Genomic DNA, 72089 nt, shown 5'->3' on the forward strand with positions numbered 1-72089 from the left:
GATGCCATCTAAGCGCCGTCTTTTTCATGGACGCCCCAGCTCATGTCAGCACGACAATGCCAAGCCACATTCAGCACGTGTTACAACAGCGTGGCTTCGTAAAAAAAAGAGTGCGGGTACTTTCCTGGCCCGTCTGCAGTCCAGACCTATCTCTCACTGAAAATGTGTGGCGCATTATGAAGCATAAAATACGACAGCGGAGACCCCGGACTGTTGAACGACTGAAGCTCTACATAAAACAAGAATGAGAATGAATTCCACTTTCAAAACTTCAACAATTAGTTTCCTCAGTTCCCAAAAGTTTATTGAGTGTTGTTAAAAGAAAAGGTGATGTAACACAGTGGTGAACATGCCCTTTACCAACTACTTTGGCACGTGTTGCAGCCATGAAATTCTAAATTAATTATTATTTGCAAAAAAAAAATAAAGTTTATGAGTTTGAACATGGGCTTCACGGTGGCAGAGGGGTTAGTGCGTCTGCCTCACAATACGCAGGTCCTGCAGTCCTGGGTTCAAATCCAGGCTCGGGATCTTTCTGTGTGGAGTTTGCATGTTCTCCCCGTGAATGCGTGGGTTCCCTCCGGGTACTCCGGCTTCCTCCCACTTCCAAAGACATGCACCTTTGGATAGGTTGATTGGCAACACTAAATTGGCCCTAGTGTGTGAATGTGAGTGTGAATGTTGTCTGTCTATCTGTGTTGGCCCTGTGATGAGGTGGCGACTTGTCCAGGGTGTACCCCGCCTTCCGCCCGATTGTAGCTGAGATAGGCGCCAGGAATAAGCGGTAGAAAATGGATGGATGGATGGAGTTTGAACATCAAATATCTTGTCTTTGTAGTGCATTCAATTGAATATGGGTTGAAAAGGATTTGCAAATCATTGTATTCTGGTTTTATTTACATCTAACACAATTTTCCAACTCATATGGAAACAGGGTTTGGAAACGCTGCCTCTTTGCTAGGTCAACATTGCGAAGAAGAATATTTTCCTTATTTACTTACTCCGAGTAAATAAACCTAAAACAAACATATAAATAAATGTAAACTTGAAAGTTAATGTTTTTATAATACATTACCCAGAAGGCTTAGTATCGTAGACAGGAACCGAATGTACTGTATTTTCCGGGCTACCGATTGCATCTGTATTTAGGTCGAAACTCACTAAATTTCAGATGGTTTTTTTACATATATTAGCTGCACCAGACTTTAAGCCGCAGCTATATACCGGTACAAACGATTTTATACAAACCCCGTTTCCATATAAGTTGGGAAATTGTGTTAGATTTAAATATAAACGGAATACAATGATTTGCAAATCATTTTCAACCCATATTCAGTTGAATATGCTACAAAGACAACATATTTGATGTTCAAAATGATAAACCTTTTTTTCTGCAAATAATCATTAACTTTAGAATTTGATGCCAGCAACACGTGACAAAGAAGTTGGGAAAGGTGGCAATAAATACTGATAAAGTTTAGGAATGCTCATCAAACACTTATTTGGAACATCCTTAATGTGTGCAGGCTAATTGGGAACAGGTGGGTGCCATGATTGGGTATAAAAACAGCTTCCTTAAAAATGCTCAGTCTTTCACAAGAAAGAATGGGGCGAGGTACACCCCTTTGTCCACAACTGCATGAGCAAATAGTCAAACAGTTTAGAGGGGAACATTATCACCAGACCTATGTAAGCGTCAATATATACCTTGATGGTGCAGAAAAAAGACCAATAATTTTTTTAACCGATTTCCGAACTCTAAATGGGTGAATTTTGGCGAATTAAACGCCTTTCTTTTTATCGCTCTGGAGGGGATGACGTCAGAATGTGACGTTGCCGAGGTAATGCAGCCGCCATTTTAATTTTCAACACATTGTAAACATTGGGTCTCAGCTCTGTTATTTTCCGTTTTTTCGACTATTTTTTGGAACCTTGGAGACATCATGCCTCGTCCGTGTGTTGTCGGAGGGTGTAACAACACTAACAGGGAGGGATTCAAGTTGCACCACTGGCCCAAAGATGCAAAACTGTCTGCCGCCAGACCCCCATTGAATGTGCCAGAGTTGTTCCACATTTTACCGGCGATGACAGGAATGACACAGAGAAGTATGGATAACCCGCAGAAGCATTTGCAATGATAAAGTCAATGAAATCACAAAGGTGAGTTTTGTTGATGTTGACTTATGTGCTAATCAGACATATTTGGTCGCGGTGTGACTGCCAGCTAATCGATGCTAACATGCTACGCTAAATGACGCTAACATGCTATTTACTGGCGGTGCTAAAGCAGACATGGCACAGAGATGTATGGATAACCTGCAGATGCATTTGCAACGATAAAGTCAACAAAATCACAAAGGTGAGTTTTGTTGATGTTGACTGCCAGCTAATCGATCCTATCATGCCATGCTAATCGATGCTAACATGCTATTTACCGTCGGTGCTAAAGCAGACATGGCACAGAGATGTATGAATAACCTGCAGATGCTTTTGCAACTATATTACGTTTCCTTCCACCCACATTTAATGCGAAAAAAACACTTACCAATCGACGAATTTAAGTTGCTCCAGTGTCACAAGATGCGAAACTCCTGATCGTTTGGTCTGCACATTTTACCGTCGATGCTAACGCAGCTATTCGGCCATGCTATGGCTAAGAAAAGCGTCAATAGCTATCCGCTCAATAGCTTCAGTTTCTTCTTCAATACTTTCATACTCCAACCATCCGTTTCAATACATGCGTAATCTGTTGAATCGCTTAATCCGCTGAAGTCCGAGTCTGAATCCGAGCTAATGTCGCTATATCTTGCTGTGGTATTCACCATTGTTTGTTTACATTGGCAGCACTGTATGACGTCACAGGGAAATGGATAGTCGCATCGCAAATAGCGAAAATCAAGCACTTTAAAGCTTTTTTTTGGGATATTCGGAGACCGGTAAAATTTTGAAAAAAATCAAAAAATACAACATGCCACTGGGAACTGATTTTTATTGTTTTTAACCCTTTTGAATTTTTGATAATGTTCCCTTTTGAGAACAATGTTTCTCAAAGTGCAATTGCAAGAAATTTAGGAATTTCAACATCTACGGTCCATAATATCATCAAAAGGTTCAGAGAATATGGAGAAATCACTCCACGTAAGCGGCATAGCCGGAAACCAACATTGAATGGCCGTGACCTTTGATCCCTCAGACGGCACTGTATCAAAAACCAACATTAATCTCTAAAGGATATCACCACATGGGCTCAGGAACACTTCAGAAAACCACTGTCACTAAATAGTTTGTCGCTACATATGTAAGTGCAAGTTAAAACTCTACTATGCAAAGCGAAAGCCATTTATCAACAACATCCAGAAACGCCGCCGACTTCTCTGGGCCCGAGATGAACTGATGCAAAGTGGAAAAGTGTTCTGTGGTCTGACGAGTCCACATTTCAAATTGTTTTTGGAAATATTAGACATCATGTCATCCGGACCAAAGGGGAAGCGAACCATCCAGACTGTTATCGACGCAAAGTTCAAAAGCCAGCATCTGTGATGGTATGGGGGTGCATTGGTGCCCAAGGCATGAGTAACTTACACATCTGTGAAGGCACCATTAATGCTGAAAGGTACATACAGGTTTTGGAACAACATATGATGCCATCTAAGCGCCGTATTTTTCATGGACGCCCCTAGTTATTTCAGCAAGACAATGCCAAGCCACATTCAGCATGTGTTACAACAGCGTGGTTTCATAAAAAAACAGTGCGGGTACTTTCCTGGCCCGCCTGCAGTCCAGACCTGTCTCCCATTGAAAATGTGTGGCGCTATATGAAGTGTAAAATACGACAGCAGAGACTGTTGAATGACTGAACCTCTACATGAAACAAGAATGGGAAAGAATTCCACTTTCAAAGCTGTACCAAAAAGTACTATTTTGGTTTCATCTGACCACATGACATTCTCCCAATCCTCTGCTGTATCATCCATGTATCCAATTTGGTATAAACTCAACTGGTCGTGTTTGGAGGAAGAAGAATAGTGAGTTGCATCCCAAGAACACCATACCTACTGTGAAGCATGGGGGTGGAAACATCATGCTTTGGGGCTGTTTTTCTGCTAAGGGGACAGGACAATTGATCCGTGTTGAGGAAAGAATGAATGGGGCCATGTATCGTGAGATTTTGAGCCAAAACCTCCTTTCATCAGTGAGGGCTTTGAATGGTTGAGCAAATACTTATTTTCCACCATAATTTACAAATACATTTTTTTTAATTCCTACAATGTGAATTCCTGTATTTTTTCACATTCTGTCTCTCACAGTTGAAGTGTACCTATGATGAAAATTACAGACCTCTGTCTCCATTTTAAGTGGGAGAACTTGCACAATCGGTGGCTGACAAAATACTTTTTTGCCCCACAGTAACTCATACCTCCCTTACTTTGAGGTTTGGCTGTGCTCTACTTCCCCCTTGTGTTCATTATTACAGCTGCAATAACCAAAAGCCACGGTTTAAACAAAACATACACTTCAAAACAAAGGCACAAATGATGTGAATTAAAATATGCACATGTAGATATGTTGACATAGCTGTATTGGAAACATACTGAAAACATTTATCTTAAATTGAAAGCACACTTCTACCCACGTTTAAACCAAAGTGATCGTCATTTCGCTCTGCTTTTATTTTACTTTGAAAAAGCCGGAAGCGTTGGCTAGTGTAGCTATCGTATGGCGTTGTCAACAAACGCTCCCTTTACTCCTCGACATCGCCTATAAATAAAATAAAACGCAACTCATCACGCTACTAACGGATTCAAAGTTATCTAACGGCGAAAATATCTGTTATTCAGCACTCCTTTCGACACAAGGTAGGAAAAATGATTGCCTCAGCTTCGCGTTGTGGTTTGGCTGATTAGCACATCTCTTGCTAGCACATGTGATGAAGCTAAGCTACCATTGTAGTTGATTTGCTTGTTCAAAAGTGATTGTATATTATAATTGTTTAAAGGCCTACTGAACTGAGATTTTCTTATTCAAACGGAGATAGCAGGTCCATTCTATGTGTCATACTTGATCATTTCCCGATATTGCCATATTTTTTTGCTGAAAGGATTTAGTAGAGAACATCCACGATAAAGTTCGCAACTTTTGGTCGCTAATAAAAAACCCTGGCCTTTACCGGAAGTAGCAAACGAAGTGCGCGTGACGCCACGGGTTGTAGGGCTCCTCACATCCTCACTTTGTTTACAATCATGGCCACCAGCAGCTAGAGTGATTTTGACTGAGAAAGCGACAATTTCCCCATTAATTTGCGCGAGGATGAAAGATTCGTGGATGAGGATATTGACAGTGTAGGACTAGAAAAAGAAAAGAAAAAAAGGCGATTGCAGTGGGAGCGATTCAGATGTTAATAGACACATTTACTAGGATAATTCTGGAAAATCCCTTATCTGCCTATTGTGTTGCTAGTTTTTTAGTGAGATTATAAGGTACCTGAAAGTCGGAGGGGTGTGGCCACGGGTGTAGTGACCGCCAGTGTCTCCGTGGGAGGAGGTAACAGTCGCCGCAGCAGCTAGGTTAAGAGCCAACTTATTACCACAATTTTCTCACCGAAACCTGCCGGTTGACTTGTGGTTGGGATCCATGTTTGCTTGACCGCTCTGTTCCATAGGAAAGCTTCACCCACGGGAATTTTAAACAAGGAAACACCGAATGTGTTTGTGTGGCTAAAGGCTAAAAGCTTCCCACCTCCATCTTTCTACTTTGACTTCCTCATTATCAATTGAACAAATTGCAAAAGATTCAGCAACACTGATGTCCAGAATACAGTGTAATTATGCGATTAAAGCAGACTACTTATAGCTTCCATCGGGCTGGAAAAAAATGTCAAATGCACGCGTCATCATACCACGACGTTTTCAACACGACACTTTGCGGGAAATTTAAAATTGCAATTTAGCAAACTAAAAAGGCTGTATTGGCATGTGTTGCAATGTTAATATTTCATCATTGATATATAAACTATCTGACTGCGTGGTCGGTAGTAGTGGGTTTCAGTAGGCCTTTAATCACCTTTACCACGTGTTTAATGTGTGCTGAACGAGTGTACATCATATAATATAATGCTTGTGTGTTTTGTTTACCATAGTTACCTACCATTGATCAACATGGGCCGGATATTCTTGGATCACATTGGGGGCACTCGCCTCTTCTCTTGCGCCAACTGTGACACTATTCTGACCAACAGAGCAGAGCTGATCTCCACACGCTTCACTGGAGCCACAGGCCGGGCCTTCCTCTTCAACAAGGTACGTGTTTGGATTATAGCCACTATCATACTATACATAGTGTGATAGGTAATTGCTTTTACATTTTTAAGATGGTACTATACCAGTGGTCCCCAAACTACGGCCCGCCAGCTAGGGCTGCGAATCTTTGGGGTCCCACAATTCGATTCAAAATTGATTTTTTTTTTTTCAATTCAACACGATTCTCGATTCAAAAACGATTTTTTCCTGATTTAAAAGGATTCTGTATTCATTCAATACATAAGATTTCAGCAGGATCTACCCCAGTCTGCTGAAATGCAAGCAGAGTAGTAGATTTTTGTAAAAAGCTTTAATAATTGTCAAGGAAAATGTTTTATCAACTGATTGCAATAATGTAAATTTGTTTTAACTATCAAATGAACCAAAAATATGACTTATTTTATCTTTGTGAAAATATTGTACACAGTGTGTTGTCAAGCTTATGAGATGCGATGCAAGTGTAAGCCACTGTGACACTTTATTTTTATTTTTATAAATGTCTACTGATAATGTCAATGAGGGATTGTTAATCACTGTTATGCTGAAATTATAACTAATTTTGATACTGTCGTTGATAATATTCATTTTTGTTTCACTACTTTGGGTTTGTTCTGTGTCGTGTTTGTGTCTCCTCTCAATTGCTCTGTTTATTGCAGTTCTGAGTGTTTGTGGGTCAGGTTTGGTTTTGGAATTGGATTGCATTGTTTTGGCATTGCTGTGTTGAGGTGGCGACTTGTCCTGGGTGTAGCTGAGATAGGCACCAGCGCCTCCCGCGACCCCAAAGGGAATAAGCGGTAGAAAATGGATGGATGGATGGTATTGCTGTGTATTGTTTTGTTGAATTGATAATAAAAATTTTTTTTTAAAAATCGATTTAAAAAAAATGAGAATCGATTCTGAATCGCACAACATGAGAATCGCGATTCAAATTCGAATCGATTTTTTTCCACACCCCTACCGCCAGCGTCCAAAATCCGGCCCGCGGGAAGTCTCAAGTTTTTTATTTGTCCGACCGCTTATATGTTTACTACGTCTCTTTGTTTACAATGTCAATTTTCTTCTCCATTTTATCTTGCCCCCATTTTTGGGGGCTGCAGCTGTTACATATACTGTAATACGGTCAGGGGTGTCCAACTCATTTGGGCTCAGGGGCCACATGGAGGGAAATCTGTGCACACGGACTAATGAAACCATGGCATTAAAACTAAAATATAAAGACAACTCTAGATTGATTTATTTGTTTTACTTTAGCCAAAAATAGAACAAACACATTCTGAAAATATGACAATAAAAGTATAGAAAAAAATAGTTTAGATCAGGGTTCTCTAGACTGCGGCCCGCGGAATGAAAGTTTTATTATTATTATTTTTTTGTCTTTCTATTTTCTACCGCTTGTTACTCTCGGGGTCTCCTCGACACTCAGGCAAATCATATTGTCAAAAACGTCATTTTACAATCGATACGTGACATCATCGCTCGCGCCGCAGTGTCGGGCAAGCGTGCGGCAGGTGAGCATTCTTTTAGTCAATTAGTGCATAAGGAATATATATATATTTATATATATATATATATATATATATATATATATATATATATATATATATATATGTATATATGTATGTATATATGTATGTATGTATATATGTATGTATATATGTATATATATATATATATATATATGTATATATATATATGTATATATGTATATATATATATATATGTATATATATATGTACATATATAAATATGTATGTATATATATATATACATATATATATATACACACACACACACAGCCCGGCCCCCGGGTACATTTTTTTAACCCAATGCGACCCACGAGTCAAAAAGTTTGGGGGCCCCTGTATTATACGGAGGGTTGATCAAGGAAATCTAGTGCCGTAGTCAGTATTTTCTACCTTTTTATGGGCATGGACTGAATCCCGTCGCAGGGCTGCCAAGTTTAAGAAAATGACAAAAGTGAGACTTCATGTTGTCATGATGCATTAGAAAACAATTGACCCCTTTTAACGTTGTTTGTTTTTTACCTATGTTAATGTCGATATATACCTTAAGACTGATGTCCTCACCTTTAGCAGCTCTCCCTGCACTCTGGCCATTGTTAGATTAAATACTGTTTAGCAATGTTTCTCAAAGTGGATTTCATAACCTCTGTGGGTTCCTTTAGGGTGGTATAAATCGACCCTTGCAAGGTTTGTAACTCTTGACAGCTTTGGGTCCATTTGGTTCCATTTGTTCACTGTCAGACTATAAGGCGCACTTCAAACCCTTTAATTTTCTCAAAAATCGACAGTGCGCCTTTTGTACGGAATAATTCTGGTTGTGGATACTGAACTCAAAGCTATTTTATTTGCTACCTGGTTTAATGATAAGTGTGACCAGTAGATGGTAGTCACACATAAGCGATATGTGTAGACTTCAGAATGAAAAGCAACACCACAACTTTAAATTTTTTATTGAGAATATAGAATATTACACACGCTGCTCAAAAATCTGTCAAAATGTTTTAGTACGACTTTCGTATGCTATGAAGCCAGCGTCCAAAATCCGGCCCGCGGAAAGTCTCAATTGTTTTTTTTTAATTTGTCCGACCGCCGATGTTAGCTATGTCTTTTTGTTTATAATGTCTATTTTCTGCTGGATCTACTCTCTATTTTATGCTTCCCCCTTTTTTTTTGCTGCAGCTGTTACTTATACTGTATTACTGTACATCAGTAGTGTCCAACTCATTTGAGCTCAGGGGCCGCATGGAGGAAAATCTGTGCACACTATTGAAATCATGGCATTAAAACTAAAATATAAAGACGATTTCAGATTGTTTTCTTTGTCTTACTTTGGCCAAAAATAGAACAAACATATTCTGAAAATATTACAATAAAAGTATAGAAAAAAATAGTTTAAATCAGGGGTCTCTAGACTAAGGCCCGCAAAGGTCCAAAATCCGGCCTGCAGGAAGTCTCAGGGTTTTCATTTTTTTTAATTTGTCTTTTCTAATCTATTTTTTACCACTTGTTACTCTTGGGGTCTCCTAGCCGCTTTGGCAAATCATATTGTCAAAAATAGATTTTCACATCGATAACATGACATCATCACGTTCGCTCCGCAGTGTGCCAAGTGCCCACTCTTTTAGTCAATTAGTGTGTGAGGAACATATATATATATATATATATATATGTATATATATATATATATATATATATATTACATTACACACACACACACACACATACCCCAGTAATGGTTGATCAAGGAAATGTAGTGCTGTAGTTAGTATTTTCTACTTTTGTAGGCATCGACTAAATCCCGTTGCAGGGCTGCCAAGTTTAAGAAAATTACAAAAGTGAGACTTTAAGGTGTCATGCTGCGTTAGAAAATAGCGTTGTTTTTTTTTACCTTTTTTTAATGTCGATTTATACCTTAAGACTGATATCCTCACCTTTAGTGGCCACACTTGCACTGTGGCTATTGTTAGATTGAATATTGTTTTACAATGTTTCTCAAAGTGGATTTCAGGGCTTCTGTGGTTTCCTATAGTGTGGTCTATGTTGACCCTTGCAAGGTTTGTAATGCTTGACGGTATTGGGTCCACTTGGTTCCATTTGTTCACTGTCAGAGTTAAGGACATACCATGTAAATGTGGAAGTAGTGTCAAAGCGCTTTGAGTACCTAGAAGGTAGAAAAGCGCTATACAAGTACAACCCATTTATTTTTCAAACTATATGGTGCAGTTCAAAGCCTTTCATTTTTTTCAAAAATAGACAGTGCGCCTTATAACCTGGTGGGCCTATTGAACGGAATAATTCTGGTTGTGGATACTGACCTCGAAGCTATTTTAATTTGTACATGGTGTAATGATAAGTGTGACCAATAAGTTGGTCGTCACACATAAGTGATAGTGTAGACTGCAGGGACCTGCACTGTGGCCACTTTTAGATTGAATACTGTTTTACAATGTTTCTCAAAGTGGATTTCAGGGGTTCTGTGGTTTCCTATAGGGTGGTCTAAATTGACCCTTGCAAGGTTTGTAATTCTTGACGGTATTGGGTCCATTTGGTTCCATTTGTTCACTGTCAGAGTTAAGGACATTCCATTTTTTTCAGACTATAGGGTGCACTTCAAAGCCTTTAATTTTTTTCAAAACTTAGACAGTGCGCCTTATAACCCGGTGGGCCTATTGAACGGAATAATTCTGGTTGTGGATACTGACCTCGAAGCTATTTTAATTTGTTCATGGTGTAATGATAAGTGTGACCAGTAGTTGGTAGTCACACATAAGGGATAGTGTAGACTGCAAGATGATTATAAACAATCCCACAACTTTAAATGTTCCATTGAAAATATAGAAAATTAAACATTGCGCTCAAAAATCTGTCAAAATGCTTCAGTACGACTTTCATAAGCTATGGATTCGCACCGCAAGACGGTTTGACAACATACGAGCATTAATTTGGTGTGTGTATAAAGACCGCAAAATCGCACTCATTAACCATTTGCCCTTTTGTTTTGCAATATTATGCTAAACCTATTTTTCTTACCTTCTGGTACCTGTTGGTGTGTATTTGGGATCTGCATAAGTCCTGAAAATCTGCGCTTGGCCGCCATTGTAGTCCGTGGAAACACTGTAGTCAACAAGCATCTTCTTTTTCTCTATCTTTTTGTTATGGGACATTCATCCTCCACTTTTGCCATTTCTAATATGAAGTAGCGTGAAGGTCTAACTTGTATCTTGTTATGGAAGCGCTAAAACATACCGATGTAGTGGGTTTACATACTTCACCTTTGGAACTTCAGTAATTAGAGAGTTAGGTCGGACGTTTTTTCACAGGACACATTTGCGGCGTTGTTGCCCTAGTGAGCCACAAATGAAGAGATTCTACTCGGCTATTGATTTAAGTAAAGCCTGAATGTCATTAAAACCGTTAGCTCCATCTTTTCACACTTCTTCCACTCCCGTCCTTGCACGCTACACCGCTACAACAAAGATGACGGGGAAGATGTCGAAGGTGAGCCACATAAAAAAGACCGCCCACAAAATGGTACATCCTGAAGCGACTGTCAGAAAGGGACTTAAAGATGGTCTGTAAAACATGATCTATGCAACAGTTTGATCAAACAACCACCATTACGTGTTATGTAGACCACAAGGAAGTGTTTTCTATTCAGAAAAAAAAAGGACCCCTGTTAATGCACCTTTTAATCTGCTGCACTTTTGTATTAAAATAGACCTGAATAGACCCGCTCATCGGCAGTGCGCTTTATAATCTGGTGCGCCCTATGGTCTGGACAATACAGTACCTTGTAATCAAGAATTTTGGGAAACACTGCAGGGTATAAATTGATATATATGAGTGGGACACACACACACATAGTCACACATCTGTTTATGATTTAAACTTCTAAGGAGTGTCGTACATCCACTGCGGTATGCCAGGAAGTTAAACTGTTGGGCTAAATTTAATAATTTCAATTTTAACTATTTTACATATATTATCTATTATCCATTCAAAAGTCTTTAACCATTTTATTTTATTTTTCTTGGCAATTTATTAATATTTATTTGGGTGTGATGTCCTTGTCTAGACCCTTTTCAGTTTGCCTAATAAACCATTTAACCATTTTTACTTTTAACGCTGCCACTGGGGTTGATTTGAATTTCAATATAATCTTGCTTTTCTCAATCATAATCTTATTCTTCCCTTTCCCTCCTTTGTGCGCTCTTTTACTAGCACTCTCTTTTCAATAAGTGCTTCCCTCTCCCCTTTAGTCCTATTTGTTTGCCTGTGTTCCTCATATATCCCACCACTATCCCCTTCCATCTCGATCCAGTCACTAATAAGATTAAATCAAAAGATTCAGGTCGATACGCCTAAGGATCAAAGCAATGACAACATCCTCTGACAACTAATCAAAGCAATGACAACATCCTCCAATGACAATCTTGGCCAAAACCTGCCTTACGTTGCTTCTGAATGGTTTTATATTGCATGGTTCCTATCGTGGTTGGTTAGATGTCGGCTCAAGGGACTGATGAGATTGGTTAGCTCGGTCACGGCAAGCCGTGAGGACCAAAGTTTATTATCATGAAAATAGAGTATTGAATGGGAAAATATAAGTGTGAAAAATGTCATGTGTGGTGTGAGAAAGGTACATTTAATGACTGTTGTGAGGCATGGCAACTCTGTTAATATTATTGGGTATTGATTCACTTAAAATCAAACCATGCCATATTTCCATACTTTTGTTGCTTGTGCAGACCCCGGCGCAAACTGTTGGCAAGGAAACAATCAGTTAAGCAGCACTCAGAGCGGACTCAGTGGGACTGTCTCTAGGTAGTGAGATAATTTTCCATGCTAACAAATCAAATATGCTCGATAGAAAGTGTAGTTAGGTTCCACTTTTCCAAAATGCGCTAGATTGATGCTAATTTAAATTGGCTTTGCCACAGACATGGTACTGACTAGCATTAGCGATTTTACATGCCGATTTTAGCAGAAAACTACAACTAAGATGCACTTGACAATCAAACAACTTGTGTGTAATAAGATGTATGGTATACCGGTACTAATAAATAAAAACGGTATTATACTGCCTTTAAAAAATTACCGGTAACTTTAATTATGACAGTTGTATGATCCTGTAACTACATGGTATTGGATTGGTACCAATATTTGTAGTATTAGCCAAAGCTTGTGTAAAGTATCAAACAACAGATGAATAAGTGATTATTACATTTGAACAGAAATGTAGATAGAACATTAAAACTGAAAGTAAGCAAATATTAATAAATGAACCGGTTTTCTACTACTTTTTCCCTAATCATTTATTTTATTTTCACAATTTTTTAATGACAAAATTGTTCTTTGAATGCAATAAAAAACATTTTTATTGTATTACTATATTGTTCTGTTAAAAATAAAGACCATAGTGACATTTTTGTGGTCCCCCTTTATTTAGAAAATTATTGAAATACATTTTGTTTACTGGTACAACAATATTAGTATCAGGACAACCCTAAGTGAGTGCAACACTTACTGAATAAGGATTTTAAAGCACAGGTAGCAAACTTGAGTCCCAGGGGGCAGATCTGGCCCGCCAAATCCTTATACATGAGCCGCCAAAGTCTGGAAATATTTGTCAATGATTATACTTTTTCTTTTATTCCTAAAGCTATTTGTTCTTTTCGTTTTGACAGAAATAACACTTGTACAGCATAGAATTGCACATTTTTAAAACTTTGATACTGTCTAGAAATGCATTAAATACTATATTATCTTACATTCCAAAAATGTGTTTTTGTTGCAATGAAAATGAATAGGATATCTGCTTGACTCATGATTTCAAAGCAAGTTATTCATTAAATTATACACTTGATTGTACAATATTTTACAATTAAAGAACATTCCTGCTTTATAGGGTGCAACAAAAGCCTAGACGAGAACTGTTAGCTTCATGGCAAAGACTACTTCCACATCCTAGTCTATATACACTACCGTCATCTAAAGGCTACTCTATAATACTTGCAAATGAGATAGAGGAATCAGAAAACAAGATATGATAACTGTACAGCACATTTAACTCTTTTTTTAAATGCCACAATAAATTTGATTTTACTATTAAATAATGAACATATAGCTTACATAAAAAAAATGTTAGACTCTTTCAGCATTCCATCCAATCTCTTAGGCATTTTACAATAGTTTGTAACACACAAAAGGTGTGCTTTTTTTTTTAGGTAATTTTAAAAATGTTTAAAAGATTTTCAAATTAAAAAAGTGGTACCGTTTTTCCATTTACAGCAATGTGCACAAAAAACCTTCATCAATTTTACAACAACATTTTGGCAACTGAACTGCCTGATTTTTACTGTAAAATCTATTTTTTTTTTTTTTTTTTTACGGTGATACGTAAGAAAAATATGACAATCAAATGCATCCGCAATTGTGTAATATTGTCACGAGGCGAATCCTGATACATTTATAGTCTTATTATTCACTGGTGCTAACGGCCCTCTGGTGTGGCCCTCAATGAAAACACGTTTGACCCATTACTGCCTTATAGGGTGCAACAAATGCATAGACTACAACTTTTAGCTTCATGGCAAAGACTACTTCCACATCGTAGTCGATATACACTACTGTCATCTAACATCTTAGAATTTTTACTGCATGCAAAGGCTACTATATAATACTTGCAAATGAGACGGAGAAATCAGAAAACGAGATATAACTGGACAGCACATTTATCTCTATTTTAAATGCCACTATAAATTTGATTTTACTATTATATAATGCAGTGGTTGTCAAATGGGGGTACGTGTACCCCTGGAGGTACTTGAAGGTATGCCAAGGAGATTTTTTTTTTAATATTCTAAAAATAGCAACAATTCAAAAATCCTTTATCAATATATTTATTGAATATTACTTCGACAAAATATGAATCTAAGTTCATAAACTTCAATAACCACAATAACTGTGAAAAGAAATGCAGCAATGCAATATTCAGTGTTGACAGCTAGATTTTTTGTGGACATGTTCCATAAATATTGATGTTAAAGATTTCTTTTTTTGTGAGGAAATGTTTGGAATTAAGTTCATGAATCCAGATGGATCTTTATTACAATCCCCAAAGAGGGCACTATAAGTTGATGATTACTTCTATGTGTAGAAATATGTATTTATAATTGAATCACTTGTTTATTTTTCACCAAATTTTTAGTTATTTTTATATCTTTTTTCCCAAAAAGTTCAAGAAAGACCACTACAAATGAGCAATTTTTTGCACTGTTATACAATTTAATAAAGCAGAAACTGATGACATAGTGCTGTATTTTACTTTTAAATCTATTTTTGTTCAACCAAAAATGCTTTGCTCTGATTAGGGGGTACTTAAATTAAAAAAATTTTCACAGGGGGTACATCACTGCAAAAGGTTGAGAACCACTGAAATAATGAACATTTAGAGTACATAAAACATTTTTTAGACTCTTTTAGCATTCCATACAATCTCTTAGGCATTTTACAATAGTTTGTAACACACAAATAAAATGTGGACATTTTTTTTTTTTAAGATAATTTCAAACATTTTTGTCTCTCCTTTTAGGTTGTCAATCTCCAGCACAGCGAGGTTCAAGACCGGGTCATGCTGACGGGAAGACACATGGTACGGGACGTCAGCTGCAAGAACTGCAACAGCAAGCTGGGGTGGATGTACGAGTTTGCTACGGAGGAAAGCCAGCGTTACAAGGAGGGCCGGGTCATCCTGGAGAGGGCGCTAGTGAGGGAGAGGGAGGGTTTCGAGCACGTACCCACAGACACCTCTTGAAAAGTATTGCGGGGTGTTGGCCTTACAGTCGCTCAAAGGTTTGCCTCTGACCGCAGTGCAACGACTTGCATATAAAGGGAGAGTCCCGACTACGCCGAAATATCACAGTTTGAACAAGAAAAGTGTGTAACAACATTGCTTCCATTTCTCTTTAAACTGCCTTGAATGTCATTGTGTTCACTGGCTGTGATGTTGAATATGGTGCCATAGAATCAGGATGGAGGGATGGGTTGCAGACTCGCTTTGACCAGTTTAGACTGTTCAGTCTAATGAAGTGAGGGGAAGATTATCATTTATACAACATTCCTTCAGCATGTTGCCAGGCTTGAAACTATTTAATTTTTATACATAAAATATGTTACCTATTATTGATTGCTTTTATACATACATACCCACAGGATGATTAGTACATTTTTGTTGCAAGGGTTAAAACTTTCCAGCTGATATTAGAACTGTTACCTCTTTTGGTGCAGTGCATCCAGAAAGTATTCACAATGCTTCACTTTTCCCACATTTTGTAATGTCACAGCCTTTTTCCAAAATGTAAATCTGTTTTTGTTCTTGAAATTTACACAAAATAACCTGTAAGTGTGAACAGTTAAAAAAAAAAAATTGTGGATGTACATAAGTACAACATTTGCTCAACAACCCTTTTGGCAGCCTTACGTATATTTGAATACGATGCCACCTATAGACCCTTATCTCTGGGCAGTTTCGCCCATTCCTCTTTGCAGCCCCTCTCAAGATCCGTCACGTTGGATGAAAAGCCATGTTTGTAATCCAGGATGTCTCTGTACATTAATGCATTCCTCTTTCCCTCCATCCTGACCAGTCTCCCAGTTCCTGCTGCCGAAAAACATTCCCACAGCATGATGGTGCCACTACAATGCTTCATTGTAGGGATGGTATTGGCCTGCTTTCCTCCAAACTGAGGAACTGACTGGCTTCCACGCCAAATAGTTTAATATTTGTCTCATCAGACCAGATAATTTTGTTTCTCATGGTCAAGAGAATTTCAGGTGCATTTTGGAAAACTTTTTACAAAGAAATGGCTTTCGCTTGGCTACTCTACCATACAGGTCTGATTGGTGGTTTGCTGCAGTGATGTTCTCCTCTCTCCACAGAGGAAGTTGGTAGTTTTTGACAGTGACCATCTGGACTAAGATGATTGCAGCCATGTACAGAGACATCCTTGATGAAAACCAATGCTTCCCATCCAACCTGATGGCGCTTGAGAGGTACTGCAAAGAACAATGAGTGTTACTGGCCAAAGATCGGTGTGCCAAGCTTGTGGCATCGTATTAAAAAAGACTTGAGGCTGTAATTGTCGCCATATGGTTTTTTAGTATGTTAAATAAATTAGAAAAGTTATTTGTGGGATCTGAGCCGAGGATGTCGTTGTGGCTTGTGCAGCCCTTTGAGACACTCGTAATTTAGGGCTATATAAGTTAATATTGATTGATTGATATTTAAAAAAAACCTTTTCACGTTGTCATTGTGGGGTATTGTCTGTAGAATTTGGAGGATTTTCTTTTTTGGAATGAGGCTATAACAACAATGTGAAAAATAGTAAAGCACTGTGAATACTTTGCAGGTGCACTGTAAATGTAGTTGTTAATGTAACACTTGAACAAAAATACATACTCTTCATGTCGATGTGTTCTTTGGCGCATGTTGTACCTCAATCACTGAAAAACAGTTAACTTGTCGTTATCAATAAAATCATGAATTCAAAATTACATTTGTACTCTTTGAATTCTATGCTTATTTTGAATGTTGGCCGGGGGCTGATGGGCAGCCTAGGACTGAGTCGGCTCCCTCAGGCGCTTTGTTGGGTCTGTTCCAGTCTCTGGACGCCCAGCGGATGTTGGGGTGGAGCATCGCGGTGGCATTAGGGGAGTGTTTTTGTTTTGTCTTTTGTCTCCGCATGGTGCCGTCGTATGTGCGCAACATGTAGATTGTTTTTTTGTCATTTTTGTTTCTTTTTCATATTTATAGTTTTTCATTGCGTTTACTTTTGTGGCTGTATGTAGGAATGGCGCCAATTTGCAGATTCTTAAACTTTTACCTCTTATATTTACATGTTTTGCCTTAATGGAATATTTTGGGCCTGCACTGAAACCACCAATTGATCTCCTGTGGGGTCAGACAATATCTCTTGTGGACCAATAACGTTTGTCTAGCGGTTTCCTGTTGTTTTCTTTAGTTAAAGATGAAGCGGTAGCCGACGTTAAGTAAAACAAACTTCCCCATCTGTTTGTGAAATGTGAGATCAGAGATTGGCTGAGAAACAAGGGTGTGGAGATGTCCCCATTCTCTATAGAAGAGATCAAATTTGGTATTTTATTTCAACGACTAACATAGAAATGTTTTTCCACATTATTATGCTCCAGGCAAAACATTTTCTACATAAATGTCGATTTATGAAAGTAAGGTCTACATTTACCAATTGGCTTAATGGTTTACAATTATCAATCAAATCTTGGAGGATGATTAAGAGTACAAAGGCCTACTGAAACCCACTACTACCGACCACACAGTCTGATAGTTTATAAATCAATGATGAAATATTAACATTGCAACACATGCCAATACGGCCTTTTTAGTTTACTAAATTGCAATTTTAAATTTCCCGCAAAGTGTCGTGTTGAAAACGTCGCGGTATGATGATGCGTGCGTTTGACGTCACCGGTTGTAGCGGACATTATTTTCCAGTCCGATCCAAGCTATAAGTAGTCTGCTTTAATCGCATAATTACACAGTATTCTGGACATCTGTGTTGCTGAATCCTTTGCAATTTGTTCAATTAATAATGGAGAAGTCAAAGTAAAAAGATGGAGGTGGGAAGCTTTTAGCCTTTAGCCACAAAAACAGCCGGTGTTTCCCTGTTTAAAATTCCTGAAGATTAAGCTTTACTATGGATCAGAGCGGTCAAGCGAACATGGATCTCGACGACATGTCAACCGGCAGTTTACGGTGAGAAATTTGTGGTAATAAGTCGCCTCTTACCGGAGACATCAGCGGAGCTTCCGTCCTGCTGCAGCAGCCATGACTTCCCTCAGAGACTCTGGCGTCAACACACCCCTCCGACTTTCAGGTACTATTTATTCTAGCAACACAATAGGCAGATAAGGGATTTTCCAGAATTATCCGAGTAAATGTGTAATAACATCTGAATCGCTCCCACTGCAATCGCCTTTTTCTTTTTTTAACTTTTTCTTTTTTCTATTCCTTCACTCTAGATTTCCTCATCCACGAATCTTTCATCCTCGCTCAAATTAATGGGGAAGTTGTTGCTTTCTTGGTCCGAATTGCTCTAGCTGCTGGTGGCTATGATTGTAAACAATGTGAGGATGTGAGGAGCCCTACAACCCGTGACGTCACGTGCACATCGTCTGCTACTTTCGGTAAAGGCAAGGCTTTTTTATTAGCAACCAAAAGTTGCAAACTTTATCGTCGATGTTCTCTACTAAATCTTTTCAGGAAAAATATGGCAATATGGCGAAATGATCAAGTATGACACATAGAATGAACCTGCTATCCTCGTTTAAATAAGAAAATCTATTTTCAGTAGGCCTTTAAATTGATATATTTGTCAAAAAAAATGAAGAAATTTAGGTAGCCCTTTTTGTCTTTTTCTTCGGAATGAGAATCAGCACCTCCAAGCCCGAGTCCATGGTCCTCGCCCGGAAAAGGGTGGAATGCCATCTCCGGGTTGGGGAGGAGACCCTGCTCCAAGTGGAGGAGTTCAAGTACCTAAGAGTCTTGTTCACGAGTGAGGGAAGAGTGGATTGTCAGATAGACAGGGGGATCGATGCGGCGTCTTCAGTAATGCGGACGTTGTACCGATCCATTGTGGTGAAGAAGGAGGTGAGCCGGAAGGCAAAGCTCTCAATTTACCGGTCGATCTACGTTCCCATCTTCACCTATGGTGATGAGCTTTGGGTCATGACCGAAAGGATAAGATACGGGTACAAGAGGCCGAAATGAGTTTCATTCTCCCTTAGAGATAGGGTGAGAAGCTCTGTCATCCGGGAGGAACTCAAAGTAAAGCCGCTGCTCCTCCACATCGAGAGGAGCCAGATGAGGTGGTTCGGGCATCTGGTCAGGATGCCACCCGAACGCCTCCCTAGGGCGGTGTTTAAGGCACGTCCAACCGGTAGGAGGCCAAGGGGAAGACCCAGGACACGTTGGGAAGACTATGTCTCCCGGCTGGCCTGGGAACGCCAGTGGCTGGGGAGAGGGAAGTCCGGGCTTCCTTGCTTAGGCTGCTGCCCCCGCGACCCGATCTCGGATTAGCGGAAGAAGATGGATGGATATTTTTTATTATTATTTATTCATATGTAATACACTATCTGTATTTGCTTGTATTTTCTTTCCTTGACATGCTTGGCTGATGTCGTGATTCGCTCAACCTGATGTGTAGATTGTTGGTTATGTTGAAAGTGCCTTGACTTTTAAATGCATTATAAATGTATGTTTGTTGTTCAACAAAAAAATATATAAAATTAAATTAAAGAAAAATTAAAAATAAAACAAACTTCCGCTTCCGTACTTGATTGTGACGTGTCGGAACCAGATAGTAGGACTACAAAAAGGCAACTCGACAGTGCGCGAGTTACACCTTTTTTCTAGATTCTCCGCTTGCGTGTCGGTATTAATGGCATGTAAAGCGGGAAACAACTTCTCTGGGACTCGGACGCACGCACAACTGAGCAACAATGGGCGACGGTGAGTCCTTTTGAAATGTTTTAGTCCGCTAACTGTGCTTTCTGTTTCCGGGTTAGCCACAACAACGTAACACTTGGGAACGCCAACTTCCTGGTGAAAAATAAGGGACAACTTGCAGTGCTGTCGACCTCATTTATTTTGGCCTTTTTTATTTGGGTAAAATGAGTTTTATACTCTCCACAAAGGTTGAAAAGAAGCAACTGGACTCTTCTTGTTTGTTGAAGATATTTCACAGTTGCTTCCATTCAACCTTTTTGGATTTTAATGACCTGATGACTGACACATATATTTTTATAATATTTGACTCCAGGCATATACCGTATTTCCTTGAATTGCCGCCGTGGCGCTAATTAATTTAAAACCTCTTCTCCCTCATGCGCTTACCAAAGGCATGTGGTAAAAGTAAGCCTGCACTAATTATTTTAAAACATCTTCTCACTCCGGCACTTACCAAAGGTATGCAGTAAAAGTTCGAGTGATGTAAGCTTGGACCTTAAATCCTACTGAATAGCTCTTAAAGGGGAACATTATCACCAGACTTATGTAGGCGTCAATATATACCTTGATGTTGCAGAAAAAAAACTTTTTTTTTTAACCGATTTCTGAACTCTAAATGGGTGAATTTTGGCGAATTAAACGCCTTTTTTTCTATTATTTGCTCTCGGTTCGATGACGTCAAAACGGGACATCACCTAGTTAGTCAACGCTATTTTCTTATTACACACACCAAGTCAAATCAGCTCTGTTATTTTTTCGACTGTTTTCCGGTACCTTGGAGACATCATGCCTCGTCGGTGTGTTGTCGGAGGATGTAACAACACGATCAGGGACGGATTCAAGTTGATTTACGTAGAATGAGCATCGATTAGCACGGCATGCTAATCCATGCTAACATGCTATTTAGACTAGCTGTATGTACATATTGCATCGTTATGCCTCATTTGTAGCTATATTTGCATCCAGCCTTTCCCTCCATCCACATTTAATGCCAAACAAACACATACCAATCGACGGATTTAAGTTGCCCCAGTGTCAAGAGATGCGAAAGTCCCTCGTTTGGTCTGCACATTTTACTGGCGATGCTACGACAGATATGGCAGAGATGTGATGATATCCTGCGATACTCAAAGCAGATGCATTTCCAACAATAAAGTCAACAAAATCACAAAGGTGAGTTTTGTTGATGTTATTGACCTATGTGCTAATCAGACATATTTGGTCACGGCATGACTGCCAGCTAATCGATGCTAACATGCTATTTAGGCTAGCTGTGTGTACATTTGTAGCTGTATTTACATCCAGCCTTTCCCTCCAAACAAACACTTACCAATTGACAGATTTAAGTTGCTCCAGTGTAACAAGATGCAAAGTCCCGATCGTTTGGTCTGCACATTTTACCGGCGATGTTAAGGCAGACATGGCCGAATAGCGTCAACAGCTATTCGCTCAATAGCTTCAGTTTCTTCTTCAATTTCGTTTTCGCTATCTGCCTCCATACTCCAAACATATGTTTCAATACATGCGTAATCTGTTGAATCGCTTAAGCCGCTGACATCCGAGTTTGAATCCGCGCTAATGTCGCTATATCTTGCTGTGCTATCCGCTATTTGTTTGTATTGGCCTCACTGGATGACGTCACAGGAAAATGGACTGTAGCTTTGCAGATAGCAAAAATCGGGCACTTTAAAGCCTTTTTTTAGGGATATTCCGGGACGGGTAAAATTAAAAAAAAAAACTTTGAAAAATAAAATAAGCCACTGGGAACTGATTTTTATTGGTTTTAACCCTTCTGAAATTGTGATATTGTTCCCCTTTAATCTTCTTCACTTCATGCGATTTCAAATTACTGGTATTGAAATCAGCCTCCTCCCTTTAGAAAATGATGACAGGGGAAGTGTCAAGGCAGGCGCATACTATATGCCCTCCGGCAATTCAAGGAAATACGGTAACCATAAATCAGGATCATAATTAAAGATAACAGTATTTTTTAGTTTACTTTCCCTAAATATCTAAAATTATTCATATTCTTTTCATGTCATATTATGCTTTTTACAGCGCTGTTTTTAGTTTATACAATTTTTACCCAATCAGAATTCAGCTAGCTTATGTTGCCATGCTGTACCAAATCTGCCAGACGCCTTCAGAATCAACAATGCGGTCCTCCGTGCTCTGTACGCGAACGGGCACATGCAGTCGATAGACAGTTGCAATAGCCAATCAGATCACACATTGAGGCCTTCTAGAGGGCCTGAGGCAGATATGTCGTCGGCAGTCACTCGAAACGAGTATGATTGTCCTCCTGTTGGTAAATGGTACATGGGAATGTACAAACCCCGTTTCCATATGAGTTGGGAAATTGTGTTAGATGTAAATATAAACTGAATACAATGATTTGCAAAAAAATTTCAACCCATATTCAATTGAATGCACTACAAAGACAAGATATTTGATGTTCAAACTCATAAACCTTTTTTTTTTTTTTGCAAATAATAACTTAAAATTTCATGGCTGCAACACGTGCCAAAGTAGTTGGGAAAGGGCATGTTCACCACTGTGTGACATCACCTTTTCTTTTAACAACACTCAATAAACGTTTGGGAACTGAGGAAACTAATTGTTGAAGTTTTGAAAGTGGAATTCTTTCCCATTCTTGTTTTATGTAGAGCTCCAGTCGTTCAACAGTCCGGGGTCTCCGCTGTCAAATTTTACGCTTCATAATGCGCCGCACATTTTCAATGGGAGACAGGCCTGGACTGCAGGCGGGCCAGGAAAGTACCCACACTCTTTTTTTTTTTTTTACGAAGCCACGCTGTTGTAACACATGCTGAATGTGGCTTGGCATTGTCTTGCTGAAATAAGCAGGGGCGTCCATGAAAAAGACGGCGCTTTGATGGCAGCATATGTTGTTCCAAACCCTGTATGTACCTTTCAGCATTAATGGAGCCTTCACAGATGTGTAAGTTACACATGCCTTGGGCACTATTGCACCCCCATACCATCACCGATGCTGGCTTTTGAACGTTGCGTCGATTACAGTCTGGATGGTTCGCTTCCCCTTTGGTCCGTATGACATGATGTCGAATATTTCCAAAAACAATTTGAAATGTAGACTAGTCAGACAACAGAACACTTTTCCACTTTGCATTAGTCCATCTTAGATGATCTTGGGCCCAGAGAAGCCGGCGGCGTTTCTGGATTTGGTTGATAAATGGCTTTCGCTTTGCATTGTATAGCTTTAGCTTGCACTTACAGATGTAGCAACCAACTGTATTTAGTGACAGTGGTTTTCTGAAGTTTTCCTGAGCCCATGTGGTGATATCCTTTAGAGATTGATGTCGTCTGAGTGATCAAAGGTCACTTTCATTCAATGTTGGTTTCTGGCCATGCCGCTTATGTGGAGTGATTTTTTTTCCAGAATCTCTGAACCTTTTGATGATATTATGGCCTGTAGATGTTGAAATCCCTAAGTTTCTTGCAATTGCACTTTGAGAAATGTTGTTCTTAAACTGTTTGACTATTTGCTCATGCAGTTGTGGACAAAGGGGTGTACCTCGCCCCATCCTTTCTTGTGAAAGACTGAGCATTTTTCGGGAAGCTGTTTTTACACCCAATAATCGCACCCACCTGCTCCCAATTAACCGGACTATCCTGTGGGATTGTTTAAATAAGTGTTTGATGACCATTCCTCAACGTTATCAGTATTCATTGCCACCTTTCCCAACATCTTTGTCACGTGTTGCTGGCATCAAATTCTAACGTTAATGATTATTTGCATCAACAAAAAAATGTTTATCAATTTGAACATCAAATATGTTGTCTTTGTAGCATATTTAATTGAATATGGGTTGAAAATGATTTGCCAACCATTGTATTTTGTTTATATTTACATCTAACACAATTTCCCAACTCATATGGAAACAGGGTATGTACTTGTATAGTGCTTTTCTACCTTTTTTTTTTAATAACTCAAAGCGCTTCGACACTATTTCCACATTCACCCATTCACATACACATTCAAACACTGATGGAGGGAGCTGCCATGCAAGGCGCTAACCAGGACACATCAGGAGCAAGGGTGAAGTCTTTGCACTTCTTTTGGAACTTTGCCTATCGTTCACGATTATTATGAAAGACAATGAATGTAATTTTTCTTAATGCATTCTAACTCTTAATAAACGTAAATAAAAGTCCACTTACAGCGGAGCCAATGGGAGGTCCTCTACTACAACCATAAAACCCAATAAAAAAACATCCAGAAAATGGCAACAATCAATGAATCAATCAATCAAAGTCTACTTATTTAGCCCTAAATCACGAGTGTCTCAAAGGGATGCACAAGCCACAACGACATCCTCGGCTCAGATCTCACATCAGGGCAAGAAAAACACTCAACCTTGGCTGTTGTATTTTATTATACAAGGACTACTGTTTGCATCACTGTCTACATTACCTTTGGCACTGCCTTATCATACTGCTTTCTCCTTTGTTTTTATTTTATATTATTGCGGTACCATCAAACCGGTAGTTGATATACATTTTTACTTTTTTTTTTCCATTTTTACACTTGTTTTTTACCATGACTTGACTTAATAAAACCTTTTACTGCTCTGAAGCACGTTGAGCTGCAATTTTTGGATGAAAGGTGCTTTTCGAATAAAGTTTATTACCATTATCATTATAAGCGCTAACGCAAAATAACTAATTATAGCCACGTTATAATTACTAGCGTGTGCCTATGTTCACATTACCGAGTGGTAAGCTGCTTCCTTTGCTCGTGAAATTTTATTGTAGATCATAAATCATGCCTCTCACCAGGATAGTAGAAGGATGAGGATGTAATCCGACATATTGGTACACTTTCACGGCCATTTAAACCCCGATATGGTGAGAACGACTCAAAATAATGCTTTTCTTTGCGTGGATTATTAGTAATTTTTCATCTGAACGGGAATATATGAACACAATATCAGTCGAAATCTTAATGGCAGCAGACATTGTACAGTAAGTGATGTTTTATTTTGATTTTTGGCTCTAATGGAGTCTGCTGTGAGTAGAAATCAGTTTTGTTGTTGAAAAAAAAGCAAGCGTTTCAATCTGTTTTTGAAATGAAGGTGCCCGATACGCTTAAAATGATCAAAGTACGTAAATATTAAATGTTTTTATAATTGTGCTTGTTCCTACATTACATATATACTTACATCATGAAGATAAAACGTTAATGGAAGTGTTTGGACACAGGCTCCAATGTTAGCAGACTTTTGTTCGAAGTCATTTAATATTTGGAAAGAATAGGAAAAACAAAAAACATATGTTTTCTTGTCTTACTTAAAGATTGTGGAAGACAGGCATAATTTAAAAAAAAGTTGAGTTCCCCTTTAATGACATAATTTTAGCCGCTTCCCTATGCTGGTGTGTTGAACCGGAAGTGCCATCCCATTCCTAACCCGTGGGGTTCAATTTAATGTCGGCCCTCTTTTTGCAGCTATTGCAGCTCCAACTCTTCTGGGAAGGCTGTCTACATGGTTGCGGTGTGTGTTTATAGGAATATTCCACCATTCTTCCAAAAGCGCATTGGTGAGGTCACACACTGATGTTGGTCGAGAAGGCCTCCCTCTCAGTCTCCGTTCTAATTAATCCCAAAGGTGTTCTATCGGGTTCAGGTCAGTACTCTGTGCAGGCCAGGCAAGTTCATCCACACCAGACTCTGTCATCCATGCCTTTATGAACCCTGCTTTGTTCACTGGTGCATAGTCATATTGGAAGAGGAAGGGGCCCGCTCCAAACTGTTCCCACAAGGTTGGGATCATGAAATTGTCCAAAATGTTTTGTTATCCTGGAGCATTCAAAGTTCCTTTCACTGGAACTAAGGGGCCAAGCCCAACTCCTGAGAAACAACCCCACACCATAATTCCTCCTCCACCAAATGTCACACTCAGCACAATGCAGTCGAAATGTACCGTTCTCCTGGCAACCTCCAACGTCCATCAGATAGAAAAGCGGGATTCAGAATGTGTCTCCTCTGCTCTAGAGTCTAGTGGTGACATGCTTTACACCACTGCATCCCACACTTTGCTTTGGACTTGGTGGTGTATGGCTTTAATCCAGCTGCTCGGCCATGGAAACCCATTCCATGAAGTTCTCTGCGTACTGTACGTGGGCTAATTGAAAGGTCACATGAAGTTTGGAGCGCTGTAGCAACTGACTGTGCAGAAAGTCTTTGCACGGTGCGCTTCAGCATCCGCTGACCCCTCTCTGTCAGTTTACGTGACCTACCACTTGGTGGCTGAGTTGCTGTTGTTCTCAAACTCTTCCATTTCTCATATTAAACCCCATATTTGACCTTGGAATATTTAGGACCGAGGAAATTTCACGACTGGATTGGTTGCACAGGTGGCATCCTGTGACAGTTCCACGCTGGAAATCACTGAGAGCGGCCCATTCTTTCACAAATGTTTGCAGAAACAGTCTCCATGCCTAAGTGCTTGATTTTATACACCTTTTAGGACACATAATTCTGATCATTTGGTTTAGTGGACAAATACTTTTGACAATATAGTGTATATCAGGGGTCAGCAACCTTTACCACTCAAAGAGCCATTTTTACCCGTTTCACATAATAAAGAAGACAATGGGAGCCGCAACCATTCTCGCGAATATCTGCTGATGACCACCCAGATAACAATAATAAGGGCGTACTACGAAGCCATTGCCTTTGACACCTTCTACAACATGTACAAACAGCTTGCCAGCCCCGTGACATGTTGTTTGAGGCGTCCGCATGTACACGTACACGACTGCAAGGCATAGTTGTTCAACAGCCATACAGTTTACACTGAAGGTTGTGATATAAACAACTTCAACACTCTTACTAATATGCGCCACACTGTGAACCCACACCAAACAAGAATGACAAACACATTTCGGGAGAACACCTGCACTGTAAGACAACATAAACACGACATAACAATTACCCAGAATCCCACGTATCCATGACTTTTCCTGGCTATATTATACACCCCGCTAGCACCAAAATCCCCTCCACCCCTTCTCCCCCTGTGTGTCGGTTGAGGTGGGCGGGGTTGGGGCCGCGGGGGTGTATAATATAGCCAGGCAGTGTCATGGATACATGGGATTCTGGGTAATTGTTATGTTGGGTTTATGTTGTCTTACAGTGCAGATGTTCTCCCGAAATGTGTTTTTCATTCTTGTTTGGTGTGGGTTCACAGTGTGCCGCAAACTAGTAAGTGTGTTAAAGTTGTTTATATCACAACCTTCAGTGTAACCTGTCTCACCAAGTATGCCTTGCAATCTCGTACGTGTGACGACAAAAGCAGCGAAAGGCATGCGTCCGGCCGGCACGCAGATAGCATGGTGTAAAGGCAGGCGCAATGACATGTTTTAGAGTACGTTAAAAGTAAAGCCATCACGGCACGCCCTCAAAATTGTACTCCGAATGAAAATTGGAGAATGTTAACCCCGAGAGAGGTTCGGGGGGGTCGGCGATTATGCAGCTGAGCCACATCAGAGTGGCCAAAGAGCCGCATGCGGCTCCAGAGCCGCGGGTTGCCGACCCCTGGTGTATATGTAGTCTATGCCTATGGCCACTTCACCAACCCTAACATGATTACAACATAATCGGCTGTCGGACAAAAATACTGGTCAAACTGCGTCCCTTGACGGATCAATACGGAACACATACACAATTTTTCAAAGAACATTTGGCAACACTACTACGAAAGAGTATGTTTCAATATCTTGAAGCATTAACATACTATTTTCAAACACTTGCATTATTTAGCAGCTGAACACCGCCTCCTTGTCCCATCTTTAGAGAAAGTAAGCATGGCGTTCAAACTCTACTGCCTGACTGTGATGACGGTGGTGGCCGCTGCATACACGGTGGTTGTGCGGTACACGCGGACCGCCTCATCAGGTGACCTGTACTTCTCCAGCACGGCCGTGTGCATCACCGAGGTCTTTAAGTTACTACTCAGCACTGGGATGCTGGCAAGGTATGTGTCCAGATATAAAATATACATCCAGATATACAGTCGCGATCAAAAGTTTAGATACACTTGTAAAGAACATGATATCATGGCTGTCTTGAGTTTCCAATAATTTCTACAACACTTTTTTTTGTGTGATTGAGCAATTGGAGCACATACTTGGTCACAAAAAACATTCATGATGTTTGGTTCTTTTATGAATTTATTATGGATCTAATGAAAATGTGACCAAATCTGCTGGGTCAAAAGTATGTTAATATTTGGTCAGATGTCCCTTGGCATGTCCCACAAACCTTTCCTCCAGAAGGTCTTATCTTTGTCCATGTGGTGTCAGATGAAACAAAAATGGAGCTGGTTGGCCACAATACCCAGCAATATGTTTGAAGGAGAAAAGGCGAGGCCTTTAATCCCAGGAACATAATTCCTACCGTCAAGAATGGTGGTGGTAGTATTATGCTCTGAGCCTCTTGCTGCCAATGGGACAATGAAAAAGGAGGATTACATCCGAGTTCTTCAGGACAACCTAAAATCATCAGCCCGGAGGTTGGGTCTTCGGCGCAGTTGGGTGTTCCAACAGAACAATGACCCCAAACACACAGCAAAAGTGGTAAAAGAATGGCTTAATCAGGCTAATGTTTTGGAATGGCCTTCTCAAAGTCCTGATTTAAACATGTGGACAATGCTGAAGAAACAAGTCTCCTGCTGGCTTTCTTGCTGGCTCCACTATGGACGGGAGTCTTGCTTCTATATTGGATGCACTATGGACTGGACTCTCACTGTTATGTTGCATCCACTATGGACTGGACTTTCAGAAAACCAACAAATTAAGCTGAATTGCACCAATTTTGTTAAGAGGAGTGGTCAAAAATTCAACCAGAAGCTTGTGGAAGGCTACCAAAAGCGCCTTATTGCTTTGAAACTTGCCAAGGGACATTTAACCAAATATTAACATTCGGGATGATGTTCGAAAACCGGTTCTCCCGATTGTTCGATAAGAAAAGAACCGATTCATGGATTCAAATCCCTTTTTGAGAAACGGTTCCTGTTATCGACGCCACTATAGTAAAGAAAAAGATTTGGTTCTCGATGCGAATCCCAGGGAACGAATTACGTGTCACAGGAAATGTCCTATGACGTAGCTCAGTCATTCGGCGGCAGATACAGAAGCAGCAACAACAATGGAAAGGAAAAAACACTCCAAGGCATGGCTTCACTTTACTAAGAAATACGACGAGGATGTGCTACCTGCAATTATTGCCAGGCTTCGCTTTCCTGTAAGGGGAGCAGTACAACAAACATCTTGAAACAAGTTCAGGCCGTACATAACCTGAAGGTTAGAGAAATCTGTTTTGTCTTCGACACGTGGAGAAGCACACCCCTCTTCCTCTGCTTTAACCTGCAGCCCCAGCGAGAGTGCCGGTGAGTAACCAACTGTTGGATTAATTGTAAATAAGTTCTCTCATGTTTATTCAAATATGATTGTTTGCTTATGCATTGTGTTAGACAAACTGAAGAGAAACGAAACTTGGTGTTAGATTGAATTTAGGGTTGACCTGCCAATCTCAAAGAGGAGTTTGCAGATGAGACAGAGCAACACAGGAAGTTACTGTATCTTTTGTATTTGCATGTGGGTTCACGGTGGCAGAGGGGTTAGTGCATCTGCCTCACAATACGAAGGTCCTGCACTCCTGGGTTCAAATCCAGGCTCGGGATCTTTCTGTGTGGAGTTTGCATGTTCTCCCCGTGAATGCGTGGGTTCCCTCCGGGTACTCCGGCTTCCTCCCACTTCCAAAGACAAGCACCTGGGGATAGGTTGATTGGCAACACTAAATTGGCCCTAGTGTGTGAATGTGAGTGTGAATGTTGTCTGTCTATCTGTGTTGGCGCTGAGATGAGGTGGCGACTTGTCCAGGGTGTACCCCGCCTTCCGCCCGATTGTAGCTGAGATAGGCGCCAGCGCCCCCGCAACCCCAAAAGGGAACAAGTGGTAGAAAATGGATGGATGGATGTTCTCAACATAGGTGTTATGTTTCCAACACAGCTGTAAATCCCCCTCCTCCCTTAGATAGATAGATGGATAGATAGATAGTACTTTATTGATTCCTTCAGGAGAGTTCCTTCAGGAAAATTTAAATTCCAGCAGCAGTGTACAGAGTTGAGATCAATTTAAAAAGTAAAAGGTAAATAATGGGGGTTTAAATGGAAACAAAATAGAAAAATATTAAAATCAAAATAAAAAGCAACAAAGTACAGCTGTGTGTGTGTGTGTGTGTGTGTGTGTGTGTGTGTGTGTGTGTGTGTGTGTGTGTGTGTGTGTGTGTGTGTGTGTGTGTGTGTGTGTGTGTAATGCAGGGCCTCCCGAATGAATTAAAAGGCAAGGGGATTGGGAAAAAGGTTTGAGTGAGTTGGAGCTGGTTTGTCTTCCATTCTCTGTTTCTGTGTCTATATAATGTCTTATGGTATTTGACCCTGACATTAATGTTAACTGTTGCCGGTTAATTTCCATATCTGCTCGCTTGTAGTCTTTAGGCTAAAATAACGTTACCTCATATGTGAACCGGGACCATACTTGCCAAGTCTCCCGGATTTTCTGGGAGACTCCCGAAATTCAGCGCCTCTCCCGAAAACCTCCCGGAAGAAATTTTCTCACGGAAATCTCCCGAAATTCACGCCTCCTCCAGCTCCATGCGGACATGAGTGGGGACAGCCTGTTTTCACGTCCGCTTTCCTGTTATATAAACAGCTTGCCTGCCCAATCATGTTACAACATCTACGGATTTTTAATAAAAAACTGCACACACAAGCAGAAGAACGAGGAAGTTACAGCCATGGCGACACAGTCTGTAATAGAGTAATTCTATGTTGTCTGTTGCCATCTCCTGGTGATTGTTGGCTATAGCGTTATGGGGTTGCTTTTTGATTGGCCAACAATTTACGTGGTGTTGTGCACCTGACGGCAAGAGACTCTCGCCAGTACGCAAATGGCAGAGCAAAGAATACTCAAATAGTGAAAAGTAAGTGTTGTTTTTTTAAATAACCAGCAAGCACAGTACAGTGAGTAGAACAACTGTGTTTTTATTGCTGTGTATTTGATATGTGCCATCTGAAATTCAACTATTTGTTTTATTTATATATATAATAAAATAAATATATACAGATAGAATTCATTGAAAGGAAAGTATTTCATACATATATATATATATATATATATATATATATATATATATATGAAATACTCGAGTTGGTGAATTATACTCGTCCCCTCTTAACCACGCCCCCTGCCCAAACCACGGCCCCAACCACACACCCCCCACCTCCCGAAATCGGAGGTCTCAAGGTTGGCAAGTATGACCAGGACTGCAGTAATGTTAGCTAGACTCACGTTACCTAAGCATAATCAGTGGCTAATGTTAAAGATAGCCATTTTGTACGTGTCTGATAACGTTAACTGTATCTTGTAGCCTACACCACTCCAGAGTTTGCAGGACTGTCTAATAAACTAGTGCTTGCAAGATGTGTATTAACATAATGTCGACGTTATCCTATATCAGATGATGACATTCATGAAATGCAGGGCAGTGTTTGCGCTGTTTATTTTATTTTTTTCTTAAAAAATAAAACTGAGTGTTTGTTAAACCAAGTATTGTGTTTTTTTTTCCATATACAACAACCTACCTGGATTCGATAAGAGAATCAATAGGGAATCGGTTCGAAATTGATTCGGTGCGTTAGCGAATCAATTTTAAACTCTTTCTATTTGTTTTTAAATGTCTAAACAACCTCGCGCCAACATATCTCTCCGACCTCCTTCAGCCTTACTGCCCCACCCGATCCCTAAGATCAGCCGATCAGCTGCTACTGACGGTCCCTGACACAAGGCTGAAGCTTAGAGGTAACAGAGCTTTCGCCGCTGCTGCTCCGAAACTCTGGAACAACCTACCTCTGAGTGTTAGACAAGCTTCCTCTCTTCCTGTTTTTAAATCTCTCTTAAAAACATACTTTTATTCCTTTGCTTTTAACACTGAGTGATATCTATCCTGCAATGGTGCCCCATTATACACCTGCTGTGAACCTGTTATGTTTTATTTATTTTTTATCATGTTCTGTTTGTGTTTTGTTGTTTGCTCGGTTTTCGTATTATCTTTTAATTTGCTCATTGTACAGCAATTTGGCTACCCCTGTGGTAAATTTTAAATGTGCTTTATAAATAAAGTTGATTTGCTTTAATGTGATAAGAGGATTCCATAATGGGATCGAAATCGATAATTTCTTAACAAACATCATCCCTAATTAACATTGCTGTATGTATACTTTTGACCCAGCAGATTTGGTCACATTTTCAGTAAACCCATAATAAATTCATAAAAGAACCAAACTTCATGAATGATTTTTGTGACCAACAAGTATGTGCTCCAGCCATGACATTATGTTCTTTACAAGTGTATGTAAACTTTTAAACGTGGCTGTAGATTTCTTTCTCATAATTTTTCTTAACATCTTAAAAGTCTCCGTGGAATAATTTCTCCTGATTTTCAGAGAGTCGGGCAGCCTAAAGAAGCTGGTGGGCATCCTCAAGAGGCATGTGTTCTGCAACCGCAGAGAGCTGCTGACACTGAGCGTACCCTCGGTAGTGTACGCCATCCAGAATAACATGGCCTTCCTGGCGTTGAGTAATCTTGATGCTGCAGTTCATCAGGTGTGAAAGATTTGCATTTTGGTCTTTTGCTACATCCTGTATGTCGTGATGCTGTTGGCACATGTGATGGTCCACAACTGTATCTGGTAAAATGCAGTTCCACAGTGCTGTTGCTTCAATTTATCACTGACAATCCTGTAGATCAGTGGTCCCCAACCACCGGGCCGATTGGTACCGGGCCGCAGAATAATTTTTTATTAATTTTTATAAAAAAAACAAATTAAAATAAACTTTTTTTTTTCTTTTTTTTTTATTAAATCAACATAAAAAACACAATATACACTTAAAATTAGTGCACCAACCACAAAAACGTCCCTTTTTCATGACAAAAACGTCCCTTTTTCATGACAAAGAAAAAAAAAAAAAAAAGAACACAATATACACTTAAAATTAGTGCACCAACCACAAAAACGTCCCTTTTTCATGACAAGGGACAAATTATTAAGCGCTGACCGGTCCGCGGATACAAAAAGGTTGGGGACCACTGCTGTAGATTATAGATTTTTTTATTGCAGTGTACTGTGACACAGTGCACATCTCTTTAAGAACGTTTTAGTTCTGATATGTTTACATAACAGAAACACAGTTCCGTATAACAAAATAAAAAATGTTACATGTGGGTGTGATCTTAGGATTTGGCAGTATACCGGTATTACGAGTTAAACCCAATGTTTCCTCTAAGGTGCCCAATTACCTACTGCTCTCGCATCCTCTAGCAGTGTTTTTCAACCCTTTTTCAGCCAAGGCACATTTTTTGCATTGAAAAAAACACCAGCAGAAACCATAAAAAAATTAAACTCAGCAGCCGATATTGACAATAAAAAGTCATTGTTGCAATTGTTGGATATGAATTCAAACCATAACCAACCATGCATCACTATAGTTCTCGACTCAAAGTAGGTGTACTGTCACGACCTGTCACATCACGCCCTGACTTATTTTGAGTTTTTTGCTGTTTTCCCGTGTGTAGTGTTTTTAGTTCTCGTCTTGCGCTCCTATTTTCGTGTTAATTGTCATGTCATGTACGGATGTACAAACCCTGTTTCCATAAGAGTTGGGAAATTGTGTTAGATGTAAATATAAACGGAATACAATGATTTGCAAATCCCTTTCAACCCATATTCAATTGAATGCACCACCAAGACAACATATTTAATGTTCAAACTCATAAACTTTTTTTTTTTTTGGAAAATAATAAATAACTTAGAATTTCATGGCTGCAATACGTGCCAAAGTAGTTGGGAAAGGGCATGTTCACCACTTTGTTACATCATCTTTTCTTTTAACAACACTCAATAAACGTTTGGGAACTGAGGAAACTAATTGTTGAAGCTTTGAAAGTGGAATTCTTTACCATTCTTGCTTGATGTACAGCTTAAGTTGTTCAACAGTCCGGGGTCTTGTCGTCGTATTTTACGCTTCATAATGGGCCACACATTTTCGATGGGGGACATGTCTGGACTGCAGGCGGGCCAGGAAAGTACCCACACTCTTTTACTACGAGGCCACGCTGTTGTAACACTTGGCTTGGCATTGTCCTGCTGAAATAAGCAGGGACGTCCATGATAACGTTGCTTGGATGACAACATATGTTGCTCCAAAACCTGTATGGACCATTCAGCATTAATGGTGCCTTCACAGATGTGTAAGTTACCCATGCCTTGGGCACTAATACACCCCCATACCATCACAGATGCTGGCTTTTGAACTTTGCACCTATAACAATCCGAATGGTTATTTTCCTCTTTGTTCCGGAGGACACCACGTCCACAGTTTCCAAATATAATTTGAAATGTGGACTCGTCAGACCACAGAACACTTTTCCACTTTGCATCAGTCCATCTTAGATGAGCTCGGGCCCAGCGAAGCCAGCGGCGTTCCTTGGTGTTGTTGATAAATGGGTTTTGCATTGCATAGTATAGTTTTAACTTGCACTTAAAGATGTAGCGACCAACTGTAGTTGCTGACAGTGTCAGCAACTACTTTGTTGTCGTCCAGCATTCTGTTTTTGTTTACTTTGCACCCAGTTCAGTTTTAGCTTCCTTTAGCATAGCCATCCTTGAGCTTCAATGCCTTTTCTTAGCGACACTCGCCTCTTTTTTATTTGTGGTTTAAGCTTTAAACACCTTTTTACCTGCAAACCATCTTTGTTGTACCCGACAACTACAAAGCAATAAGCTACCTGCTGCCCCCTACTGATATGGAAGGGTATTACACGGTCACTCTGCCAAGCTCAAAACAGCACAGACACTCAACAACGGCACATTTGCGGATTATAATTACTGGTTAGCAAAAATATTTTCAACCCAATCAGGTGAAATTACATATTTTCCCACGGCACACCAAACAATATGTCGCAGAACACTAGTGTGCCGCGGCATTTTGGTTGAAAAACACTGCTCTCACACAGCAAATTTATGACGTGCACAAAATCAGTGATTTTATGAAGTGTTCCTGAGCCCATGTGGTGATATCCTTTACACACTGATGTCGTTTTTTGATGCAGTACCGCCTAAGGGAGCGGTTCTCAAATGGGGGTTTGCGTACCCCTGGGGGTACTTGAAGGTATGCCAAGGGGTATGTGAGATTTTTTTTTTAATATTCTAAAGATAGCAACAATTCAAAAATCCTTTATAAATGTATTTATTGAATAATACTTCAAGAAAATATGAATATAAATTCATAAACTGTGAAAATAAATGCAAGATTGCAATATTTAGTGTTGACTCTGAGGCCATTGGAAACTTTGCACAAACAATCGCTCAAAATTCTTGACCGAAAAGCACAACACCACCATCACTGTTTAGTTCTCCAAAAATATAGATTGTTAAATTTAGCTAATATTCAAAGATTAGCATCAATACGAATGGCCCATGGAATCCTAAATACTAGCGCCACTTAAGCACGTTGCACAGTTTACATCTGCTGTGTCAACCAGAAACATGCTAGCCTCCTCCAGGGGGCAGTGTAGCATACCCAGATGTAAAACATCTTTTGCACAATCAGCCTTTTCATATAAAGCCATAAAGGAAAGGAACAACCTCACAACAAACTTGAAAAGTTCAACAGATTAGTTTACATTTACAATTGAAGTTAAAAAGTGGCTTTGGAGCAATCAAAGCTGCACACACGGTCACTAAGGTGAGCACTGTGTTTGACGGATCAAATTAATGTGTATTATATTTATCTATGACAGCATTTTTGTTATAAATTGTGAGGTGTGTGTCTTGAAATCATGGTTGTTTTTGTTGTTTTACAAATGATGACAGATGTGAACAAGAGCATGTATTGTCTTTGTGTGATGATGTAAATGAGATGTGGTTGTATTGTATAATAATAAGTATGTGTCCATGAAAGGGCTTTTTATTACTTTTTAATTTGATTATGTGATATGGTATGATTTTATTGCAGGATTTTTGTATCCTTTTGATCTAGGTAGCCAGGGACTGCAGATGGAAATTAGCTATCTAGCTATAATCTGGTACAGAATTTATCTGTCTTTGAACTTAATGTTTCTGTGCATTGTCCCTTTAAATAAAGACTAAACTGACAGCTAGATTTTTTGTGGACATGTTCCATAAATATTGATGTTAAAGATTTATTTTTTTGTGAAGAAATGTTGTAGCTGAGATAGGCACCAGTATCCCCCGTGACCCCAAAGGGAATAAGCGGTAGAAATGGATGGATGGATGTTTAGAATTAAGTTCATGAATCCTAATGGATCTCTATTGCAATCCCCAAAGAGGGCACTTTAAGTTGATGATTACTTCTATGTGTAGAAATATTTATAATTGAATCACTTGTTTATTTTTCAACAAGTTTTTAGTTATTTTTGTATCTTTTTTTCCAAATAGTTCAAGAAAGACCACTACAAATGAGCAATATTTTGCAGTGTTAACAATTTAATAAATCAGAAACGGATGACATAGTGCTGTATTTTACTTCTTTATCTTTTTTTCAACCAAAAATGCTTTGCTCTGATTAGGGGGTACTTGAATTAATAAAATGTTCACAGGGGGTACATCACTGAGAAAAGGTTGAGAACCACTGGCCTAGGGATCAAAGGTCCGTAATATCATCGTTTACGTGCAGTGATTTCTCCAGATTCTCTGAACCTTTTGATGATTTTACGGACCGTAGATGGTAAAATCCCTAAATTCCTTGCAATAGCTAGTTGAGAAATGTTGTTATAAAAATGTTCGACAATTTGCTTACAAATTGGTGACCTTCGCCCCATCCTTGTTTGTGAATTACTTAGCATTTCATGGAAGCTGCTTTTATACCCAATCATGGCACCCAACTGTTACCAATTAGCCTGCACACCTATGGGATGTACCAAATAAGTGTTTGATGAGTATTTCTCAACTTTATCAGTATTTATTGCCAACTTTCCCAACTTCTTTGTCACGTGTTGCTGGCATCAAATTCTAAAGTTAATGATTATTTGCAAAAAAAAAGAACGTTTATCAGTTTGAACATCAAATATGTTGTCTTTGTAGCATATTCAACTGAATATAGGTTTAAAATGATTTGCAAATCATTGTATTCCGTTTATATTTACATCCAACACAATTTCACAACTCATATGTAAACGGGGTTTGTACTTCGTGGACGTCGTCTGCGCCACACGTGTAAGTCTTTGTTGTCGTCCAGCATTCTGTTTTTGTTTACTTTGCAGCCAGTTCAGTTTTAGCTTCCTTTAGCATAGCCATCCTTAAGCTTCAATGCCTTTTCTTAGCGGAACTCGCCTCTTGTTTATTTTTGGTTTAAGCGTTAAACACCTTTTTACCTGCAAACCATCTTCGTCGTTCCCGGCATCTACAAAGCAATTAGCTACCTGCTGCCCCCTACTGATATGGAAGAGTATTACACGGTCACTCTGCCGAGCTCAAGACAGCACAGACACTCAACAACGGCACATTTGCGGATTATAATTACTGGTTAGCAAAAATATTTTCAACCCAATTAGGTGAAATTACATATCCTCCCACGGCACACCAAACAATATGTCGCAGTACACTAGTGTGCCGCGGCACAGTGGTTGAAAAACACTGCTCCCTCACAGCAAATTTATGACCTGCACGAAATCAAATCCCATCTGAACTATAAAAAAAATAAACAATTTATTCTGTATGATTTTGCAATGCAAATGTAAGTGACAGTTAGGGTCTTCGTAAAGTGGGGGTGACCTCAGGATGCAGAGACGGGAGACAGAGTGGAATTACAAAAATGAAAAAATGTAGTTTGACAAAGAGGGAAAACTAAGGGCGATGGGGCAGAAACGCACACCATGAAATCTGGACAAAAAAAGGTTCCTCGGCGGTTGGCAGGAGAAAGGGCCAGGGCACACTGAGCAGGGCAAGAGTCCAACAAAAGTTATCCTTTTTACTTCAGGGGGACTAGGAGATAAACACACAGGTAGTTAGGGAATTCAGGACAAAGGAGCGAAAACATACCGGGTCTGGTGAAGCTGGTGCATGCACGACAGGAGTACTGGAGACAATAACGGGCGAGGCCAAGCTGACAGCGACGGGCTAGTTGCGAGCAGGTGTGCCTCAAGGTCCGCCCCTCGCCGAGGACGAATCACTAAAAGCACAGGTGCAGACAAAAGGAGAAGGCAGGAAAACACTAAAAACACAACACTTATTTGACAACTTACAATGCATAAAAAAAGAAAAATGTGTTCTTGTCTTACATAGGATTGTGAATGATAGGTAACATTCCAAAAAAGTGCAATTGCCCTTTAAATTCACAGAATGAATTCTCTTGCGCCCCGTTGGAAAGCGACAGAGAAGAAAAACACACACAGACATTGATATTTATCGAAGCTGGAAAAGTTTTTAAGTTCCTTTCATTTTTTTTAACGTTTGAATAACTGATCATCGTCCCATCCCTACATGTGGCACTTAAACTGACACAGACTCCATAAACCAGGGGTGTCAAACTCATTTTAGCTCAGGGGCCGCATGGAGGAAAATCTATTCCCAAGTGGGCCGGAATGGTAAAATCATAAAGACAACTTCAGGTTGTTTACTTTGTTTTACTTTGGCTAAAAATTGAACAAACACATTACGAAAACGTATGAATCACAAATAATCTTCTGGACAAAACAAATTCTGAGGAAATTGGTGCGGTTTTGGAAAACACAATGAAGAACACAACAAGCTTAGGCTTTGTCTTAGTGTATCTACAAAGCCAGGATTACACTTTTTAAGTCATAGTCTTTCTGGGATTGAACAAAAAACAAGACATGTAAAACTCTTCGAGGTATCAAATACCGCCTTTGTCATGTCCACGTATCAATCCAGTGCTAACTCAACAAACTGTAAGAAACGGAGGTAAAAACTACTCAAAAGGGTTTGAGTTTTCTTGTTTTTGACAGAGACATTTTGGGGGTGTAAGGGGTGCCAAATAACGATGTGTTCGAACCAGAAGACATAGGTTTTTAGGTTCATTTGGGTCGAGGGAGAGGAGCCACAGTCACGTTTTTCTGTGTACCTCTTGCTTGTCCTAACAGAATAGCTATTGTGACATCCAGTGGACACATTTAGAAAAGCAGTTTCTTTCATTTAAAAAAAGAAATGCAGCTCATTTTAACACTTGGCAAACTCATCACGTGGGCCGTATGTTTGAAACCCTTCCCATAAACCAGGGGTCACCAACGCGGTGGTAAGGACCAGATGAGTGGCCCGCTGGCCTGTTCTAAAAATAACTCAAATAGCAGCACTTACCAGTGAGCTGCCTCTATTTTTTAAATTGTATTTATTTACTTGCAAGCTGGTCTCGCTTTGCTCAACATTTTTAATTCTAAGAGAGACAAAACTCAAATATAATTTGAAAATCCAAGAAAATATTTTAAAGACTTGGTCTTCACTTGTTTAAATAATTTCAGTTATTTTTTTACTTTGCTTCTTATAACTTTCAGAAAGACAATTTTAGAGAAAAAAACCACCTTAAAAATGATTTTAGGATTTTTAAACACATATACCTTTTTACCTTTTAAATTCCTTCCTCTTCTTTCCTGACAATTTAAATCAATGTTCAAGTATTTTTTATTGTAAAGAATAATAAATACATTTAAATTTAATTCTTCATTTTAGCTTCTGTTTTTTCAATGAAGAATATTTGTGAAATATTTCTTCAAACTTATTATGATTAAAATTCAAAAACATTATTCTGGCAAATCTAGAAAATCTGTAGAATCAAATTTAAATTTTATTTCAAAGTCTTTTGAATTTCTTTTAAAATGTTTGTTCTGGAAAATCTAGAAGAAATAATGATTGTAAGCTTAGTCCAGTTTGTTATATGTTCTAACAAAGTGCAGATTGGATTTTAACCTATTTAAAACATGTCATCAAAATTGTAAAATTAATTTTAATCAGGAAAAATTACTAATGATGTTCAATAATTTTTTTTTTAATTTTTTCAAAATTTTTCTCCATTTTTTTCGGTTGAATTTTCAATTTTAAAGAGTCAAAATTGAAGATAAACAATGTTTCAAAATGTAATTTTCTTTTTTTTTTCGTGTTTTCTTCTCTTTTAAGCTGTTAAATTAAGTGTTTTTTCATCATTTATTCTCTACAAAAAACCTTCCGTAAAAGGAAAAAAAATGTACGACGGAATGACAGACGGATATACCCTTTTTTTTAAATATATATAGATTTATTTATTAAAGGTAAATTGAGCAAATTGGCTATTTCTGGCAATTTATTTAAGTGTGTATCAAACTGGTAGCCCTTCGCATTAATCAGTACCCAAGAAGTAGCTCTTGATTTCCAAAAGGTTGGTGACCCCTGCCATAAACTATAGCATACAAAAGAGCGCAATGCGCATAAAGTCTGTGTAGAGCGGAGGAAGTACAACAAAAATGAGCACTGAACAATTTCAATGGCTCAACTTTAAACTGTCCCTGCTTCTCGAAACCACGTAAGCATCCGATGTTCTTGGAGACGGCGTGGCGCGGTTGGGAGAGTCGCCTTGCCAGCAAGCTGAGGGATCCTGGTTTGACCCCCAGCTACTACCAACCTAGTCAAGTCCGTTGTGTCCTTGATGTGTCGTGGTTAGGGCCTTGCATGGCAGCTCCCGCCATCAGTGTGTGAATGTGGAGATAGTGTCAAAGCGCTTTGAGTACCTTGAAGGTAGAGAAGCACAATCCAAGTATAACCCATTTACTCTACCCTACTCAGTGGCCTAGTGGTTAGAGTGTCCGCCCTGAGATCGGTAGGTTGGGAGTTCAAATCCTGGCTGAGTCATACCAAAGACTATAAAAAAATGGGACCCATTGCCTCCCTGCTTGGCACTCAGCATCAAGGGTTGGAATTGGGGGTTAAATCACCAAAAATAATTCCCGGGCGCCGCACTGCTGCTGCCCACTGCTCCCTCACTCCCCAGGGGGTCATCAAGGGGATGGGTCAAATGCAGAGGACACATTTCACCACACCGAGTGTGTGTGTGACAATCATTGGTACTTTAACTTTAACATTTACCATTTGTGTCTGTAGGTGACATATCAGCTGAAGATCCCGTGCACGGCGCTCTGCATGGTCCTAATGCTGAGGCGCACTCTCAGCAGGTTGCAGTGGTTCGCCATCGCCATGCTCTGTGGAGGCGTCATGCTGGTGCAATGGAAGCCTATGCACGCCGCTAAAGTCCCGGTAAGGGTTCCGAATGTCACCATAGCAACCGGTTATAACAACCACCTGTGCGCTGCAAAAAGTCAAGTGTTCAAAAAAAAGAAAAAAAATACAAAATTGTGGAGTATTTTATTTGAACTATGCCAAATTATCTGCTGATAGAACAAGAACATTTGGCTTGTCAAACCTCAATAAACCCAAAAAGAGCTTAAAATATGTATATTCTCACTAATAACAAGTGCACTGTTCTTGGTAGAAAAAAAAAATAGACCTTTTTGCTCAATATATTGAAAAATATTCTTAAAGGCTTACTGAAACCCACTACTACCGACTACGCAGTCTGATAGTTTGTATATCAATGATGAAATGTTAACATTGCAACACATGCCAATACGGCCTGTTTAATTTACTAAATTGCAATTTTAAATTTCCCGAGAGTTACTTGTTGAAAACGTCGCGGAATGATGACGTGTACGTGTGACGTCACGGACTGTTAGGAAATATTAGCGCTGCGCACACACACAGCTAAAATTTGTCTGCTCTAACCGCATAATTACACAGTATTTTGGACATCTGTGTTGCTGAATCTTTTGCAATTTGTTCAATTAATAATGGAGAAATCAAAGTAGAAAGATGGAGTTGGGAAGTTTTAGCCTTTAGCCACACAAACACACGGTGATTCCTTGTTTTAAAATTCCCGGAGGTGAAGCTTTCCTATGGATCAGAGCGGTCAAGCGAACATGGATCCCGACCAAATGTCAACCAGCAGTTTTCGGTGAGAAAATTGTGGTAAAAAGTCGCCACTTACCGGAGATCAGCTGAGCTTGTGAGGTCCATACAGCTGCCATCGACTTGCATCAGACACTGGCCTCAAGACACCTGTGGACACACCCGTCCGACCATCAGGTACTATTAAACTCATTAAAACACTAGCAACACAATAGAAAGATAAGGGAATTCCCAGAATTATCCTAGTTAATGTGTCTGAAAACATCTGAATCCGATTTTTTATTATTTTTTTTTCTAGTCTGTCGCTTTCAATATCCTCAAACATGAATCTTTCATCCTTGCTCAAATTAATGGGGAAATTGTGGTTTTCTGGGTCCGAATAGCACTTTTTGTTGGAGGCTCCCATTAAAAACAATGTGAATATGTGAGAAGCCCTCACCCTTGTGACGTCATCGTCTGCGACTTCCGGAAAAGGCAGGGCTTTTCTGTTAGCGACCAAAAGTTGCGAACTTTATCGTCGATGTTCTCTACTAAATCCTTTCAGCAAAAAATGGCAATATCGAGAAATGATCAAGTAGGACACATACAATGGACCTGCTATCCCCGTTTTAAATAAGAAAATCTCATTTCAGTAGGCCTTTAAATTAAGTAAATGCTAGTGCTATTATCTTGATATAATGATATGCGCTAGGCATGATTTTTTTTTTTTTTTATGCTTGAAGTAAGAAATTATTACTCTAAAAAAATAGGCTGTGCCAGAAACCTGAGGCTTGCAGGTTCGCTCCCCGCCTCTTTACATCCAAATCCCTGCCGTTGTGTCCTTGGGCAGGACACTTCACCTTTGCCCCCGGTGCCGCTCACACTGGTGAATGAATGATGAATGAATGATAGGTGGTGGTCGGAGGGTCCGTAGGCGCAAACTGGCAGCCTCGCTTCAGTCAGTCTACCCCAGGGCAGCTGTGGCTACAAAAGTAGCTTACCACCACCAGGTGTGATTGAATGATGGGTTCTCACTTCTCCTATGAGCGCTTTGAGTGTCTAATAATAGAAAAGCGCTTTATAAAATCTCATCCATTATTATTATTATTATTATTATTATTAGCTTTGCAACGGTTGATATTCTAGTTTCAAGCATGTTTTTCTCAATATAGGTCATAAAATCTCAGCTACAAGCTGTGATATCTTACTGAGATCATTTAGGACCAAAACCCTTAAAACAAGTAAAACACTAACATAAAATTTGCTTATTTAGAAGAATTATCTTATCAGACAGATAATGAGCAAATATCACCCTTATTTGAGATATTTAAAGGCCTACTGAAATGAGATTTTCTTAATTAAACAGGGATAGCAGGTCCATTCTTTGTGTCATACTTGATCATTTCGCAATATTGCCATATTTTTGCTGGAATGCTTTAGTAGAGAACATCGACGATAAAGTTTGCAACTTTTGGTCGCTAATAAAAAAGCCTTTCCTTTACCGGAAGTGGCAGACGATGTGCGCGTGACGTCACCGGTGTGAGGGCTCCTCACATCCTCATAATGTGAGCCTCCGGCAGCGAGAGCTATTCGGACCGAGAAAGCGAGAATTCCCCCATGATTTGAGCGAGGATGAAAGATTCGTGGATGAGGAAATTTAGAGTGAAGGACTAGGGGAAAAAAAAAAAACGCAATTACAGTGAGAGCGATTCAGATGTTTTCAGACACATTTACTAGGATAATTCTGGGAATTCTATCCGCCTATTGTGTTGCTAGTGTTTTAGTGAGTTAAATAGTACCGGATAGTCAGAGGTGTGTGGCCGCGGGTGTCTTGAGGGAAGTCACGAAGCTGCAGCAGGACAGAAGCTCCGCTGATAAGAGGCGACTTATTACCACAATTTTCTCACCGAAAACTGCCGGTTGACATGTAGTCGGGATCCACGTTCCCCCAACCGCTCTGATCCATAGTATAGCTTTACCTCCGGGAATTTTAAACAAGGAAACATCGTGTGGCTAAAGGCTAAAAGCTTCCCACCTCCATCTTTCTACTTTGACTTCTCCATTATTAATTGAACAAATTGCAAAACAATAAGCAACACAGATGTCCAAAATACTGTGTAATTGCGCGATAAAAAGAGACAAGTTTTAGCCGTAAGTAGTGCTGGGCTAATATGTCCCCTCCAACCAATAACGTCACAAACACGTGTCATCATACGCGTCATCATTCCGAGACGTTTTCAACAGGAAACTCAACAGGAAACTCCGCGGGACCCTCGTCTAATCCTTGTTTGTGAATTACTTAGCATTTCATGGAAGCTGCTTTTATACCCAATCATGGCACCCACATGTTCCCAATTAGCCTGCACACCTGTGGGATGTTCCAAATAAGTGTTTGATGAGTATTTCTCAACTTTATCAGTATTTTTTGCCACCTTTCCCAACTTTTTTGTCACGTGTTGCTGGCATCAATTTCTGAAGTTAATTATTATTTGCAAAAAGAAAAATGTTTATCAGTTTGAACATCGGTAGTAGTGGTCAGTAGTAGTGGGTTTCAGTAGGCCTTTAATCTTACTCAGATTTCTGTTTTTGCAGTGTGTCATCCGGTCTTCTTTTTTCTGTGTCCAGGTTGAGCAAAACCCTTTTGTTGGCTTCATGGCCATCGCTATCGCGGTCCTTTGCTCTGGGTTTGCAGGTAGTTGTCACGTGCTGATTTCACCTTATTAGTATTGCTTCCAAATGTGCACCTGTGCTACAGGTGTGTACTTCGAGAAGGTCCTGAAGAGCTCTAACACATCCTTGTGGGTGAGAAACATCCAGATGTACATATCTGGCATCGTGATCACCATGCTGGCCGTGCTACTGAACGACGGCCAGAAGGTCATGGAGAAAGGCTTCTTCTTCGGTTACACGCCCTATGTGTGTTTTGTCGTATGTGAGTACAAGGCCAGCAGTTTGTTTTGTCGTTCACGCTTGACGTCTCTCTAACACTCCGCCGCTTCTGTGTGCTGCCAGTCCTGGCCAGCGTAGGAGGTCTGTACACGTCTGTCGTGATGAAATACACCGACAACATCATGAAGGGCTTCTCCGCCGCCGCCGCCATCGTTCTGTCCACCGTGGCGTCCCGCATCTTTTTCGGACTGCACATAAGTAAGATCTTCTCGTGTTGTGCTGTGATGAGTGAGTGAGAGGTTGGATTGGCTTGTTTCAGGCGACAGCGCCTCCCCTCAATAAAACAACCTTTATATGAGTAGGAATGTAGCAGTATGAAAATGTTTATTGTGACCAAAATGATCATGGTTATTATTATCGTGGTACTGTTGAATGTGCTCAAAAAGTACACACACCGAAATCTTTAGTTATTGTTTTAGATAGCTAAAATAAATATTCACTGTTAGAAAAGCCACTGTTTAGCATGTTTTGTGTTTCTTTTGCTTCACTGATATTGTTTTAGTCTTCGTATTTTATGTTTTAATGAGAACATTTTTATTGTGTTTAAAAAAAACGGGTTTGCACATTAGTATTTTAAAATTTACAGTAGGGGAAAAAAGTATTTAGTCAGCCACCGATTGTGCAAGTTCTCCCACTTAAAATGATGACAGAGGTCTGTAATTTTCATCATAGGTACACTTCAACTGTGAGAGACAGAATGTGAAAAAAAAATCCAGGAATTCACCTTGAAGGAATTTTAAAGAATGTATTTGTAAATTATGGTGGAAAATAAGTATTTGGTCAACCATTCAAAGCTCTCACTGATGGAAGGAGGTTTTGGAGGAAAATCTCACGATACATGGCCCCATTCATTCTTTCCTTAACACGGATCAATCGTCCTGTCCCCTTAGCAGAAAAACAGCCCCAAAGCATGATGTTTCCACCCCCATGCTTCACAGTAGGTGTGGTGTTCTTGGGATGCAACTCAGTATTCTTCTTCCTCCAAACACGACAAGTTGAGTTTATACCAAAATGGATACATGGATGATACAGCAGAGGATTGGGAGAATGTCATGTGGTCAGATGTAACCAAAATAGAACTTTTTGGTATAAACTCGTCGTGTTTGGAGGAAGAAGAATACTGAGTTACATCCCAAGAACACCATACCTACTGTGAAGGATGGGGGTGGAAACATCATGTTTTGGGGCTGTTTTTCTGCTAAGGGGACAGGACGATTGATCCGTGTTAAGGAAAGAATGAATGGGGCCATGTATCGTGAGATTTTGAGCCAAAACCTCCTTCCATCAGTGAGAGCTTTGAATGGTTGACCAAAAATTTATTTTCCACAATAATTTACAAATAAATTATTTGAAATTCCTACAATGTGAATTCCTGGATTTTTTTTTCACATTCTGTCTCTCACAGTTGAAGTGTACCTATGATGAAAATTACAGACCTCTGTCATCATTTTAAGTGGGAGAACTTGCACAATCGGTGGCTGACTAAATACTGTGATTATATGCATCAAGTGTTCATTCAAGGTCAAGGCAAAATATCGAGATATATATTGTATGTCGTGCTATGGCTTAAAAATATCGAGATATTAATAAAAGGCCATATCACCCAGCCCTAACTGGAAGTAGGCAATATTTGGAAAGAGGTGTTTTTTTTTCCAAACGTATTGGAATCATTGCTGAGAACAAGCCGACAAAATCAAATGTCCACTGCAGGATAGAACAGCATTTTAAAAATAAAGATTTGAAGTGCAAGTGCATGAAAAAAATGGAAAGGAATGCTCGCTTTAAAATAACATGAACATGTGTATTGAAGGGCTTCACGGTGGCAGAGGGGTTAGTGCGTCTGCCTCACAATACGAAGGTCCTGCAGTCCTGGGTTCAAATCCAGGCTCGGGATCTTTCTGTGTGGAGTTTGCATGTTCTCCCCGTGAATGCGTGGGTTCCCTCCGGGTACTCCGGCTTCCTCCCACTTCCAAAGACATGCACCTGGGGATAGGTTGATTGGCAACACTAAATGGTCCCTAGTGTGTGAATGTGAGTGTGAATGTTGTCTGTGTTGGCCCTGTGATGAGGTGGCGACTTGTCCAGGGTGTACCCCGCCTTCCGCCCGTTGTAGCTGAGATAGGCGCCAGCGCCCCCCGCGACCCCGAAAGGGAATAAGCGGTAGAAAATGGATGGATGGATGGATGTGTATTGAACAATACAGTAACAACAGAACCAATAGCGATCAGGACAAAATTACTCAGTTAGCATTAATACTGCTACTGAGTTCATTGTAAACAACCCGAGTACGTACTTTTGTCCCGGTTTAACTGACACAAGAAACTTGATGAATTGGGGTAGTGGTGTTGGTCCGCACTATCTACTTTAGCCGCCAGATAACAGTAGAGGGTTGAATTTCTTAAAACGTGTTTTGTGGCAATTCCAACGTTGACCACTGCATCATTTGCTATGTAGAGAGGAGCTTTCCATCAGTTTTTAGCAGACTGCATTGCAAAATGATTAGCCCACCAACCCCCTCTTTCTGTCAAGTGAAATCCACCCTGGAATGGGCCCAAATGAATTCCTTCCCTACTATATTGAAGTACTAGTAGAGTGGAAAAACAAGTTGCCTCTATATTGAAGCTATTATCATTTCTTTCTGATGTATGACACCGAAAGACTTACAAAGTTTGCAAATAAATAGATATGATCAAAATAGTATTAACCTTACGGAGATTCCCGAGCAATTTTGAGAGATAATGAGCTAGCCAGTCGCGTGAACTCGTTACGTAGTGGTAGGAACCACAGATCCCTTTCACACCAAAAGAGTGTTCCCCACCTTCTGCCCATGTGGAGCTGAGATAGGCTCCAGCAACCCCCGCAACCCCGAACCGGACAAGCGGGAGAAAATAAATGGATGGACGGATATTTATTCACGACCTAGAATGCATTAAAAAAAAAACATATGTGTTCATGTCTTATTCAGAGATTGTGAATGATAGACAGCACATCTCAGTCTAAAGTTCAGTTTATACCAAAAAGTTCTATTTTGGTTTCATCTGACCACATGACCTGCGATGAGGTGGCGACTTGTCCACAGTGTACCCCGCCTTCCGCCCGATTGTAGCTGAGATAGGCGCAAAAAAGGCAATAAGCGGTAGAAAATGGATAGATGGATGACCACATGACATTCTTCCAATTCTCTGCTGTATCATCCATGTATCCATTTTGGTATAAACTCCACTCGTCGTGTTTGGAGGAAGAAGAATACTGAGTTGCACCTACTGCATGTGGGTGGAAACATCATGCTTTGGGGCTGTTTTTCTGCTAAGGGGACAGGACGATTGATCCGTGTTAAGGAAAGAATGAATGGGGCCATGTATCGTGAGATTTTGAGCCAAAACCTCCTCACATCAGTGAGACCTTTGAATGGTTGACCAAATACTTATTTTCCACCATAATTTACAAATAAATTCTTTAAAATTCCTACAATGTGAATTCCTGGATTTTTTTCACTTTCTGTCTCTCACAATTGAAGTGTACCTATGATGAAAATTACAGACCTCTGTCATCATTTTAAGTGGGAGAACTTGCACAATCGATGGCTGACTAAATACTTTTTTGCCCCACTATAGATAGGTAAATATATAGACAACCTGGCCCCTGACCAAATCCCTTTGACCCAATGTGGCCTCCGAGTCAAAAAGTTTGGGGACCAATGATTTAGGCTATGTCAATCATTTGTATGAAATACAAAAGGTTCGAAACGTGTTTGTTTCCACAGCGGCCACATTTGCATCGGGAGCCATCTTGGTGTGTGTGTCCATCTATCTGTACGGCCTTCCAAAGCAGGACACGTCCAAGCTGAGTGTGGAGGACAGCAAGCGGGAGTCCAAACAGAAACCAAATAGTGTGTGAGACCCTGATCCAGCGAGGAGGATGAAGGATCCAAGTAGGGACAACCTGTTTCTGTTTTTCCCAACAAACACTGAGTTTATCAACTTGACACTTTATTCCTCTCCAAATAATGGAAGTTCTTTTAAATCAGATTTAAAGGCCTGGGCATCCTGACAGCTGATAATGAATACAATGACTTTCTGGTATTTTCACGCCTTCTTGTGATCTTATATAGATATGTGGGATGTAGTGCACAACGAAACTGGAGGAGTTAGCTTAACCAAGGAATTTAGCTGGAAATAGGGCTGGGCGATATATCGATTTAAACGATATATATCGCAGGTTTGTCTCTGTGCAATATAGAAAATGACTATATCGTAATATTCGATTATATGTTCTCACACTGTTGCTTTTAGCTGCGTGCATTACATTACTGCCGTTTCTCACAGCATACTTGCCAACCTTGAGACCTCCGATTTCGGGAGGTGGGAGGTGGGGGGCGTGGTCAGGGGTGGGGCGGGGACGTGGTTGGGGGCGTGGTTTAGAGGTGAGGAGTATATTTACTGCTAGATTCATAGATTCACCTAGTCAAGTATTTCATACATGTATATGTGTATATATATATATATATATATATATATATATATATATATATATATATATATATATAATATATATATATATATATATATATATATGTATATATATATATAATAAATACTTTAATTTCATTGTTCATTTATTTACAAATTTACACACACATAACACTCATCGTACTCATTGTTGAGTTGAGGTTTGAATATTCCATCGTTGTTTTTCTAACCATATGCATGTACACTATATGGCAGTATTGTCCTGTTTAAGAGTGTCACAACACATTGCTGTTTGGCAGACGAACTGCTTTAGGTATACGAATTCGGACTGCTGTTGTGTGTTGTTTTACCGGGCTGGGCGACGATAATGAAACTGCCTAACAATAAACCCACATAAGAAACCAAGAACTTGCCCTCGATCATTCTACAGTTATGACGTCATTGGGCAGACACGCTCTATTTACACGTCACTCAGGTCAGCATTTAGCTGGAGGAGGCATGGCCTCCAGCTTCGCTTGAATTTCAGGAGATTTTCGGGGAGAAAATTTGTCCCGGGAGTTTTTCGGGAGAGGCGTTGAATTTCAGGAGTCTCCCGGAAAATCCGGGAGGGTTGGCAAGTATGTCTCACAGAGACATAAAACAAGTCTGCGCGTCTAGCGTCATATGCTTTCGCCGAGCAGAGAGGTAGCAGCATGGCTAACGTTAACTGAGTCGAGGTCGAACGAGCGGAGCTTGTGACAATGCAAGAGAGAGATGGTGCGAAACTTATCACAAATGGAGGAAGAACAATAAATGCCCAAAATAAAGAGCAGGGGATCCATCATCTGGCGGTGGTTTGGCTTCAAGTGGAAAGATATTCAGCAGACAACAGCAATATGCAAAGTATGCAGCAGAAGTGTTATTACAAAATGGTAGCAGCTCTATTAATTTGATCTTTCATTTAAAAAGTCACCCGTGAGAGAATGAAGAGTATTTAATAAATACAGTTTTGGTCAATTGACTTAGTTGTGATTTCCCTCTCTGCATGAAAGTTTAAATGTAGCCTATAGTAATGCAGTATGAAGAAGAATGTTTTAATGTAGACACATAGAATCATCATACTGCTGTGATTATATGCATCAAGTGTTCATTCAAGGCCAAGGCAAAATATCGTAATCTATATCGCAATATGGCATAAAAATATTGCGATATTAATAAAAGCCAATATCGCCCAGCCCTAGCTGGAAACACAACACAGGTCAAAGATGAGTAAATAGTAAAGACAGCAAACTGAAGCTATTAAAAGGCCTACTGAAATTATATTTTTTCTTATTCAAACGGGGATATCAGGTCCATTCTATGTGTCATTCTTGATCATTTCACGATATTGCCATATTTTTGCTGAAAGGATTTAGTAGAGAACATCCACGATAAAGTTCGCAACTGGAGAAAAGCCCTGCCTCTACCGGAAGTCGCAGACGATGACGTCACATGTTGATGGCTCCTCACATATTCACATTGATTTTAATGGGAGCCTCCAACAAAAACAGCTATTCAGACCGAGAAAACGACAATTTCCCCATTAATTTGAGCGAGGATGAAAGATTCGTGTTTGAGGATATTGATAGCGACGGATTGAGATGGATTCATATGTTTTTAGAGACATTTACTAGGATAATTCTGGGAAATACCTTATCTTTCTATTGTGTTGCTAGTGTTTTAGTGAGTTTAACAGTACCTGATAGTCGGAAATGTACGTCCACGGCCGGGTGTTGACGCACAGTGTCTCGGGGAAGTCGACGGCAGCTGTATGGACGGCACAATCCAGTAAGAGGCGACTTTTTAACCACAATTTTCTCACCGAAACCTGCTGGTTGACATGTAGTCGGGATCTATGTCCGCTGTGATCCATACTAAAGTTTCACCTCCGTGAATTTTAAACAAGTAATCACCGTCTGTTTGTGTGGCTAAAGGCTAAAGCTTCCCAACTTCGTCTTTCTACTTTTACTTCTCCAATATTAATTTAACAAATTGCAAAAGATTCAACAACACAGATGTCCAAAATACTGTGTAATTATGCCGTTAAAGTAGACGACTTTTAGCTGTGTGTGTACGCAGCGCTCATATTCATAACAGCCGGTGACGTCACGCGTACACGTCATCATTACGCAACGTTTTCAAGAAAAAAGTCCCGGGAAATTTAAAATTGCAATTTAGTAAACTAAAAAGGCCGTATTGGCATGTGTTGCAATGTTAATATTTCATCATTGATATATAAACTATCAGACTGCGTGGTGGGTAGTAGTGGGTTTCAGTAGGCCTTTAATATATGTTGTCCTGTTACACACAGCCACCTTATTGATGCATTTATTTACATTGCAAATTTAAAAAAACATGGCAAAAATTGAATAGCAATAACAGTAGCCCTGTTATGAAAAGGTTGGATAAAAAGAGGTTCTGCCTAGACATAGTTCAATCATGTCCAGAGTCAATAATAATAATAATGGTTTGGACTTATATAGTACTCAAACTGCTAAAACCCATCATTTATCTAGTCATTGTTGATTTAGGTCTGCTTATTAGAGTTATAGGGGGAAAAAAAGGGAGTTATTCGCTTTCATAAAAACGTTATTATAATGATATTATGATATGATAAATGGGTCCAAAAACTATTTGATAAAGTTGTTATTAAATACTTTTTGGTCCCATTGCTTTTAACAAAATAAATCAAGTATTGTGAGTGTATATTTCCTTTCTGTATTTGTATCTGAAGCAGCAATAGCTATCCTCAATGAAAACATACTTTGTATAATCGCATTCATTTTGTCTTAAAGTCCAGTTTAGAGAAGTATTTAATCTTGGATACAGTATATAATATATATAATACATAAATAATACACCATAGTAAGCAAACAAGTATTAAGTACATAAATAAACTTTGTCTCGAATGGAATGGAATAGAAATGGAAAAGATGTATTGTCAATTCTTAACATGCACAAGACACATAAGAACTGAAAAGTACAATTTCGGCACAGTCCCACTAAGAGCTGACATACGTTACAGGATCCGCCAACGGATCAGCCATTTTTACGGCGCTCCTTAAAAAGGTGGGAAAAAGGTGATATTGGGAAAGGGGGGAAGAGTAAAAAAATATCAGTCCCGGAAGGGGGTCCAGGCTGAGTCCAAGGGAAAAAACCTAATTTGCAATGCACGCATAAACATTACATTTAATCGCGACAACTCGCACAGAGGATGGAAGGCTCTGAAGGGAAAAACAAGCGGTGGTGAAGGCGTGGGGTGTGGGAGTGGAGCTGTGTGCGTGTGTGCCCAATTGTCTTGGGTGTGATGGTGTAATGTTTTTGTAGACTGAGGCCGATCTGAAAAAGTTCGACTCCAGGTGTCGTTGAGAAGGAAGGGAGGTCACAATTGTCCATCATTGAGGTGTCCTCGGGGGTGTTTTTCAGAACAGCCTGGTCCGCGTCAAGACCATTCGAGGAAGTCAAATCGTAGATTAGGATGTTTGTTTTTCCCGAACAGACAAAACAATGGCTTGTCTGTTCTTAGTCCATGCTGGCTGTCTCAAATTCAATTCAATCTTCCTTTTCAGCAAACTTCTCCATGATGTGATCCATCTTGCGATCTAGTTCAGAAATCATCACAGTCTGTGTTCCCATAGCCCTGCCCAAACCTTCCATTACGACGGACAGCCTTTGGGCTCCATAAGTGGCTGCCATCGTCTTAAGAATTTTACGATACACCAGAACAATGCCCAGCCCAATAAAAAGAAAGAAAAAAAAAAAGGGGTTCAAGATGTTCATCATAATTCTTGTTCTGTGTACTTTGTGAAGATTGTGAGCACTCTTAGTTCGAACAGTCTCTTAAACTGAATCATATTGGTGCTTCGTTTGATTTCTTTGGTTAATCCATTCCGTAGGTCGAGCAGGCCTTGGGAGGGGCGAGGCTCCCTTGTTCTGGTCAAAGGCTTCCAAAGAAGACCGGAGAGCCATGGTGGTGGTAGAAGTGGCAAGAACTGAGCAGGAACACCTAAACACCAAAGCGGTGTCCGAGGGCCATTAAGGTCATTGCTACAGCGAGACTCCTCTCAACAGGAAATGAGTGGAGCATGAGGGTCGACCTGGGGAAGCAGCTCCAGTTCCCCAGGGAGATCGTCGAAAAATCGCTACGGTCTTCTGGTCAGAGGCTTGCAAGACTTCTGGCTGTGGCTAAGGAGCAGGCATGTGATTTTTCCGTCTAAAGTCGGAATTCCGTCTTTTTTAATCTCGGGGGGGAAAAAAAAAGGTGTCTTTTGTAATCGAGACGTAGCTTATATTACGCCGTAGTTGATTGGTCGATATGTTCCTTGTGACCAATCAGGACATCTGTTATGAATGATGACGTCATTACCGCAATTTTCCAAATGTAAACGATGTCTGTTCTCGAGAGAAAGAACGCTTCACGGGTAAAAGAAATTGATAAACATGTCAAAAATAAGTTTCGATGGGACTGGAAGGAAAGGGAAATCACTGATACTGTTGGAAAGAAGGAAGTTACGACTTTGTTCGGCGATTTTAGTCGGAGAATCGATCGTCCCCGAAAAGTTTTGTGCACGTGGTGTCATGATAATATTGACTATGGATCACAAGGTTTCAAGGCTTTGGAAGTACATGCGAAACCAAAAACATATGAAAGAACTTGAAGCAAGGAAAACTAACTTTTCACTAGCTGGTACTTTTGGATTTCAACCGAAAGTGAGCAAACCTTACGGACTTCATCCTTTGTTTACATCAACAACTACCATTGACATCGAGAGGAAAGATCCACCCAAACAACCCACTTCACTTGCAGACAAGGTAGTTAATAATGAGGTCAGCTAAAAAATATTTGCTTGCGAAATACGCATGTTTGTTTTAAATATTAACCAATTATGGCTTTGCGAAATATAAATGGGTTATTTCTAAAAATAAAAAGCCACGTGAAAATATATTATGAAATTACAGAAGTTGAAAGAGTCGCATAATTGATTCAAATTAACAATTTATTTGAAATAAATTTGCATATAATACTATTTTGTAATATTAAGTTCTTATGAAATATCTTGAAACAATATTGTAAGTGGTGTAACAATCTTGAAGGTAAATATTTTCACACTTGTTTCATGCAATATGTCAGTGTCCTCACATTATTATTATTTCCTATTTTCAAATATGAGTAAACAATACTAAACATGTTTAATTATTTTCATAAATTTATATCCTATTTTGGCGAAAAGAAAGAAATGTTTACATTTGGTATTTTGTTATATTTATAACTGAACTTGTAGGCAATTAGGCATATACTTTAAAACTGTGAATTGTTATTAGTGGTTATTTATTTTACAATTAATGCTACTTTCTGATAGCATATATCATGTAATAGTCTTAATTTTAAAATATATTTTGTATAATAATAAATCTTGGCAAACCTGTTACACCACTGATATTTATTTTTACCCCATACATACAATATCTGACTAATAGTGATGATAGAATGATTTCAAATATGTTCAAAAATGATGTTTTCATGTCTTTAAACAAAAAAATATTTTTCTTCAAATGGTGCTGTCTTTGTTAATTTTAGCATGTTAAATTTGTGAAAAACCAGGAGCTTCACCTGCCTGGACCTGGCTGGGGGGGCTTTCGTCTCCCAGACCCCCGGAAATTTTTTCAGTCTTTTTCATTGTGGTCAAATCACATGCCTGAAGGAGGAAGCATAAGAGTTGGGGGGCAAACACCCCCATTAGCAGGGGTTGGCAGGGAGATATCCCTGCCATCACTCCGCCATCATGAGACGTACTGGGGTTAAAGGAGCGAAATGTTGGTGAATGGTGGTCCCCAGCTGATGACCCTTTTATGCCCGCAGAGGTGTTCAGTGAAGTGTCACAGCACACCTGTTCAAAAGGCACTGGAGGAGGTGCGTCAGGCAGCAATTCCCAGCAGGAATTCCATCACCGGTATCTTGATACGTTGTGCATAATTGTAGCTGTTTGCAAATGCACCAAATCGTTGAATTTCAATAATTTTAGTTGAATAAATAAAGGGTTTGTGTGTTCTCTATATCTAACATTATGTATTTTTCTAATTGATCTTTTTTGTAACACAGTTAATGAATGAAGCGCACATTTGTAGTTGTTTCCCCATATTTCTACACAGTGACTCAGATATGGTAACACTAGTGAGCAGTAGAGAATATGAAGGGATTTTTGGTCAAGTATACATAAAAGGTTGTAGTTAGCATTTTTACTCTAAATATTCAGATTCCTTAATATTCCATACAATCGCTCAGGCATTTTACAATAGTTTCTAACACACCAGTAAAAGTTGTAAATGTTCTAATAATTTTGACATTTTCTGTCTCTCCATCCAGGTTGTCAATCTCCAGGTTGATGTCTTCTGCAAGCTGCGGTGGATGTACAAGTTTGCTACTGAGGAAAGCCGGCGTTACAAGGAGGGCCGAGTCATCCTGGAGAAGGTGCTGGTGAAGGAGTCCGAGGGTTTCGAGCACGTACCCACGGACAGCTCTTGAAAAATAACGCGGGTTGTTAGCGTTGCAGTAGTGCAAAGTCTGCGCGTACCACAGCTCTGCCTCTGACGGCAGAAAGGTGTGTAACAGCATTGCTTTTTTCTCTTTAAACTGCCTTGAATGTCATTGTGTTCACTGGCTGTGATGTTCAATATGGTGCCGTAGAATCAGGATGGAGGGTGCATTCATGCTGCTGGGTTGCATACTCGCTTTGGCCAGTTTTGACTCTTCAGTCTAATGAGGTGAGGGGGAAGATTGTCATTTACACATTCCTTCAGTGCGTTGCCAGGCTTGCAACTATTTAATTTTCATACATAAAATATGTTTTCAACTATCGTTGATTGGTTTTATACATACAGTGGGGCAAAAAAGTATTTAGTCAGCCACCGATTGTGCAAGTTCTCCCACTTAAAATGATGACAGAGGTCTGTAATTTTCATCATAGGTACACTTCAACTGTGAGAGACAGAATGTGAAAAAAAATCTAGGAATTTTAAAGAATTTATTTGTAAATTATGGTGGAAAATAAGTATTTGGTCAACCATTCAAAGCTTTCACTGATGGAAGGAGGTTTTGGCTCAAAATTTCACGATACATGCCCCCATTTATTCTTTCCTTAACACGGATCAATCGTCCTGTCCCCTTAGCAGAAAAACAGCCCCAAAGCATGATGTTTCCACCCCCATGCTTCACAGTAGTTATGGTGTTCTTGGGATGCAAGTCAGTATTCTCTTCCTCCAAACACGATGAGTTGAGTTTATACCAAAAAGTTCTATTTTGGTTTCATCTGCTGTATCATCCATGTATCCATATTGGATACATGGATGGTGAGATTTTGAGCCAAAATGATACATGATACATGTATCATCCATGTATCCATTTTGGATACATGTATAGTGAGATTTTGAGCCAAATTCTCCTTCCATCAATGAGAGCTTTGACCAAATACTTATTTTCCACCATAATTTACAAATATATTCTTTAAAATTCCTACAATGTGAATTCCTGGATTTTTGTTTCACATTCTGTCTGTCACAGTTGAAGTGTACCTATGATGAAAATTACAGACCTCTGTCATCATTTTAAGTGGGAGAACTTGCACAATCGGTGGCTGACTACTTTTTTGCCCCACCGTACATACATACATACACAGGATGATTAGTGCACTTTGGTTGCAAGAGTTAAAGCTTGTCAACTGATATTTAAAATGTTACCTCTTTTGCTTCAGCTTTAAGGCTGCTCAAATGTAAATGCTGTTGTTTTAATGTATCATTTGGAAAATAAATACATACCACATTTTTCATGGAGATGTTCTTTTTGGCACAAGTTGTACCTCAATCATTGGGGGAAAAAAAGCGAATACATTTTCTTCGTACATTACTATTTGTACATTTGTCATTATCAACAAAAAAGAACATAACAATTAAACAAGTACTCTATGATTCCTGAGCTATTTTTGAATATAGGCATGTTACAAGTACTGTACATTCAATCACATTTTAATAATTGAAAAATGCAACTTTTCTTCCTTTTAAAATGAGGTGTTTATCATGTGTTCACCCTGCGGCCTTTGTGGGGTCCAGCTGGAGGAGCTTGTGTTGGCACTTTAGTCTCCAACCAAATTCTCACGTTGGCTATACGATTTCAAGATTTTAATAAAATCTTGGACGATGGTAAAATGTATAAAAGCTTCATAAATCATTAATATAATCCCAATTTTTTGTATGTATTATTTCTTCTTCAGGAAGCCATGCAGACTTGCTATGACAAATTTAAGGAAAGAAGAATGCATTCTTAATTTTCAAAAAAAGTATATATATATATATATATATATATATATATATATATATATATATATATATACACACACACACACAGCACAGGCAAAAGTTTTGACACACCTCTTTTCAATGTGTTTTCTTTATTTTCATTACTATTTACATTGTAGATTGTCACTGAAGGCATTAAAATTAAGACACCTGTGAAGTGAAAACCATTTCAGGCAACTACTTCTTGAAGCTCATTGAGAGAATGCCAAGAGTATGCAAAGCAGTAATCAGAGCAAAGGGTGGCTATTTTGAAGAAAATAGAATATAAAACATGTTTTCAGTTATCAACCAATCAATCAATCAATGTTTACTTATATAGCCCTAAATCACTAGTGTCTCAAAGGGCTGCACAAACCACTACGACATCCTCGGTAGGCCCACATAAGGGCAAGGAAAACTCACACCCAGTGGGACATCGGTGACAATAATGACCTAGTGGGACGTCGGTGACGATGACTATGAGAACCTTGGAGAGGAGGAAAGCAATGGATGTCGAGCGGGTCTAACATGATACTGTGAAAGTTCAATCCATAATGGATCCAACACAGTCGCGAGAGTCCAGTCCAAAGCAGATCCAACACAGCAGCGAGAGTCCCGTTCACAGCGGAGCCAGCAGGAAACCATCCCAAGCGGAGGCGGATCAGCAGCGCAGAGATGTCCCCAGCCGATACACAGGCAAGCAGTACATGGCCACCGGATCGGACCGGACCCCCTCCACAAAGGAGAGTGGGACATAGAAGAAAAAGAAAAGAAACGGCAGATCAACTGGTCTAAAAAGGGAGTCTATTTAAAGGCTAGAGTATACAAATGAGTTTTAAGGTGAGACTTAAATGCTTTTACTGAGGTGGCATCTCGAACTGTTACCGGGAGGGCATTCCAGAGTACTGGAGCCCGAAATGAAAAAGCTCTATAGCCCGCAGACTTTTTTTGGGCTTTGGGAATCACTAATAAGCCGGAGTCCTTTGAACGCAGATTTCTTGCCGGGACATATGGTACAATACAATCGGCAAGATAGGATGGAGCTAGACCGTGTAGTATTTTATACGTAAGTAGTAAAACCTTAAAGTCACATCTTAAGTGCACAGGAAGCCAGTGCAGGTGAGCCAGTACAGGCGTAATGTGATCAAACTTTCTTGTTCTTGTCAAAAGTCTAGCAGCCGCATTTTGTACCAACTGTAATCTTTTAATGTTAGACATGGGCAGACCCGAAAATAATACGTTACAGTAATCGAGGCGAGACGTAACAAACACATGGATAATGATCTCAGCGTCTTTAGTGGACAGAATGGAGCGAATTTTAGCGATATTACGGAGATGAAAGAAGGCCGTTTTAGTAACGCTTTTAATGTGTGCCTCAAAGGAGAGAGTTGGGTCGCAGATAATACCCAGATTCTTTACCGTGTCGCCTTGTTTAATTGTTTGGTTGTCAAATGTTAGAGTTGTATTATTAAATAGAGTTCGGTGTCTAGCAGGACCGATAATCAGCATTTCCGTTTTTTTGGCGTTGAGTTGCAAAAAGTTAGCGGACATCCATTGTTTATTTCATTAAGACACGCCTCCAGCTGACTACAATCCGGCATGTTGGTCAGCTTTAGTGGCATGTACAGTTGGGTGTCATCAGCATAACAGTGAAAACTAACACCGTATTTGCGTATGATGTCACTTAGCGGCAGCATGTAGATGCTGAAGAGTGCAGAGCCAAGGACCGAACCCTGGGGAACTCCACACGTTACCTTAACGTAGTCCGAGGTCACATTGTTATGGGAGACACACTGCATCCTATCAGTAAGATAAGAGTTAAACCAAGACAGGGCTAAGTCTGACATACCAATTCGTGTTTTGATACGTTCTAATAAAATATTATGATCGACAGTATCGAAAGCAGCGCTAAGATCGAGGAGCAGCAACATAGATGACGCATCAGAATCCATCGTTAGCAAAAGATCATTAGTCATTTTTGCGAGGGCTGTCTCCGTGGAGTGATTTGCCCTGAAACCGGATTGAAAGGTTTCACATAGATTGTTAGACGCTTCACGGTGGCAGAGGGGTTAGTGCGTCTGCCTCACAATACGAAGTTCCTGCAGTCCTGGCTTCAAATCCAGGCTCGGGATCTTTCTGTGTGGAGTTTGCATGTTCTCCCCGTGAATGCGTGGGTTCCCTCCGGGTACTCCGGCTTCCTCCCACTTCCAAAGACATGCACCTGGGAATAGGTTGATTGGCAACACTAAATGGTCCCTAGTGTGTGAATGTGAGTGTGAATGTTGTCTGTCTATTTGTGTTGGCCCTGCGATGAGGTGGCGACTTGTCCAGGGTGTACCCCGCCTTCCGCCCGATTGTAGCCGAGATAGGCGCCAGCGCCCCCCGCGACCCCTAAAAGGGAATAAGCGGTAGAAAATGGATGGATGGATGTTAGACGCTAAGTGTTCATTTAACTGCTCCGCAACAATTTTTTCGAGGATTTTTGAAATAAAGGGAAGGTGAGACACCGGTCGGTAGTTTACCATGAGGTCAGGATCGAGATTAGGTCTTTTAAGAAGAGGATGAATAACCGCTTTTTGGAATGTGCCCGAGGAAAGTGATAAGTATATAATATTTAGCACTGATGGACCTAATAATACAAAGAGCTCCTTGATCAGTTTCCCAGGAAGGGGGTCAAGTAAACATGTTGTTTGTTTTATTCCATTTACACGTTGTAACAATTCCTCTAATGTTATTTCCTCAAAACGAGAGAAACTATTTTGGAGGGCAGTATCCGCCGTATATACAATCGTGTCAGTGTTAATAGAACCCCGTTGTAGCTGGGACTTATTGTCTTTAATCTCCTTTCTAATGACTTCAATTTTCTTACTAAAGAATTGCATAAAGTCATCAGCTGAGTGGGTGGAGCTACTGGAAGGAGTCCCTTGTTGGGTTAGCGATGCTACCGTACTAAACAAAAATTTAGGAACGTTTTTATTACGGTGGATGAGATTTGAGTAATATTTTGCTTTAGCTAAGGTAAGCATGCGTTTATAAGTTATTAAACCATCACTCCATGCTTGATGGTGCACCTCAAGTTTAGTCGTGCGCCATTTGCGTTCCAGCTTTCTGCATAATAATTTCTGTGCTCTAGTTTCTTCTGTAAACCACGGGGTACGCTTTTTTGGAGCCTTTTTTACTTTAGCGGTGCTATGTTATCAATGGTTTCGCGCAGGGCGTCGTTAAAGTTGTTAGTGAGGTTATCAATAGAGCCCACATATTTTGGGAACGGTGCCATTACCGAGGGCAGTAGGTGAGCAAGAGTTGTCGTTGTGGCCGTATTAATGTTGCGGCTGCTATAGCAGTTATTATTATTATTAGTTTGACGAACATGCGTCTGAACCTCGAATTTTATAAGGTAATGATCGGACAATACTTTAGTATACGGGAGTATCGTAACTTTGGAAACGGTGATACCCCTGACAAGCACTAGGTCTATCGTATTACCGTTGCGATGCGTGGGTTCATTTATTATTTGTGTGAGACCACAGCTATCAATTATAGTCTGGAGCGCTACGCACGGTGGGTCCGATGGGGTATTCATATGGATATTAAAGTCCCCCATTATGATTATATTATCGGCGTGTGTCACTAGATCAGCAACGAATTCTGAGAATTCATTGATAAAGCCGGATTTAAATAAAAGATGCGAGACTACTGGTCTGGGTAAGGAGTCAGTTAAATTAGAAGAATTTTTTTCTGCTTTGAGTGTTTCAGAGTTGGACATGTGTTTTACCGAGGTGGCTAACTATGATGCGTGCAGTTTATCAAAGCAACAAACAAACAATCGGAAAATCCCCGTTACTGAGGTGGCTAACCATGATGCGTGCAGTTTATCAAAGCAACAATCAAACAATCGGAAAATTCCCGTCGTATCAATTCCTAGATATGGTTGTAATTATACTAAATGCACTGGGCATAATAAACACAACATTATTAATATTGTTACTACGGATAATTTGATCAAAAATTCCCTAAAACAGCCCACTACCTATAATATAGGTTTTTTAAACATAAGATCATTGTCTCCCAAAACGTTGTTAGTTAATGATATTATCAGGGACAACAATCTTAACGTCATCGGTCTCAGCGAAACCTGGCTTAAACCAAACGACTTTTTTGCGCTAAATAAGGCATGTCCTCCTAACTTTACACATGCGCATATTGCCCGTCCGCTTAAAAGGGGTGGGGGGGTCGCACTAATATACAACGAAAACTTTAACCTTAGTCCTAACATAAATAATAAATATAAATCGTTTGAGGTGCTTACTATGAGGTCTGTCACACCGCTGCCTCTACACCTTTTTTGTTCAGTATATAACCCCACATGTTCATTCATAGTTTCAATGCCTTCAGTGACAATCTACATTGTAAATAGTCATGAAAATAAAGAAAAACATTGAATGAGAAGGTGTGTCCAAACTTTTGGTTTGTACTCTATATGTTTGTGTATGTACACACACACACATATACACACACACACACACACACACACACACACACGTGTGTGTGTGTGTGTGTGTGTGTGTGGGCAAAAAAGTATTTACTCAGCCACGGATTGCAAGTTCTCCCACGTAAAATGATGACAGAGGTCTGTAATTTTCATCATAGGTACACTTCCACTGTAAGAGACAGAATGTGAAAAAAAAAATCCAGGAATTCACATTGTAGGAATTTTAATAATTTATTTGTAAATTATGGTGGAAAATAAATATTTGGTCACTTCAAACAAGGAAGATCTCTGGCTCTCACAGACCTGTAACTTCTTCTTTAAGAAGCTCTTCTCTCCTCCACTCGTTACCTGTATTAATGGCACTTGTTTGAACTCGTTATCTGTATAAAAGACACCTGTCCACAGCCTCAAAAAGTCAGACTCCAAACTCCACTATGGCCAAGACCAAAGAGCTGTCGAAGGACATCAGGAAAATATTTGTAGACCTGCACCAGACTGGGAAGAGTAAATCTACAATAGACAAGCAGCTTGGTGTGAAAAAATCAACTGTGGGAGCAATTATCAGAAAATGGAAGACATACAAGACCACTGATAATCTCCCTCGATCTGGGGCTCCACGCAAGATCTCATCCTGTGGGGTCAAAATGACCATGAGAAAGGTGAGCAAAAATCCCAGAACCACACGGGGGGACCTGGTGAATGACCTGCAGAGAGCTGGGACCAAAGTAACAAAGGTTACCATCGGTAACACACTACGCCGAGAGGGAATCAAATTCTGCAGTGCCAGATGTGTCCCCCTGCTTAAGCCAGTGCATGTCCAGGCCCGTCTGAAGTTTGCCAGAGAGCACATAGGAGAATGTCATGTTGTCAGATGAAACCAAAATATAACTTTTTGGTACAAACTCAACTCATCGTGTTTGGAAGAAGAAAAATACTGAGTTGCATCCCAAGAACACCATACCTACTGTGAAGCATGGGGGTGGAAACATCATGCTTTGGGGCTGCTTTTCTGCTAAGGGGACAGGACAATTGATCCGTGTTAAAGGCCTACTGAAATGAGATTTTCTTATTTAAACGGGGATAGCAGGTCCATTCTATGTGTCATACTTGATCATTTTGCGATATTGCCATATTTTTGCTGAAAGTACTTAGTAGAGAACATAGACAATAAAGTTTGCAACTTTTGGTTGCTAACAGAAAAGCCCGGCCTTTACCGGAAGTCGCAGACGATGACGTCACATGTTGATGGCTCCTCACATATTCACATTGTTTTTAATGGGAGCCTCCTACAAAATCAGCGATTCGGACCGAGAAAACGACAATTTCCCCATTAATTTGAGCGAGGATGAAAGATTCGTGTTTGAGTATATTGATAGCGACGGACTAGAAAAAAAAGTTTAAAAAAAAAAGGTAAAAAAAAAAAAGCAATTGCATTAGGACGGATTCAGATGTTTTTAGACACATTTACTAGGATAATTCTGGGAAATCCCTTATCCTTCTATTGTGTTGCTAGTGTTTTAGTGAGTTTAACAGTACCTGATAGTCGGAGGGGTGTGTCCACAGGTGTCTTGATGCCAATGTCTCGGCGAAGTCGATGGCAGCTCTATGGACGGCACAAGCTCAGCTGATCTCCGGTAAGAAGCGACTTTTTAACCACAATTTTCTCACCGAAACCTGCTGTTTGACATGTAGTCGGGATCCATGTTAGCTTGACCACGCTCTGATCCATAGTAAAGTTTCACCTCCGGGAATTTTAAACAAGGAATCATCATATGTTTGTGTGGCTAAAGGCTAAGGCTTCCCAACTCAATCTTTCTACTTTGACTACTCCAATATTAATTGAACAAATTGCAAAACATTCAGCAACACAGATGTCCAAAATACTGTGTAATTATGCCGTTAAAGCAGACGACTTTTAGCTGTGTCCGTGCGCAGCGCTCATATTTCCTAACAGTTTGTGACATCACGCGTACACGTCATCATTACGCGACGTTTTCATGAAAAAACTCCCAGGAAATTTAAAATTGCAATTTAGTAAACTAAAAAGGCTGTATTGGCATGTGTTGCAATGTTAACATTTCATCATTGATATATAAACTATCAGACTGCGTGGTCGGTAGTAGTGGGTTTCAGTAGGCTTTTAAGGAAAGAATGAATGGGGCCATGTATCGTGAGATTTTGAGCCAAAACCTCCTTCCTTCAGTGAGAGCTTTGAATGGTTGACCAAATACTTATTTTACACCATAATTTACAAATGCATTCTTTAAAATTCCTACAATGTGAATTCCTGTATTTTTTTTCCACATTCTGTCTCTCACAGTTAAAGTGTACCTATGATGAAAATTACAGACCTCTGTCATCATTTTAAGTGGGAGAACTTGCACCATCGGTGGCTGACTAAATACTTTTTTGCCCCACTGTATATATCTGTATGTATATATATATATATATATATATATATATATATATATATATATATATATATATATACTGTGTATGTATATATATATATATCCATCCATTTTCTACCGCTTATTCCCTTTCGGGGTCGCGGGGGGCGCTGGCGCCTGTCTCAGCTACAATCGGGCGGAAGGCGGGTACACCCTGGACAAGTCGCCACCTCATCGCAGGGCCAACACAGATAGACAGACAACATTCACACTCACATTCACACACTAGGGCCAATTTAGTGTTGCCCATCAACCTATACCCAGGTGCATGTCTTTGGAGGTGGGAGGAAACCGGAGTACCCGGAGGGAACCCACGCATTCACGGGGAGAACATGCAAACTCCACACAGAAAGATCCCGAGCCTGGATTTGAACCCAGGATTGCAGGAACTTCGTATTGTGAGGCAGACGCACTAACCCCTCTGCCACCGTGAAGCCATATATATATATATATATATATATATATATATATATATATATATATATATATATATATATATATATATATATATATATATATATATATATATATATATATATATATATATATATATCAATCAATCAATCACTGTTTATTTATATAGCCCCAAATCACAAATGTCTCAAAGGACTGCACAAATCATTACGACTACAACATCCTCGGAAGAACCCACAAAAGGGCAAGGAAAACTCACACCCAGTGGGCAGGGAGAATTCACATCCAGTGGGACGCCAGTGACAATGCTGACTATGAGAAACCTTGGAGAGGACCTCAGATGTATTTTGGAGATCTGTGTTGCTGAATCTTTTGCAATTTGTTCAATTAATATTGGAGAAGTCAAAGTAGAAAGATGTAGGTGGGAAGCTTTAGCCTTTAGCCACACAAACACACAGTGATTCCTTGTTTAAAATTCCTGGAGGTGAAACTTTACTATGGATCAGAGCGTGGTCAAGCTAACATGGATCCCGACTACATGTCGAACCAGCAGGTTTCAGTGAGAAAATGGTGGTTAAAAAGTTGCTTCTTACCGGAGAAAAGCTGAGCTTGTGCCGTCCATAGCTGCTGTCGACTTCGCTGAGACATTGGCGTCAAGACACCCGTGGACACACCCCTTCGCCTATCAGGTACTGTTAAACTCACTAAAACACTACCAACACAATAGAAAGATAAGGGATTTCCCAGAATGATCCTAGTAAATGTGTCTAAAAACATCTGAATCCGTCCCAATGCAATTGCGTTTTTTTTTTAATTGTTTTTTTGTTTTTTTTCCCTAGTCCGTCGCTATCAATATACTCAAACACGAATCTTTCATCCTCGCTCAAATTAATGGGGAAATTGTCGTTTTCTCGGTCCCAATAGCACTTTTTGTTGGAGGCTCTTATTAAAATCAATGTGTGTGAATATGTGAAGAGCCCCCACACTTGTGACGTCATCGTCTGCGACTTCCTGTAGAGGCAGGGCTTTTCTCTTAACATCGAAAGTTGCGAACTTTTATCGTGGATGTTCTCTACTAAATCCTTACAGCAAAAATATGGCAATATCGCAAAATGATCAAGTATGACATAGAATGGACTTGCTATCCCTGTTTAAATAAGAACATCTCATTTCAGTAGACCTTTAAATAACACATCGGTTGTTTGATTTTGTGCCTTCATGTAGAAATGGCACCTCGTCAAAGTCCGCTTCTAACAGTTGTCTCTTTCAACAGCAAGTGGCAGCTCCAGGTGAGTAAAACAAACACATACCTTGGCTACTACGGAAGCCGGGCTGCTGTTGTGACGAGTCAGAAGCAGGAAGTACATTTACGAGGCGGCACAACAGTAGGCGGAACGCTTTTCCCCTCCTTTCAACCCTGCTTTTCTCCGCTAGCGTGTTGACATTAATGGCATGTAAAAGCTGGCAGAACAAACTACTTCTCTGGGACTCGGACGCACACACAGCTGAGGAACAATGGGCGTCGGTGAGTCCTTTTTCAGTGTTTAATCAGGTAGCCGCGGCAACATGCTACTCGAAAGCTAGCGAAGTACGTATAAGTAAATATATTGAATTATTAGCCTACTATTTTACAACTCTGCCTCCTGTTTCTGTATTTTAGAGAAGGTAAGCGTGGCGTTTAAACTGTACTGCCTGACTGTGATGACGGTGGTGGCCGCCGCATACACGGTGGCTATGCGGTACACGCGGACTGCCTCATCAGGTGACCTGTACTTCTCCACTACGGCCGTGTGCATCACCGAGGTCTTTAAGTTACTACTCAGCACTGGGATGCTGGCAAAGTAAGTGTCCATATATATACTAACAGCCCCCCCCATCATCACACAATCAATCAATCAATGTTTACTTCCATCAATCATCCATCTTATTCCGCTCATCCGAGGTCGGGTCGCGGGGGCAGCAGCCTAAGCAGGGAAGCCCAAACTGTCCTCTCCCAAACCACTGCCCAAACTGTCCTCTCCCAAACCACTATGTCTTCTCCCAGGCCAGCCGGGAGAAGACATAGAATTCCCAACGTGTCCTGGGTCTTCCCCGTGGCCTCCTACCGGTTGGACGTGCCCTAAACATCTCCCTAGGGAGGGGTTCGGGTGGCATCCTGACCAAATGCCAGAACCACCTCATCTGGCTCCTCTTGTTGTGGAGGAGCAACGGCTTTACTTTGAGTTCCACCCGAATGGCAGAGCTTTGTGGTGGAAAGTCCGAAGTTTACACTGCAAACAAAGTTTTATTTACCCATTAATCAAAAGTACAGGTTGGATTAAATTGCCCATGCTGGCAGGCATCGTCCTCCAGAGGATGCAGAATCAAACGAAAACATGCAAATCATATCAAATGTTGGTCCACTGGCTTTTTTTATATGATTCCCTCATGTGTCAAGGTCTTTTTGTTTTGGAACTGCTGGCTCCCACACAATCGCAGTCTCTTTAGTCATACCAAACAGTCATCACATTTTGTAGACTAGTTGGCGCGACCCCAAATTCAACTTTTCCCTATATTTGTTTTCCCAGTGATTTCAAAATAGGCTTTTAGATAGACTTTCTTTTTCGGACTTCAACGGACAATAAATATGGTATAAAGTCAGAAATTCCACTACGGCTTCTCACCCTATATCTAAGGGACAGTCCTGCCACCCGGTGGAGGAAACTCATTTCGGCCGCTTGTATCCGTGATCTTGTCCTTTCAGTCATAACCGAGAGCTCATGACCATAAGTGAGGATGGGAACGCAGATCGACCGGTAAATTGGGAGCTTCGCCTTTCGGCTCAGCTCTTTCTTCACCACAACGGATCGATACAGTGTCCGCATTACTGTTTACTTATATAGCCTTAAAGGCCTACTAAAATGATATTTTCTTATTTAAACGGGGATAGCAGGTCCATTCTATGTGTCATACTTGATCATTTCGCGATATTGCCATATTTTTGCTGAAAGGATACATCGACGATAAAGTTGGCAACTTTTGGTCGCTAATATAAAAGCTTTGCCTGCACTGGAAGTAACAAACGATGTGCGTGTGACGTCACTGGTTGTAGAGCTCCTCACATCCTCACATTGTTTACAATCATGGCCACCAGCAGCGAGAGCGATTCGGACCGAGAAAACGACGATTTCCCCATTAATTTGAGCGAGGAAGAAAGATTCGTGGATGAGGATAGTGAGAGTGGAGGGAAGAAAAAAAAGGCAAGGGCAGTGGGAGCGATTCAGATGTTATTAGACACATTTACTATGATAATTCTGGAAAATCCCTAATCTGCTTATTGTGTTACTAGTGTTTTAGTAAAATTATGTGGTACCTGAAAGTCGGAGGGGTGTGGCCACGAGTGTGGTGACCGCCAGTGTCTCTGAGGAAAGCCACGCAGCTGCAGGAGGATGCGAGTTCCGCTCATGTCTCCGGTAAGAGCCAACTTATTACCACAATTTTCTAACTGAAACCTGCGGGTTGACGTGGACGGGAACCATGTTCGCTTGCCCGCTCTGTTCCATAGTAAAGCTTCATCTTCGGGAATGTAAACAAGGAAACACCGGCTGTTTTTGTATTGCTAAAGGCAGCTGCAATAGAGCGCTTTCCACCAACAGCATTCTTCTTTGTAGTCTCCATTATTAATTGAACAAATTTCTAAAGATTCAGCAACATGGATGTCCAGAATACTGTGTAATTATGCGATGGAAAGAGACTACTTTTAGCCGTGAGCGGTGCTGGAAGAACATGTCTGCTACCACCGGTGACTTCACGTGCACGTGTCATCATACGCGTCATCATCCCGCGACCTTTTCAACAGGGTACTTCGCGGGAAATTTAAAATTGCAATTTAGTAAACTAAACCGGCCGTAATGGCATGTGTTGTAATGTTAATATTTCATCATTGATATATAAACTATCAGACTGCGTGGTCGGTAGTAGTGGGTTTCAGTAGGCCTCTAAATCACCAGTGTCTCAAAGGGCTGAACAAGCCACAACGACATCCTCGGCTCACATCCCACATCAGGGCAAGAAAAAACTCAACCCAATGGGATGACAATGAGAAACCTTGGAGGGGACCGCAGATGTGGGGGGCCCCTCCCACCCGGGTGACCGGTGCAATGGACGTCGAGTGGATCTAGCATAATATTGTGAGAGTCCAGTCCATAGTGGATCTAACATAATAGTGTGAGAGTCCAGTACAAAGTGGGGCCAGCATTAGATTATCTTGAGTGGAGACAGGTCAGCAGCGAAGAGTTGTCCCCAACCGATGCACAGATGAGTGGTCCACCCTGGGTCCCGACTTTGAACAGCTAGCGCTTCATCAGTGCTCCCCCGCACCCCACCCCCTCACGAAGGAGAGGGTGGCAGAGCAGAAAAGAAACGGCAGATCAGCGGGTCTAAAAGGGGGGTCTATGTAAAGGATAGAGTATACATATGAGTTTTAAGATGCGATTTAAATGCTTCTACCGAGGTAGCATCTTTAACTGTTACCGGGCGGGCATTCCAGAGTATTGCAGCCTGAATAGAAAACGTTCTATAGCCCACATTTTTGGGGGGGGCTCTGGGAATCAGTAATAAGCTAGAGTTCTTTGAACGCAGATTTCTTGCCGGGACATATGGTGCAATACAATAGGCAAGATAGGATGGAGCTAGACTGTGTAGTATTTTATACGTAAGTACTAAAACCTTAAAGTCACATCTTAAGTGCACAGGAAGCCAGTGCAGATGAGCCAGTATAGGCGTAATATGATCAAACTTTCTTGTTCTAGCAGCTGCATTTTGTACCAACTCTAATCTTTTAATGCTGGCCATAGGGAGACTCGAAAATAATACGTTACAGTAATCGAGGCGAGACGTAACGAACGCATGAAAAATGATCTCAGCGTCTCTAGTGGACAAAATGGAACGAATTTTAGCGATGTTACGTAGATGAAAGAAGGCCATTTTAGTAGCACTCTTGATGTGTGACTCAACGAGAGAGTTGGGTCGAAGATAATACCCAGATTCTTTACTGAGCCGCCTTGTTTTATTATTTGGTTGTCAAATGTTAAGGTGGTATTACTAAATAGGTGTCGGTGTCTAGCAGGACCGATAATCATCATTTTTGTTTTCTTAGTGTTGAGTTGCAAAAGGTTAGCGGACATCCATTGTTTAATTTCATTGCGACACGCCTCCAGTTGACTACAATCCGGCGTGTTGGTCAGCTTTAGGGGCATGTAAAGTTGGGTGTCATCAACATAACAGTGAAAGCTAACACCGTATTTGTGTATGATGTCACCTAGCGGCAGCATGTAGATGCTGAAGAGTGCAGGGCCAAGAACCGAACCCTGGGGAACGCCACACCTTACCTTAACATACTCCGAGGTCACATTGTTTTGGGAGACGCACTGCATCCTGTCAGTAAGATAAGAGTTAAATCAAGACAAGGCTAAGTCTGACATACTAATACGTGTTTTGATACGCTGTAATAAAATATTATGATCGATGGTATCGAAAGCAGCGCTAAGACCAAGAAGCAGCAACATGGATGACGCATCAGCATCCATTGTTAGCAATTGATCATCAGGATCAAGGTTAGGTCTTTTGAGCAGAGGATGAATAACTGCTTTTTTGAATGCTAGGGGAACAGTGCCAAAGGAAAGTTATACGTTTATAATGTTTCGCGCTGATGGTCCTAATATTACGAACAGTTCCTTGATAAGTTTCCCAGGAAGTGGGTCAAATAAACATGTTTGTTTTATCCCATTTACACGCCATAGGAGTTCCTCTGTTGTTATTTCATCAAAAAGAGAGAGACTATTTTGGAGGGCAATATCTGCGGCATAGCTCGGTTGGTAGAGTGGCCGTGCCAGCAACTTGAGGGTTGCAGGTTCGATTCCCGCTTCCGCCATCCTAGTCATTTCCGTTGTGTCCTTGGGCAAGACACTTTACCCACCTGCTCCCAGTGCCACCCACACTGGTTTAAATGTAACTTAGATATTGGGTGTCACTATGTAAAGTGCTTTGAGTCACTTGAGAAAAGCGCTATATAAATATAATTCACTTCACTTCACATCTGTCATATACACATTTGTATCTGTGTTGTTAAAACCCAGTTGTAGCTGGAATGCGTTGTCTTTAATCTCCGTTTTAATGAGTTAAATTTTCTTCTTAAAGAAATTCATACTGGGAGGAGTCCCTTGTCGGGTTAGCGATGCTACTGTACTGAACAAATATTTAGGAACGTTTTTGTTGAGGCTGATGAGATTTGAGTAGTTATTAGCTTTAGCTAAAGTAAGCATGCCTTTATAAGTTATTAAAATCACTCCATGCTTGATGGAAAACCTCAAGTTTAGTCGCGCGCCATTTGCGTTCCAGCTTTCTACGTGATAGTTTAAGAGCTCTAGTTTCTTCTGTAAACCATGGGGTACGCCTTTTAGGGGTCCTTTTTAGCTTTAGCGGTGCTATACAATCAATGGTTTCGCGCAGGGCGTCGTTAAAGTTGTTTCTGAGGTTATCAATGGAGCCCACATAATTTGGGAATGGCGCCATTACCGATG

General features: G+C 40.2%; 3 protein-coding genes across 5 annotated transcripts in view; all 3 read left to right on the plus strand.

The window, feature by feature from the left end:
• The first annotated feature begins 4692 nt into the window (after positions 1-4692).
• Positions 4693-17374, plus strand: LOC133542544 (protein yippee-like 5). The gene is made up of 3 exons (XM_061886772.1): positions 4693-4856; positions 6137-6296; positions 15414-17374. The coding sequence occupies exons 2-3, from the start codon at positions 6156-6158 to the stop codon at positions 15633-15635; spliced, it is 363 nt and encodes a 120-aa protein (XP_061742756.1). The 5' UTR covers positions 4693-4856; positions 6137-6155; the 3' UTR covers positions 15636-17374.
• A 2801-nt stretch (positions 17375-20175) lies between these two features.
• On the plus strand, positions 20176-57666 carry LOC133542542 (CMP-sialic acid transporter-like). 2 transcript variants are annotated; one of them, XM_061886767.1, is made up of 10 exons: positions 20176-20366; positions 25849-25940; positions 28198-28378; positions 32909-33068; positions 41570-41722; positions 45035-45101; positions 45165-45341; positions 45422-45556; positions 49122-49289; positions 56210-57666. In XM_061886767.1, the coding sequence occupies exons 1-9, from the start codon at positions 20296-20298 to the stop codon at positions 49253-49255; spliced, it is 1170 nt and encodes a 389-aa protein (XP_061742751.1). In that variant the 5' UTR covers positions 20176-20295; the 3' UTR covers positions 49256-49289; positions 56210-57666. The 2 variants fall into 2 exon arrangements, with proteins under 2 accessions (XP_061742751.1, XP_061742752.1); XM_061886768.1 differs by lacking the exon at positions 25849-25940 and having other exon boundaries at positions 20207-20366.
• A 9195-nt stretch (positions 57667-66861) lies between these two features.
• LOC133542543 (CMP-sialic acid transporter-like) overlaps positions 66862-72089 on the plus strand; it is a 42222-nt gene continuing 36994 nt past the window's right edge. For both annotated transcript variants that reach the window (XM_061886771.1, XM_061886769.1), the window contains exons 1-2: positions 66862-67054; positions 67190-67370. In XM_061886771.1, coding sequence (XP_061742755.1) covers positions 67045-67054; positions 67190-67370 — 191 coding nt within the window. In that variant the 5' untranslated portion in view covers positions 66862-67044. The remainder of the gene's footprint in view (positions 67055-67189; positions 67371-72089) is intronic.

The sequence above is a fragment of the Nerophis ophidion genome, linkage group LG24, assembly GCF_033978795.1.
Source record: "Nerophis ophidion isolate RoL-2023_Sa linkage group LG24, RoL_Noph_v1.0, whole genome shotgun sequence".
Lineage (NCBI taxonomy): Eukaryota > Metazoa > Chordata > Actinopteri > Syngnathiformes > Syngnathidae > Nerophis > Nerophis ophidion.

Coding starts and splice junctions, on each gene's coding strand:
- LOC133542542 (XM_061886767.1), top strand. CDS start 20,296: ATGGCATGTAAAGCGGGAAACAACTTCTCTGGGACTCGGACGCACGCA. Junction 28,379..32,908: donor AGCACTGGGATGCTGGCAAG/GTATGTGTCCAG, acceptor CCTGATTTTCAG/AGAGTCGGGCAGCCTAAAGA. Junction 33,069..41,569: donor TTGATGCTGCAGTTCATCAG/GTGTGAAAGATT, acceptor TTGTGTCTGTAG/GTGACATATCAGCTGAAGAT.
- LOC133542544 (XM_061886772.1), top strand. CDS start 6,156: ATGGGCCGGATATTCTTGGATCACATTGGGGGCACTCGCCTCTTCTCT. Junction 6,297..15,413: donor GGGCCTTCCTCTTCAACAAG/GTACGTGTTTGG, acceptor CTCTCCTTTTAG/GTTGTCAATCTCCAGCACAG.